At 45.9% G+C, this 72089-nt stretch overlaps 2 long non-coding RNA genes across 2 annotated transcripts; one reads left to right on the top strand and one right to left on the bottom strand.

Annotated features, from left to right (window-relative positions):
* Positions 1-27481: 27481 nt before the first annotated feature.
* LOC308577870 lies at positions 27482-37177 on the top strand. Its single transcript, XR_014003737.1, has 3 exons — positions 27482-27585; positions 34886-36004; positions 36048-37177. It is a non-coding gene; the product is annotated as an uncharacterized lncRNA (long non-coding RNA).
* A 17774-nt stretch (positions 37178-54951) lies between these two features.
* On the bottom strand, positions 54952-59506 carry LOC308577876. Its single transcript, XR_014003743.1, has 2 exons — positions 59282-59506; positions 54952-55024 (listed from the first exon to the last, which is right to left on the bottom strand). It is a non-coding gene; the product is annotated as an uncharacterized lncRNA (long non-coding RNA).
* Positions 59507-72089: the final 12583 nt, after the last annotated feature.

Raw genomic sequence — 72089 nt, 5'->3', positions numbered from 1 at the left:
TGCAAGATCATCTAGAAAGAGCGAAGGAACAATACAAGAGGGAGGCGGATAATCACAGACAGTAAGGCAGGGAGATAAGGGTGGGAGACCAGGTGTGGTTGTCTACCAAAGATTTGCCGAGTAAGGGGCGGTGTCGTAAGCTGGACCATCAGAGGGTGGGGCCATTTGAAGTGGTAAAGCAAATTCACCCTGTGTTGTTCAAGCTTCGACTGCCTGCATCCATGAAGATACACCTGGTATTTCATAGGTCCTTGTTTTCTCCCCTGACACCCGCACACCTTTATCAACTGCCAAAAGAGTCCCCACCCCCTCCTATCATGGTAGAGGGGAAACCTGAATATGAGGTGTCGCAGTTGCTGGACTCTCGCTGGAGGGGGAGGAGATTGCAGTATCTAGTGTCTTGGAAGGGGTACGGGGATGAGGAAAGTTCATGGGAGTACTCGGGGAATGTCGATGCCCCTAGGTTGGAGGTGGAGTTTCACCGCAGGTACCCCAACAAACCCAAACCAAGAGGGTGGAAGGAGGAGTGTGAGGCGTGGGAAGAAGACGAAGAGAGTGTGGCAGATTGGGGATTGGAAGTAGAGGAAAACCCGCAAGGGGGAGGTTACTGGGAAGAGAGTGAGGATGAATGGTGGGGAGGTTATGGCAGTGCTCCTCACGAGGAGGGGGAGCAGGGAGAGGTGGAGGAGGACCTTGGGGGGTGTCATGAATGAACCACCCCCCAGGGAAGGTTTGCTGCCAGCTGAAGGAAGCAGCCAGGAACAGAGAGAGTTAACTGCCAGGTAGGATGAGCATCATCTAGTGCCAACTCCCCCACCCCTAGGAATGCCAGCTGAGACGTGTAAAATGCCGTGAACAGAGAAGGAAGCAGTTTAGCAGGTGGGAAAGAGCTAAGAGACAGCCTCTCAGAGAATGAGGAAGAGGTGGGAGCTGACCCTCTCAGTCCAAGGTCTCGGCAAATGGGAGGGCTGCAAGACAGGAAGCAAAACAAGAGGTGTCAGAAGAGAAAGTTCAGTTGCTTCTGGTCTTGCAGGAAGCACTCTTCAGAAGGGTCATCTTGATTGCTGATGCCGGCGACTAGGTTACAGCCGTCCGGAACTATCTGTTTCTTTTGCAATAAAACCTCTTTTTAATTAACAACGCTTGCTGTGTTATCAAAACGGGAAAACATGACAGGCTGCAGTCAGTGATTTCAGCTCAGCTGAGGTGACAGTTCCCCAGCAGTGATTTCAGCTTGTGGAAGCTAGTCAGGGCTGTATACCTAGCCTAGCATCCCAACTTTGTCACCAGTGAAGTGTAGGTGGGTTCCCACGAGACAAGACATGGTGATAACAGCAAGAACTACATGACTGGGAAACAGGGGCAAAGCAACTGCTTATATACATTCCTGAAAGCCTGGCCACTCCCGCTCCCAACGTGATTGGCTATCTAAACTCCCAAGCTGCAAATCATGAATCAGAGTTCAAGGGCCAATGGCAGAGGCCCAAATCCTGAAATGTTCTGTGATTGGACATCATGTATCAAATCAGAACACAGGAGCTCAGAATCCTTAGTCCAGACTCAAGCTCAGGCAAACACAGACCACTGGATACATAATTTTGGAGGGAAAAGATATCACATAATGAACTTAAAAACAAGAGAGGTCATAACAAGACACGTGATTTATTTTGATGAAGAAGGTAAAGCTACCCCTCCCAGTTTGGTGTTATCTGCAAATCTGATGAGCATCCCTTCAATTCCTTCACCCAAGTTGTTTATAAAGACATTAAACAACAATAGGCCCAGGACAGAACCCTGCAGCACCCCACTTGCAACTTTTATCCAGAATGTTGAGGAACCGGACTTCCGGTCCGCTGCGGAGGAAATGGCGGTGAACTCCGTGTCGTCCGCATAAGAGACGGCACGGTTTAAGGTAAATAGAGCCTGAGGGTGATCGCCAGGGGTCAGCGCACCCCCAAAAAAACCCCCACGGAAGAGTGGGGAATCCCAGGGGTCCATCAGAAGTGAAGAAACTCACCTCCTGAATCCCCCGCTTGCCGCTTTGCACACAGGGGAAAGGGAAGAGGCTTGAGTTCGCTCACGGCTCCAACACACTCTATTGCCGAAGCCACATTCCGTCACCAGAAGCAGCGGATCTTCCACTTAGAGGTAAAAGCCAAATAAAGTTCTTAAAGAAAGGAATTAGGTCTAAATTAATTAATTTGGTGAAACGGAAGCCAAACAGGAAGTCAGGTTTCTGTGGACTGGCTCTGCAAGAGACGTTTTTGTGAATGGGAGACAGTGAACTGCTGACAGTCATGGAGAGTTAGTTACAAATTGGCTCTGACTTTGGGAACTGTTTCCTTCTTTGGGATACAAGTTAGAAATTATTGTATCAAGTTGTCCTTTGGAACTAAAAGGATATGTAAGCTGGAGGAATTTGAACAGTTTGAACAGTCTTTTGGAAATTGGGGGCGCAGAAGAAAAGGGGAAAGGAAAAACCCCAGACTTTGGGGCTTGGAGATATAAGAGGGAGCTAGCTGGGAACTCTTGGTGCTATTGAGGGGAAACCTCAGGAAGTGGAAAGAGCCTGGAATAGCTCTCAAAGCAACCTTATTGCCCCACAGTAAGTGCCTGCAAAGAAAGACGTACCAACTGGAACTCCAGCATGCTTGTGATTTAAACACCAAATTAAACATGCCATGGGATTACAGTAAGGATCAAAGTGGAGATGCAGTTTTTGGATCTATCACAGTTTTTTTGAGACAATATAAGCAGTTAAGTACAAACTAAGTACAATTTTGCCCTTAAAGACATGAAACTGGCATAGTACTGTTCTGACTTTCTGTCATTGGACTTTTAAATTTTGTTTCTCATTTCTCTCTCTGTCAGAGCTGCCCGAGGTCCCAGCTCACAAAGGACCAACACCAGTTCGTTGTTATGTACAAAAGTCTTTATTGAAGTTCAGTTTCTCTTTCACAGCCGCGGCGCACAGCTCTACGTCTGAAACTCTAGACCGCCGAAGCTCCGTCTGAGTCTCCTCCCCCCAGACACCAGTTTAAGACCCTAGCCTTGCTCCACCTCTTCCTTTGCTCTTTCCTCCTCTGGCTCCGCCTGTCAGCTGGGGTCTCGCTCTTCCTAGACTCATCTGACGCTGAGTCCCCTGAGTCTTCCCCCTGCTTCCGGCGGGCTTTAGGACCTGGTTCCCAATCCGGGTTTTCTGCTGTCCCACACGCCTCTACATTTGAACTTGGCGCACGCGCCCAGCCGGCAACCTTCCTCCTGACCGTTACACTGCTCCTGTCACTGCTTCCCCCTTCGGGGGGGCTGGTTGGACCTGACCTCCCCTCCGTTCCCCCACTCTCCGATGGAGGTGTGGTCAGCCCAGACTCATCTTCTCTTCCTGCTGGAGGAGACGCTGGCCCTGACACATGGGACTCTTCCCCCCCACTACGCTCTGGTGGGGAAGCTGGTCCTGACCTCCCGCTGCTGCTTTGGGAGTCCCCGCTGGCCCCTTGTTTCTGGTGCGTCTCCCCTGGGACCCCCCTTGCCCTGACCATCGGCGCCTCCTTCTGGGAATCTTCTGATTCGCTGGAGAAGCTCATGGAATCTCTCGGGTCACTGTCGAACTCCCCTACGCTGCCCTCAGATTCTTCCCCTTCGCTCTCCATTTCCTCTCTCCCCTGTACCTCTGCTCCTGAGCCCCTGACACTCTCCCTTATAATTGTACATTTTATGTTTCTCAATTTTATTGGATGTCTTTTTTCCTCTTTGCTATTTCTTTGTGATATTGTATGATAGTAATATTCGATGCAGTAGGGAGGGAGATGGTAGACAAAAGGGAAAGAGAAACAAGCTTGGAGGGGGGAAACAAGCTTGGAGGGGGGAAAACAATCTCACGGTCAGACAGAGTTGGAACTTGTAGGTGTGACCTTGAATAACTCAAATAACACTGGGAACTAACTGATATGGTGGGGAAGGAAGGAGCAACAACTTGAAAAGCTGCAGCTGCGGCCGCGGCTAGACGGGCTAGTGTTCAGGAAGAATTGCCTGATAAGGGGGGAAGAGAACAGACAGATTTGCTTGCACAGCAAATTTTGGAATTTAGGAAAGAAATGGTTCAATCGATGCAAAATCTTACGCAACAGTTCCATAGTGATATGGAAAAAGCCAATCAAACACTGATTGAACAAGTCCATAGAGATACTGAAAATTCAAACAGAGTTCTGAAAGAACAATTTGGGATACTGGGAGATAAAGTCAACAAGTTGGAAACCAAAGTAGATGTAATGGCTTGGCTCTCCCACAGAAGCGAGACACCGGTAGTAATTATCTCAGGTTTATTGCTCAAACACATAAATCACTCCGGAGCTCCTTCACTCCGTGTCTGATTCCGCCCCTTCCTCTTCTTCCGACAGGGGAAAAAACCCTTTTGCTTCCATTCTTTTTGTTGGATTCTCAAGCCTTATCAGAGGAAACTGGCCACTCTCCAGGCACTCGGCTTGAGCTCCTTGTTGACCTCCCCGTCTGCGTCTCCCGGCAGGATACAGGCTAGGTCACTATCGGCGATCCTCCTCAAGCGTGAGAAGAACACACCATTCTTCCCTCCTCCCTGCCTCCCCCAGGGAGGGGAGAGAGACAGACAGAAATGTATTTACATGTCTTTATTTCTGTCCTTGCAGCAGTACAGAGAAACGCGTCTGCACTCATCAGACTCCAACAGCAGAGAGAATAAACTCCACCCCTGTACTTCCAGTACAGGTCAGATGACACTCTGAACTAACATCCGGTGCTCAGTACAGTGAATAGACTGCCCCTTTGTTTCCCCGGTACAGTCCCAAACATTCACATCCTGTTTTGCTTTCCAGCCACCTGCAGCTCGCTCTCGCACTGCTGCTTTTCTGTAACATACTCCCCCAAAAGTATCAATGTGCGTTGCGAGCAAAGCGTGATCCAGAGAAGAAAACAAACAGTTGTTATACATATAACACTCCCCTGTTGTTTCAGTTCCACCCTTGGAACTCCCCGCCACTGGTTTCCCCAGTGTACCTCTCTGGTTGTCTGGCTTCCAAGGAATGAGTGCATCTGCATTACCTTGGCTAGCAACTCTCTGTTGTGTCTTTGTCTCTGACTTAGACACAGCTTCAACCTGTCTTGAGTTGTTAACAATAGCAACACATGCAACAGCTAAGTTAGCAAACTCTTTTGAATACCTCTTGGGTGGTACACCCTTTGTACCTCTCTCAGACCTGCGTATGAGGTGCTGATCTTCTCTGCTCACTGGTTCAGCCTCTGGACTCTTTGCAGAACCAGTTCCAATAGTAAACAGTGGTTCTTCTTTCATCTGTGAAGGTCTATCCATTGTGTAAGACTTCCTCTCAATGACTGTGTCAACTGAGCTCTGTGAGCTATCACTGTCATTTTCATCACCACTGTAATCAGTAAAATCATCATCATCATCACCTGAATTGCCCTCTGTGGGAAATGTGTGAACAATTACTCTCTCCTGTTCAGGAGCACTCTTTAGATATTTTGTGAGAATCACCTGACCAGATTCAGACAAAATTACTCTGTAGAGACCCTTTTCATATCCCACAAAAATGCCTCTGGCATTCTTTACTCCACCTGGAGCTTCTGTCCTCACATGAGACCCAAAAACCTTAAAAAGGGCAACAGAAGGTTTTCTATGGAACAGCTTCTCAAAAGGAGAACTTCCCAAATCTTTTGAAACCTTTCTCAACCACGTGTGACAATAAGACATTAACGACTCCGCCCAGAACTCATGTGGCAAATGTGAACTTAGCAATTGCGCCTTCATCCCTTTTTGCAATTCTTTGTTCACCCGTACACAGACCCCCCTGTTCCACGCTTCCGCTGAAACAGCAACCTTGTGGTTTATCCCTTTCTCATCCAGGAAATCCTGAAAATACTGTAAAAGAAACACTGGCTTTTCATCTGTGAAAAGACAATCAATGTTAGCATCGTGTACATTCTTAACCTTGTCACAAAACTCTTTAAACCTTTCTAGGGCTTCTTTTGGTTTCTCCAACGTATATACCCACACATAATGAGAGAAACAATCCACACACACAAGATAATATCTTGCATTGCCTCTAGATGGTGCTAGAGGTTCAATCACATCAGCATACACCCGCTGAAATGCCCTGTCGACCCTGGTCACCTTCCGGGCGTCCTTGGTCACACCTGCAAGAGAAATTACATTAGAATCAAATGCATTACATTTCATGTAATCACTTTGATCAAAAGTCAACAAATACAGTCCATCTTTCTCTCTGGCAGAAAGATACAACTCTCCATCTTTGAAGATCTTGCAGCTTTCACTATCATAGGACAAAGTCAGTCCTTTCTTCGCAATCTGCGAAACACTCAGCAGATTGAACTTCAACTCAGGAACCAAATACACATTGTCAATAGTCAAGTTCAGACTCTCAAGATACACAGTGCCAACTCCGGTCGCTTCCAGCTCCTGACAGTTGGCTTGCTTCACAGTGAAGCTTTGCTTCTCAAACGTCGAAAACAGTCCCTTTTGCGACGTGACGTGGTGCGTTGCTCCAGTGTCTAAAATAAACACGTTCTCCACTTCTGGTGTGGTTCCTTTCGACATCAAAACTTTTGCAGGTTTCACCTGGGACTTGGTACGACTTTTGCCTGACGCCTCAGGCTTTGCAGAGCTCCCCTTAGCTCCTTTCTGCTGACGTGGCTTCTTACAGTTCCGCTGAAGATGCCCAGCCTGTCCACAATTGAAACATCGGACAACGTTCAAAGCTAAAGCATGCTCTTCTGTAGCAACAGCAGTGGGGGGAGTCAAAACCCCGTGCTTCTCTCCCCCTGTCTTTTACATCCAGTGCAGCAAGTCTGTCGTGTTCATTCAGAACAACCGCGCACACTCTCTCCGCGGTGAGGTCCGCGGCCGGTAGGGAACCAAGCTGACTGGCAACCGTTTTATAAGTCTGATTAAGGCTGTTTATAATCATGAAGCAGAAGACCTCCTCTTGTAGAGGGAAATTGCGTTCCGCCATCTGCTGGCGCAGGAACTTCATCTCCGTCAAATGCGCTTGTACATCTCCATCAGGCGCAAGCCTCAGATTGGTCAGCTTTTCAAAATGCAGCAACGCTGAAGAACCAGCATCTCTCTGATGTGTTCTACACAGCGTCTCCCAAATCTCTCGTGCGTTATCTAAATTCCGGATATGCACGAGTTGGTCAACCGAGACACACAGAATTATAGCCGTCCTGGCTTTCACATTCTGTGAATTCCAACCTGGCGTTGGTGCTGCTGGAATGGGGTTCTCAATCACCCCAAAAATCCTCTGATTCTGTAGCAGGGCTTTCATCTTTATAGGCCAAGATGAATAATTGTCATTAGTCAGGGGAGGTGGGTAAGGTAAGCCTCCCCCCTTCTTGGCATCCATTTTGAATCCAAGCCTCAGCTCTCACTCTCGAGCCTGTATAATTCCAAGAGTCACTCTTGGTTGTTTACTGCCTTTCTCCACTTGGCAGATAAAAGTCCTTGCACAGAACAGCGAAGTAGTCAAAACACTCTCCGTGTTCCAGCCCCAGACAGTAAGTTTCCACTCCACTGACTTCCCGTTGCTTAGCAACTGTGCATACCAGCGTTATCTAGGTATGCAAACTATTCGGCTGTTTCTCTGCCAGTGCTGGTTTCAGCCAAACGCAGACACTTTAGTGAACCGAAGATTGCTTCTTAACGCGTTCACTTCACAGCCATAAATTCTCCATACCTTTGGGGCTCCGTTGCTTGGCATTCACTTTGTCTCGATGCCCAGCCGTCTGTGTAGCTTCCAGCTGCACGCAGACTTATCTTCCTTCCCTTGGTGCAGAGGATGAAGAACGATCCATCAACCTCTCATGCAAAGGTCGATGGATCGTAACCATCCTCTGCTACCAGATGTCGGATTCTCAAGCCTTATCAGAGGAAACTGGCCACTCTCCAAGCACTCGGCTTGAGCTCCTTGTTGACCTCCCCGTCTGCGTCTCCCGGCAGGATACAGGCTAGGTCACTATCGGCGATCCTCCTCAAGCGTGAGAAGAACACACCATTCTTCCCTCCTCCCTGCCTCCCCCAGGGAGGGGAGAGAGACAGACAGAAATGTATTTACATGTCTTTATTTCTGTCCTTGCAGCAGTACAGAGAAACGCGTCTGCACTCATCAGACTCCAACAGCAGAGAGAATAAACTCTACCCCTGTACTTCCAGTACAGGTCAGATGACACTCTGAGCTAACATCCGGTGCTCAGTACAGTGAATAGACTGCCCCTTTGTTTCCCCGGTACAGTCCCAAACATTCAAATCCTGTTTTGCTTTCCAGCCACCTGCAGCTCGCTCTCGCATTGCTGCTTTTCTGTAACACTTTTCCCCTCCTCTCACTGACCTTTTCGCGCCTTCAAGTTTTTGGGCTGGCTATTCCTGGCCTCTCTCCATCTGTTTCTGAGCTAAGATTGGTATTTTGTGTATCCCTGCTCTGGCTCCCCCTTCCTTGGTCACTATGCTCCAGGATCAGATTACTATTGCTATCTGCTGCCTGCTCTCTGTTCTCTGAAGCCATGCCGCTAGGCTGCCCCTCCTCCCTCTCACATTCCAGTGTCCTTATCTCTCTTTGTCTGTTCTTATTCCCAGCCTGTCAGCTTCAGAACAAAGCTGACAGTAGATAACTTGTAAAAGACCAAAGTGGAGATAGGAGAATTGAGAGAGGAACAAAAAGGGATGAAGGGGACTTTGGAAGGGGTTCAAGGGAAGCAGAATGAACTGGAGGATCAGATTCTCCTTTTGCAGTTAAGGGAAAGAGATAGGACATTAAGATTAAGGCGATTTCCAGAATCTGAAACAGATTCAAACCTGGAAACATATGTCACACAGACAATCTCGGAGTGGATGGGAGAAGGGAGGGATTGGCTGGATGGACTTTCAGAGAGCTGTTTTAGAATTAGGACATGCGAAAGCAGAGAGCGAAGGCAGCCAGCAGATGTCCTATTAACATTAGTATAAAAAAAATGAAGGATGCAAACCTTCAAAAGAGTTTTAAAGACAATCTCGTTGTTGCTGGACAGAAAGTGGACATTTTTTGGGAAATTCCACTGAAATTGAGACTTAGAAGGATTAGATATAGGTTTTTAACAATGGCACTCAGGAGAGCTGACATCAGATATAAATGGGAATTCCCAGAAGGCATATCCTTCACATTTATGAAAAAGAGATACAGGCTAACATCAGAATTCCAAGCAAGAGAGTTCTTTGAAAAACACAAGAGAGACTTAGACCCAAAACAAGACAGGGGGGACCCAGTAGCAGAACAAAGAGCTGCTTTAGAGCAGCTAGCACTGGAAGGGGCAATGTCCAAAAAAACAGATATTGTAACTGACTCTGACAGTGGCCAATCTTAAAATACTGAGTTGGAACGTTAATGGATTAAACTGTAAAGCCAAACGCCATACAGATTGAGCATGTAATAGCAAAGCAGAAATTAGATATAATCTGTCTCCAAGAAACACACATTGCAAAAAAAATTAAAGAGTCCTAATGAATAAAAAAGTAGGTATGGACTTCATCTCATTAGATAAAACAAAAAAGAGAGGAGTAGTTTTTTACATTAATCCTGCACTTGAACCCAAATTGATTCATAAGGATGAAAAAGGCAGAATTTTAGTAATACAAATTAAAATTCAGGGAGAGAAAGTGATATTGGTTGGCATTTATGTACCCAATAACAAAAAAGCAATCTTCTTAAAAAAATTAGAAACACAACTACTTGAATTTGCAGATCAAAATATGATCTTAATGGGGGAGCTAAATGGAATCCCATCTCTAGATAAAGATAGATCAGACAGGGGGAAAAGAGACAAAAGAAGGTAAACTACCAAAGACTTTTATTGATACGGCTCAAAATTTAAATTGGATAGATATATGGAGAACTAAACACATGTTTGATAAAAGTTCACTTATTATAGACATGTACATGACCGTAGTTAGAAATAGACTCTGTGTGGATCTCTAAAGAATTGGAAACAAGAGTCAAAAAAATTGAAATTAATCCCAGAACCTTCTCAGATCATAATTCCTTGATAATGGAATTGCAAAAAGAAAGTCAAATTTCATTTAGATGGAGATTAAATGATGATTTATTAAATGATCAAAAACTTTTGGAAAAATCGAAAAAGGCTCTGACTGATTATTTTGAAATAAACACTCAAGGACAGACAAAATTACAGAGAGTCTGGGGTGCAAGTAAAGCGGTAATGAGAGGACTCTTTATACAACAAAATTCATATAAAAGGAAATTGAAAGAGAATAATAATAATAATAATATCATAATAACAATAATTTATTATTTATACCCCACCCATCGGGCTGGGCTTCCCCAGCCACTCTGGGCGGCTTCCAACAAAACATTAAAATACCGTAATACCGTAATACATCAAACATTAAAAGCTTCACTAAATAGGGCTGCCTTCAGATGTCTTCTAAAAGAAAAAGGAGATCTTAGACGAAATTACAGAAAAGGAGAAACAACTGTCAAACAAAGCAAATAAAGAGGCAGTCAAACAAGCAATAAGAACTCTACAAATTCAATACTCAATGATAGTTAATGAGGAAATTAGGTGGAAAATAAAAAGAGTGAAACAAAAATATTTTGAGCACGCAAATAAACCAGGAAAATTGTTAGCTTGGCAGTTAAAAAAAATTGAACATAGGAACTCCATAAATAAAATTAATATAAATAGAAAGACCACAGACAAGCTGAAGGAAATAAGAGAAGGATTTGTTAAATATTTTTCAGAACTGTACAGACAAGGGAAAGAAAAAAAAGGATAAAAGAGTACATCAGAAGCAGTAATATGCCACATATAAAAGAGGAGCAAAGGAACATTCTTAATTCCCAGATCACAGCGCAAGTACTGCTAGAGGTAATAAAAGGGTCAAAAAATGGCAAGTCACCAGGCCCGGATGGACTTACGGCAAAATGTTACAAAAAAATAAGTGAACAATTAGTGAACCCTTTGAAAGATGTCATGAATGAGATATTGATTACAGGTGAAATTCCAGAAAAATGGAAAGGGGCCTATATTACAATAATTCCAAAACAAGATGCAGACTTGCTGCAAATTATAAGTTATACGCCTATTTCTTTGTTAAACAACGATTACAAATTGTTTGCAAACATATTAGCTAATAGATTGAAAAAAATATTAAATGTGTATATACCTCAAGATCAGGCAGGGGTTCTTCCAGGTAGACAAATGAAGGCGAATATAAGGAATATCTTGAATATAATAGAATACCTGGAGGTTAAAAACGAAAAGAAAGCAGCAATGATGTTTATAGATGCTGAAAAAGCATTTGACAACGTCTCTTGGAAATTCATGACAAAGTTACTTGAAGAAATTAAATGCGGCCCTAAATTTTAAAAAGGAATATCAGCAATTTATTCAGAGCAAAAAACCAAATTAATTATGCATCAGGTGATAACGGTTGAATGTAAGATACAAAAAGGAACCAGACAAGGTTGTCCATGTTAGGATATTTCCGTTCCACCTTAAAAGGGAGCAGGCTTTGTGAGTCACAAAGTCTGTGCATGTCCTGTTCACAGGATGTTTTGTGTTTGCTATTCCTTTCGATTTCAGCCGGTCAGAGACGCTGACAAAGAACGGTCATGTTTTTCTTTGTTCTGTTCTACGCTAAATAAAGTCTGTAAATATGCTAAATATGCTCTTCTGCGGTGCAGCTTTCTGCCTGTGTTTCTGCTGATAAACATTGTGCACAAGCCTGGAATGTGGCAATCTATTTCGAGGCTTCGTGTCGCTAACTGCTGGATCTGCCTGTCTACGGGAGATCGATGGACGTCCGGCAGCCGGCTTGGGGCCATGATGGACAATATCTCCCTGGCAGTTTCCCAACAACAAGGTTTCGGGCCCAGATTCACAGCACCTACAGGAGAGTAAAGCTACAACAGACTGCGTTTGAGGTACGTGGGAAAAGCGAAAGAAAAAAGAGGGAGGCTTTTGGCTTTTCTGTTTACCTCGGCAAGGAGCCTTTGAACTCCGGCAGATTAATGGCTCTGGGAGCCAAGCCAAAGAGTTCGTGATTAATGAGCTGCCAAGATAAGGAGTCTTTGAAGGCATAAGACTCAAGGCTAAAGCAAAAGGCTGGAAATGGAGTTTTTCCAAGCTTCTGGAGATGCTCAGTGTCCTAAGTTGCATGGGCAGAATTATGAAACCTGGGCAAAATGGTGTGAGAGCTTGCTGCGTCAGTTTAGGGTGTGGCATACCGTATTTGAGCCCCCCCCCGGTTCCTCTGACAGAGAGATGGAAAGCCGATGATTCGAAGGCGATAGACATAATAGTCTTATCCGTATCTCTTGAGGAAATTAAGATGCTGGCTGGCAACACCACTGCACGTGGAATGTGGAATGCTTTGAAAGCTGCTCACTTGCCAGTCATCCCAGCCCAGAGTTTGACTGCATCGGAGGTCCTAGCTGTTTCCCAGAATGCGAGTGAATGCAGGGATGCTGAGGGCACCGGTTGCAAGCTGCAGGGGGAGCTGACCGTCACGTCATCCCAGGCAGCATACCAGCCTCCAGGGGGTGCCAAGGAGTCGGCAGCTGAGAGCTCTGGTTCTCGTGAGAACCAAGGTCATCGCCTTTGCAGAGGCCGGAAAGGCAAAGGTAAACATACGCAGACGCCTGCAGATGGCCAGGAGCAGAGGGAGGGTGAAGAGCCCGCGCCAGGGAAAAACAAACCGTTGTTTGCTGGCACAGCTTCATCAAAGGCTAAAGGCACGTCTGCTGGCCAGGAGCAGGGGGGCAAGCTGCAAAAGCCCACACCAGTGGAAAACAAGGGTTTGCTTGCTGTAAAGACTGCTCCAACAGCCAAAGGCAGATTTATTGTTGATTCAGGTGCGAGCTGGCACGTTTCGAAGGATCGCCACCTGTTTATCTCCTTCACACCTCAAGAAGGTGAGATCCACCTGGCTGATGGAAGGACGTTGCAAATCGCAGGAGAAGGGACTGTGAAACTTGCAAGTTTGCACACAACCATCAGCGGTGTACTTTATGTTCCAGGCGCTGCAAGCAATTTGCTGAGTGTCCCGCAGCTTACTGGGCGTGGTTTTCAGATTTCCTTCAAGAGGAGCGTCTGTGCCCAGATCGCCATGGATGAATGGGCTTGCGGAGAGAGCAAATCAGACATTGCTGCAAGGAATCAAAACCTTGTTGCATGATGCCAATCTCCCTGATAAGTTTTGGGGGGAAGCTCTGGGAAATTTTGTTTATTCTTTTAATCGCAGATTGTCATCACCTATTGGTTGTACCCCCTATGAGAAGAAGAAGAAGAAGAAGAAGAAGAGTTTGGATTTGATATCCCGCCTTTCACTCCCCTACAGGAGTCTCAAAGCGGCTAACATTCTCCTTTCCCTTCCTCCCCCACAACAAACACTCTGTGAGGTGAGTGGGGCTGAGAGACTTCACAGAAGTGTGACTGGCCCAAGGTCACCCAGCAGCTGCATGTGGAGGAGCGGAGACACGAACCCGGTTTCCCAGATTACGTGACTACCGCTCTTAACCACTACACCACACTGGCAAGAAGCCCAACATCAAGCACATGAAAATCTTTGGTTCTGACATGTGGGTACACTCCCCACAAACCAACAAGCTTGGGAAGCGTGGGGCACATGGTTTGTTCATGGGGTACGGAAAAGGTGCATACAGGGTATGGATGACTAACTCTAAGTCCATTAAGTTCACAAGGAGTGTTGAGTACAATCCTAAGTGGGGGGAAAATGTGGGAATTTTCCAGAGTTACCCAGAGGAGGATGAAGGTGATGTCAAGCAAGCAGCTAAAGCTGAGGAAGCTGCTGAAGATGATGAGGATGAGGATGATGATGATGATGATGATCAGAGTTCGGATTCCAGTTCAGTGGGCGGCGCTGCTGCTGGTGTCAGTGACAGTGATGACACAGCAGACTACAAGAGCGCAAAGGCCTCAGTCAGACCATCTGATGCGTCTGACAATGAACTGGAAGAACCACTGTTCACCATTGGTCATTTTTCTCCTAAGAAAGAGGAGATGAGTCCAGAAGACTTGAGTCTAGTACATAGGTCTGAAAGGGCGACCAAGGGCAGACCTCCAAAGAGGTATGCTGATGAGTTTGCTGAGACAGCAACTGCTGTTCTTAGTAGCTCAGAGAAGGTATGGGAACCTTCAAGCTTCAAAGAGGTTCAGGAGTTAACCTCTAAAGATGCTGAGCCTTGGCTTAATGCCATGAAGGCTGAAGTTGATTCCTTGAACAGGAACCAAACTTGGGAACTGGTACCGGTAGTCCCAGGAATGAGACTGGTTGGCAGCAAATGGGTCTTCAAGGCCAAGACAGACCAGAATGGCAAGGTAGTCAGACACAAAGCCAGATTGGTTGCCAGAGGTTTTTCACAGGTACCAGGACAGGATTACCACGAGACCTACTCACCCACAGTCAAATATGAGAGCATTCGGCTGATGCTCAAGATCGCTGCGGAGGAGAAACTGCATGTTTCCCATCATGACATTAATACAGCTTTTTTGTACGGGATTTTGAACGAGGAGCTGTTCATGCTTCCACCTGATGGGATGGAGATACAGAAGGGAATGGTCTGTAAACTGCAGAAATCATTAAATGGTCTCAAGCAGAGTGCCAGGTGTTGGAACACAAAACTCACTGAGACATTGCTTTCTCTAGGTTTTCACCAGGGCAAAGCTGATCCATGTGTGTTTGTCAAGGAGGAGGGACAAAAAAAACTGTATTGTTTATGTTTTGTTGATGATCTTCTGATGTTTTGGAAGAATCAGGCTTTCTATCAAAGCACCCTAGCTCAGCTGAAGGAGCACTTTGACGTGAGGTATCCAACTATCTTTCTCTGCAGGTGGAGAAGGACCAAGCAGGTAATTTTCTGGTACACCAAACACAGAAAATTGCTGATGTGTTAACCAGGTTGAATTTGGTTGATGCAAACCCAGCAGACACACCGATGGTGACAGGTTACCAGGTAGACAGTACTGCTGAAGCGTTTTCTGACACAACGCTATATAGATGCATTCTAGGCAAGCTGAATTTCATTGCCAGATGTTCAAGACCTGACATAGCTGTAAGCTGTAATCTGCTTAGCAGACATGCCAACAATCCTACGATTCAGGATTGGAAAGCTCTGAAGCGCATAGCCCGCTATTTGAAAGGGACTATGCACTACAGGCTGAGGTTCACCAGTCAGAAGAGTGGAGGTCTTGAAATCTTTGCAGATGCAAGTTTTGGAAGTGACACCACGGATGGTACAAGCACTTCTGGAGTATGCTACATGTACAACCACTGCCTGTTTGACTGGTTGTGCAAAAAGCAGACAACAGTGAGCCTAAGTTCCTGTGAAGCAGAACTCAATGCTCTGTCATTTTCACTCATGGATTGTGAATGGTTGATGCAACTGTTTAAGGACATCAGAGTGTCTGTGAAATGTCCTGTACAAGTGTATCAAGACAATAGATCGTGTTTGGCTTTGCTGAACTCCGAGAGTTGCAAGCAAAGAACCAAGTACTTGCAGATTAAGCTACATCGTGCAAGAGAGTGTATTCAGAAAGGACTGATTCGGGTGTCCTACATGGCAGGAAATGAAATTCCTGCTGATCTGTTGTCGAAGGTTGTTAACAGAGAACAACTTAAGGTTTATGTACAAAGGTTGCAATTGGGTGAACCACAGGTACAACAGGTTACACGGAAAGGGGGAGGATGTTAGGATATTTCCGTTCCACCTTAAAAGGGAGCAGGCTTTGTGAGTCACAAAGTCTGCGCATGTCCTGTTCACAGGATGTTTTGTGTTTGCTATTCCTTTCGATTTCAGCCGGTCAGAGACGCTGACAAAGAACGGTCATGTTTTTCTTTGTTCTGTTCTACGCTAAATAAAGTCTGTAAATATGCTAAATATGCTCTTCTGCGGTGCAGCTTTCTGCCTGTGTTTCTGCTGATAAACATTGTGCACAAGCCTGGAATGTGGCAATCTATTTCGAGGCTTCGTATCGCTAACTGCTGGATCTGCTGTCTACGGGAGATCGATGGACGTCCGGCAGCCGGCTTGGGGCCATGATGGACAATATCTCCCTGGCAGTTTCCCAACAGTCCATTATCACCATTATTGTTCATCCTGGTGCTGGAAGTACTTGCCAGAAATATAAGAGCAGATAAAGAGATCACAGGTGTAAAAACTGGGGAAAGTGAGTTTAAGTTAAAAGCATATGCAGATGATTTAGTGATAACAGTGGAAGAGCCCAAAACTTCACTCCCCAAAGTAATAGAAAAGATTCAGAAATTTGGGGAAGTGGCAGGATTTGAGCTCAACAGGAATAAAACAAAATTATTAGTTAAAAATTGGAAGGATGAAGAAAAAAAGGAATTAGAGCAAAAGGTTAAATATTTAGGGATATGGTTAACATCGAGAAATATAAACATATACAAAGATAATTATGAAAAAATCTGGCTTGAGATAAAAAGAAATTTAGAAATATGGAGCAGAATGAATCTCTCATTGTTAGGAAAAATAGCAGCGGTTAAAATGAATGTGCTACCAAAAATGCTATTTCTTTTTCAATCAGTCCCAGTAATTGTGAAAATTGGCAGAGAGAAATGTCTAAGTTTATCGGGGGGGGGGGGGTAAAAGGCTGTCAGGGAATTGGAGGCTGAGAAAGAGTTGAGGGGGGAGCAGAGAGGCACTTATAGAGAGCCTACGTCTTTAATCAGCAGCTATTCCTCCACGTCAGAGGAAGATGAGCCAGAAACGTCAGGAGACAATGAAACTGGGAGGGGTGAGCCAGTGCCGGGGACCAGCCACTCACGGAGCAGAGGAAAGAGGAGGGCGGGACTCGGACTCTGGAAATGGGTCTGCTGGGCGCGGCGAAAGAAAAGATCAGACGATCCAACTGACTCATAAAGATGGAGTGTATCTTTTGAACTCTTGTAAATACTTTGAAGCTTTGCAATAAATCAGTGTACAGAGACGGCTGTTTGCCCAGAGTTTTATCTCAGCTAGCTTGTCAGCACTTCCCTCACAGCGGCCAAAGATAAAACATAAGATACTTACTGATACAAAAGACAGAGGCGGTTTTGCTCTCCCAGTTCTTAAATTATATTATGAAGCGGCTTGCCTGGTATGGATCAGGGACTGGATGAAGTTGGAAAAGCAAGAAGCATTAGAATTGAAGGACATGATAATAGATTTGGCTGGCAAGCATACCTATGGTATGGAAAAGGGAAGGTACACAAAAGTTTTTATAATCACATAATCAGGAAGTCATTAATAAGAACATGGGAAAGGTATAAAGATTTGTTAGAACAGAAGACTCCTTGGTGGCTTTAACCACATGAAGCTTTACTGCTCAAACCACTCGGAAAGAAAGGAAAGTGGCTTACTGTAATGGTTCTAGGGGTTGCTTGTGCGTAAATCGGCGCCACACCTGGCTAGGTTGCCTGAGTGAACCCTTTCTGTCTGGACAGCCACTCGCCCGTGGCTGTCTCAATTGCTGGCAGAATCCGTCAGTGGGCGTTTCTTGAACTTCTTCCAGCAAAGAAGCTCTTTGATGCCTAGTCTCCGCCTATTTTCCCTGCGCGGAAGCCTTCTGCGCAGGGAGGGTGTGGGCATCGGATGACCCGTGCTCTCCCTGCTGGTCCCTGGCGAGGAGTCTTGGAGGCACCTTGCCGATTCCCCCATCTGCCCCCCTTCTCCACTGGTGCTACGCTGATTTCCTTCCCCAGAAGATGTGCTGCTTCTCTCCCTCCCGGGACGCTCTCCGGAATCCCTCTGGAGCCCTCCCTCTCCCTCTGGCTCCGATGGCAGTTCCATGACATCCACCTCCACCCCGGCGCGATTTTCTGATACAACCTCGTCTCTTTCCTCGGCCGACGATGCGGGAAATCCCCTGAAGGAGCTGTCACCATCCTCTGAGGATTCAAAACCAGCCTCCCACCCGCTCAGATCTCTCCCCGCAGGGTGGACCTCCCAGTCTGATTCTTCTCCCTGTGACACCTCTCCTCCCTCCTCTTCGGAGGCAGGAAAACCCACAAAGTCCCCTTCATCGTCTGTGGTTCCAAATTCTTCCTCCCAGAATCTCGCTAGTGGTTTTGGCTTATCCGGGAACAAACTGTGGAATTCTTCCACCAGATACCCGTCATTGATTGACTCAGCGGGGACCCATGTGTTTTCTGACCTGGGTTCTCCCTCCCAAGCTACCAAGTACTCCACCTGGCGACCTCACCACCTTGAATCGAGGATTTCCGTGGCTTGGTTGTGGTGTTCCCTCTCCTCTACCCGCGGGTGGGTGCTGACTCCTCCCTCCCGCCCCGGAAAATATCGCCACTCCCTGTACGGTGTGAGTAGGGACCTATGGAACACCGGGTGTATCTTCATGCTGTCAGGCAACTTGAGTTTGAACGCCACTGGGTTCACCTGCTGTGTTACCTCAAAAGGCCCCAGCCGCCTTGGTTGCAACTTCTTGCACCCTCCCTTTAGGGGCAACCCTTGGGTTGAAAACCACACCCGGTCTCCTACCCGTATGGCCTCCCCCGCCCGACGGTGCTTCTCCGCCTGCCTCTTGTAAACTTTCTTGGCCCGCTCCAAGTTCATCTTGAGTTGTTGGTGTAAGGCCTCCATTTCTTCTATAAACTGCTCGGCCGCGGGTACACTCCATGCTTCCTCCCCCCTCCCCGGGAAGGCCCTGGGGTGACACCCATAATTGGCCATGGACGGGCTCATTCCCGTGGACACGTGTTCAGCGTTATTGTACGCAAATTCAGCCAAAGCTAATTTCTCTACCCAATCGTTCTGTCTCTCGCTGACGTAGCAGTGTAGGTATTGCTGGAGTATACTGTTCGCTCTCTCTGCTTGTCCGTTGGTTTCTGGGTGTCTCACCGTCGAGAAGCTCACCTCGACCTGTAGCAAGCTCATGAGCTTCCTCCAGAACCTGGAAGTAAATTGTTTCCCGTGATCCAAGATTACCCTCGAGGGAGCCGCATGCAGTCTAAGAATGTGATCCACAAACAACCTGGCTGTCTCCTCTGCCGTCACCGCATGTGAGCAAGCTATGAAATGGCACATTTTTGTCAGTAGATCGACTACTACCATGACTGCTGTCTTCCCCCTTGACTTGGGCAAATCTGTCATAAAATCAATGGACGCCACCTCCCAGGGCCTTCCCGGTGTAGGTAAGGGTTCCAGTAACCCTGCGGGGGCAGCCCTCTCTCCCTTTGCCCTCTGGCACCGGTCGCACCCCCATACATATTCCCGTACGTCTTTCCTCACCTTTGGCCACCAGAACTGCCTGGTGACGAGCAGCATGGTCTTGTGCTGTCCAAAGTGCCCCACTGTTGGGTTGTCATGGAGCTGTTTAAGTACCTTCCCCCTCAAGGTCTCCCCCGGTACGTACAGTGCCCCCTTATAGTACAGTAGCCCTTCCTTTTCCTCAAACCCTCCATGGTCTTCCCTTCCGTCCCGGAGTTCCCTGATTTTTGCTTGAGCGAACACGTCGTCTCTAGTAAGCCCTGCCAGTTCTCGTTTCCCAACCAACGTTCCTCCCCACACCCACCGGTCCTCGGGAAACACGTGTCGGGTCTCTGGTGGTCCCTCTCTCTCCAGGTATTCCGGTTTCTGGGAGAGAGCATCTGCTCTTACGTTTTCCTCTCCCGGCACGTATCTGATCTCGAAGGAAAACTTGGAGAAATCCTGGGCCCATCGAATCTGTCTCTGGTTGAGCACTCGCGCGGTCCGCCAGCATTCCAAGTTCTTGTGATCAGTACAAACCTGGATCTTGTGCGGCGCCCCTATCAACAGATGTCTCCATTGCCAAAACGCCGCGTAGATCACAAGCAGTTCGCGGTCATACACTGTGTAGTTTTGCTCTGACTTGCTCAGCTTCCTTGAGAAAAAGGCACACGGCCTCCAGTCCTGCTTGGCCCCAGGCTGCAAAAGGACCGCTCCCACAGCTCGGTCGGACGCATCCGTCTCCAGTCTCATGGGCTTCTCCAGATCAACGTGCAGGAGCTGCTCTTCCGAAGCGAACACCTTCTTCAGCCTTTCAAAGGATTGCTGGGCACTTTCTGTCCACACAAACTTCTTTTTGCTACTGAGACAATCTGTTATGGGCGCTGTCAAGTGAGCGAAGTTCTTTATGAACTTCCTGTAGAAGTTGCTGAACCCTAAGAACCTCTGCACATCTTTCCGGGTTTTGGGGGCTTTCCATTCCAGCACTGCCTTCACCTTGCCTGGGTCCATAGCTAGGCCCTTGTCTGACAACTTGGACCCCAGAAACTCGACCTCCCTGGCGTGAAATTGGCATTTTTCCAGCTTGACCCACAACCGATGCTTCTGCAGTCTCTGTAGCACTTCCCTGACGTCTCTGACGTGTTGCTTCTCATTGTCCGAATAGATTAAGACGTCATCCAAAAAGGCTACGCAATTCTTGTACAGCAGGGGCCCCAACACGTGGTGCATGAATGCTTGAAAGCAGGCGGAGCCCGATTGTAATCCAAATGGCATGACTAAGTACTCGAAGGCCCCCAGGGGGGTGAACATGGTCGTTTTCCATTCGTCCCCCTCCCTTATCCTAATCAAATTGTATGCCCCCCTGAGGTCCAGCTTGGTAAAAATCTTCCCCTGCCTCACCCGGGTTAAAATGTCGTCAATCCTTGGCATTGGGAAGGTCACGGGTTCTGACACCAGGTTCAAGGCCCTATAATCTACGACCAACCTGGGCTGATTAGTCTCCTTTTTGTCCACAAAGAACACCGGACTGCCCCCCACCGCCTTTGATTCCCTTATGAACCCCCTCTTCAGGTTCTTGTCAATAAACTGCCGCAACTCCTGCATCTCCCGGTTGGACATGGCATACAGCTTGCCCACCGGCAACTGAGCCCCTGGGAGCAGGTTGATTTGGCAGTCAAAGGGCCTGTGGGGAGGTAGTCTATCTGCCTCCCTCTCACTGAAGACCTCCTTCAGGTCAGCATATTGTGGTGGCACCTCCCCTTTTTGTTCCACAGCCAGGCCAGCCACCCTGGCCACCGTCATTCTTGGGTTCTCCCCTCCCAGACAGTGTCCTAAGCAGTAAGCTGACCCAAAGGTGACTGACCGCTGATGCCATGACACTACTGGATCATGCAGTGCCAGCCAGCTCATTCCCAGTATTATTCGGGGTCCTGCCAGTGTGGCCACATGAAAAGCAATGGTCTCTGTGTGCCTGGAAACCCTCATTCGCATTGGTGGGGTCTGGTGTGTCACTTCCCCTCCCAGAAGTTCCCTGCTATCGATGGTTGTCACCTGCAAGGGAAAATCCAGAGGCAACAGGTGGAGTTGGTGCTCCAGAGCGAAGTCCCTGCTGAAGAAATTACACGAGGTGCCCGAATCCAGCAGTCCCTTAACTTTGACAGGGTGCCCATTTGGGAGTTCTAGCACCACTTCTATGGCTATAGCTGACTTGGGGGGGTCAGGCTGGGGCACTTCTATTAGTTGCTGGCCTGGCTGCTGCCCCTGCTGGTTGGCAGCCAGGCGTTGTCGTTTCCCTGCACCTGCCCTTCCTCCGCCCCCTCGTTGTGGCCTGCAGCCCCCACCATCCCTTGCCAGGCTTTTCGTTGAGGGCAGACCTTAGCAAGATGTCCTGGTCGTTGACAGATGAAACACTTCTTGGTAGTTTTCCACTCCTTTCCCTCCCTTTTACGACCTTCACCGGAGTTTGAAACCTCGCACACACACACGCGCCATCAATTTCCATTGGCTCTGCCACCTGGGAAGGCTCCCTCGGTATCTCAGGAATGCGGTAGTCATGGAAACGTTCCCCTCTCATTTCCCGCTTCTCCTGAGCCCGCGCTTCTTGGCGTACGCCTATCGCGAGCACAGCCTTTGTGAGCTCGTCCATCGACCGTGGCCAGGGCGCTCAGGACAACTCGTCTTTCACTTCGGGGGACAGACCCGCCTCGAACAACATTTGTATCGGTTCAGAGTCCAGATCCCACCCGAGCCGGTGTACCAACATCGCAAAACGCGACCAGTTGCTTCTGACGGACTGGCTCCCCTGCTTGCACCCCATCAGTTCCCGCCGTGTCACGCTTTCCTCCACCTCGCTGGAGAACATCGCGTCCATTCCCTGAAGGAATTTCTTAAGGTCCTTCAAGGCTTCATTTTGCGTCGCCATTAGGGGCCTGATCCATTTGCGCGCCCCATCCTGCAGATGCCCCACAATGTAATCCGCCCTCTCCCCGTCATCAGCAAAGTCATTTTTCTGCAGCTCCAAAGCGTACTGCACTTCCGTTCGGAAAGCATTGTAGTCTTGGGGCTTTCCACCAAATTTGTGTACCAGCCCCGGTACCTTCCTTGCGATGGGGGTGGCTCTGACCTGCGCATCCTGAGCCCGTCTTTCCTCCAGCCGCGCCGTCAGGATAGCTACATGCGTCTCCAAGTCTTGGTTCCTCTCGACCAGACTCCGCACCGCAGCTGGTTGCTCCGTCTCTCCGGCTGTTCCTGTTTGGCTCATCGTGCTGCCTCTCCGGGGCTGCGCACAAGCAACGTCAGGGACTGACGGATTGCTGTATTGGTTCTAGGGGTTACTCGTGCGTAAATCGATGCCACACCTGGCTGGGTTGCCTGAGTGAACCCTTTCTGTCTGGACAGCCACTCACCCGTGGCTGTCTCAGTCACTGGCAGAATCCGTCAGTGGGCGTTTCTTGAACTTCTTCCAGCAAAGAAGCTCTTTGACGCCTAGTCTCCGCTTATTTTCCCTGCGCGGAAGCCTTCTGCGCAGGGAGGGTGTGGGCATCAGAGGACCCGTGCTCTCCCCGCTGGTCCCCGGCAAGGAGTCTTGGAGCCACCTCGCCGATTCCCCCATCTGCCCCCCTTCTCCACTGGTGCTACGCTGATTTCCTTCCCCAGAAGATGTGCTGCTTCTCTCCCTCCCGGGACACTCTCCGGAATCCCTCTGGAGCCCTCCCTCTCCCTCTGGCTCCGATGGCAGTTCCCTGACACTTACGTACGCTGATTTGCTAAAGGATCAAGAAGGAAAATGGAAATTAAGAGATTATGAGGAAATAGAAGACCATTTTCAGAGCTGGTTACATTATTGGCAACTACATGAAATATACAAAGATGACAATAAGAAAGGATTCAGTTATACGACTTCCAGATTTCAAAAGGAAGTCGTAGAAGGGAAGGTGAAGCTGCTGAAAGGTGCGTATAGTATTCTGCTAGAATGGGATACAAAAGACGAAGAGGTGAAATCAGTTATGATTAAATGGGCACAAGATAGGCGTCATAACATAATGTTTGAAGACTGGGAAAGGTTGTGGAAAACTGACTTACAATTTACAGATTGCTCCTTGCTGAAAGAAAATTATATGAAAATGATGTATAGATGGTATGTAACACCAGTTCAGATAGGAAGAATGTACAAAACCGGTTCAAACATGTGTTGGAGATGTAAGGAAAAAGAAGGGACTTTTTATCACATGTGGTGGGACTGCAGTAAGATTAGCAATTTTTGGGAAATGATATATAATGAGTTGAAAAAAATCTTCCAATTAACATTTGTCAAAAAACCTGAAGCATTTTTGTTAGGGATTGTTGGGAAAGACCTGCCAAAGAAATTTAAGAATATTTTTATGTATGCAACAACTGCGGCAAGAGTCTTAATAGCACAAGGATGGGAGAATGAAGAAACCCCGACTAAAGTACTTTGGCAAGAAAAATTGATGGACTACGTGGAGTTGGCGAAATTGACATACAAATTGCGGGTCAAGGACAACTGTGATTTTAAAGAAGAATGGGGACTTTTTACAAAGTATTTAAAGAAACAGCAAAATGAATTGGACTCCTTGGCAGGTTTTGAATAAACACTCACAAATTTATTATTAATAACACAGAGACAGATAAGTTAAGGATCTTTACAATTTTACAATATGCAGAGAATTATAAGTATGGAAAAACCAGAGAGAGGAGCTGAGGGAAGTCTGGGGGAGGGGAGGGGGAGGAGGTTTCTTTTGGGGGAGGGGGAGAAAAAAAACTAGGGGGGACTTTTGGATGATATGTTTTATTGATATTATGTTGTTATGCTTAATAAAACTTTAAAAAACAAAACAAAAGCAGAATGTTGAGGAACCATTACTCTTTGGGTTCGGTCAGTCAACCAGCTACAGCTCCACCTAACAGTTCCCCCATTCAACCCACATTTTACCAGCTTCATCACAAGAATATTGTTACAAAAGCCCAGCACCTGTCACTCTCTCTGCCAAGCTGCGGCAAGAGTGCATGGGATCTCAGGCGCCCACACAGGGTCTGTGTCCCTTTGGAGAACAGAATACACAGCAGAGGCTGTTGTGCTTTAAGAAATAGGGTTTATTCACCTATTTACACCTTCCATTAGAATGGAGAGGGTCCAGATCTTACAGCATGGTCCACAGTAGTGCAGGCAGTCCTTCCTTCACCCCTGCCAAGATGGATCTCCCCCTTTCTTCTTCTTTCTTCTTCCCATAAGTCCCTTGCCTGGTCCCAGAGCAGTTACCCTGGCAACCTTCCAAATCTCTAGTCTCTGGTCACACCTGGGACAAGGAGTTGTTGATGACCCTCAATGCTAACAGCTCTGCTCTTCCCTCAGCCAGCCAGACTGGTTTGTGTAAGTGTTATGTACTGAGTTGAATAGGATCCATACTGCAGCAGTCTGATTGGTCCTAGAACAATAGGATCCAAATTGCAGCGGTCTGATTGGTCCTAGAACAATAGGATTCAGAATGCAGCAGTCTGATTGGTCCTAGAACAATGCAGCAGTATGATTGGTCGGCAGGAGCCACCCAATCCAGCTCCAGATAGAAGTGAATCCACAACCTGATTGGCCTACAGGAGAATTCCGGAATTAGCCAGTCACGTGCAGCCCAATGTGTAAATAATGTATATAAAGCAGATACTTTGAGGGGACTTTCATTTCCCTCCTCACCACTATGAGCTGAATAAAGAGCATAAAATCCACTCTCGACTCTGAGTATATTTCACTGGCGACGAGGATGGGATCCCGCTGAGCTGACCACCACACACAGCACCTCAGCACCGCCACCTGCCGCACCGCTGCCTCGCACCGTGTATCCAGGCTTCAGCTCCGGGACCCAAGGAACTCAGAATGGCAACCAACAGCAGCTTCTCGCCGTTCAACCCAGCATCCGGAGACTGGGAAGCGTATGCCTCCTGTTTCACCTTCCTCCTAGAAGCCAAAGGGGTCACCAACGAAGAGGATGCCAAGAAGAGGGCGATATTCTTCAGCGTCTGCGGAGAGGAGACGTTTGAAATCGCCCGGGCTCTCATTGCGCCTGAAGACGTCACTATTGTTCCATACAAAACAATAATGGAACGGCTGAAGGGGCACTTTTTGCCGCAGCCCTCAGTGGTGGCTTGTCAAAATGCCTTCTACGCAAAGCGGCAAGCCCCTGGGGAAACCATAACTGGGTTTGTGACCTCTCTCCACCAAGCCGCCCGGTTCTGCAACTTCTCAGAATTGGAGAACATGCTTCGTGACTGCCTCGTCGGTGGTCTGAAGGATGAGAAGCTGCAACAACACCTCTACGCTAAGAAGGACCTAACGTTCCAGGTCGCTCTGGAGGAGGCCCTGGCAACAGAAGCTGCCGAGAGTTCGACGCAAGAGGCACAGCCGAGCCTGCTGTCCCAACCGAGGGTCCACCACAAAGGACGACTCAGGATCTGACAGGGAGGAGGTGCACCGAGTACAGCAGTGCAGTCAAGCAGCGCACAGACCACAGCTGCCTCGACGAAAAGGAGGAAACTGCGCAAGCTGCGGGGAGAGTCATGAGAGGAGGACCTGCCGTTTCCGCAACGCAGAGTGCAGGCAGTGCGGAAAATTGGGACACATCGCCCGGGTGTGTCGGGCTCGGCCCACCCGATGCCAGGCATCAGATGACCGATCCAAGAGCCCCAGGGCCCAATACACCGAGGCAACTCGATGGAGCTCACAGACTTCCAGGTATACCAGTTGCCCCACCCCAACGTAGAGAAAAATTATATAGAGGTACAGATAAAGGGGGCACCGTGCCGCATGGAGCTTGACACGGGTTCATCTCTATCCATAATCTTGGCAAGGACCTTAAGGAAACTGTGTCTTAGTGGGGGTCCCAAACTCAGGCCGGCCCCATTCACCCTCCGGGACTTCCAGAAACGTAAGGTCCCCACAATGGGGATGGGGACCTTCAGGGTGCAATATCGAGGGTGGATGCAGCAACTGGACTTGCTTGTGGTCAAGGGGCCCCTACATTAGCTTACTGGGATTGGCATGGTTTGGACCACTGGGGCTAGCCGTCACCGGGGTGAACCACACTAGCTTACAAGTGGACGTGGACGTCATATGCAAGGAATTTCTGGGGGTTTTCAATGGGAAATTGGGACAGTATACGGGCCCCCCATTGCCCTACAGCTTGACCCCGCAGTACAACCTATCAGGCTCAAGGCCCGCCGGGTCCCATTCGCCCTGAAACCCCGTATAGACAAGGAATTGGACCGGCTCGTGGAGCCAGGAGTGCTGGAGCCGGTGCCTAATGCCCCCTGGGAAACCCCAATCGTCACACCCATCAAGCCTAATGGTTCGGTCCGCATCTGCGCAGACTACAAATGTACCATAAACAAGGCCCTCACGGCCCACGCATACCCAGTGCCAGTGGTCAGCCATGTCCTTGCCACCCTGGATGGGTCAAAAAAATTTGGCAAGCTGGACTTGGCCCAAGCATATCAACAGCTGCCAGTAGATGAGGCCACAGCAGAGGCACAGACGATTGTGACACACAGAGGAGCGTTCAGGGTAAAGCGGCTGCAATTCGGTGTCAGCGTGGCACCAGGCATATTCCAGAATCTAATGGACTCTCTCCTTAAAGGGATTCCTGGCGTCACCCCCTTCTTCGATGATGTGTTGATTGCTGGGCCCACACCAGAGGAGTTTGAGGACCGCCTCCGCACCGTTCTGCACCGTTTCCAGACGGCGGGTCTCAAGGTGAAGCGGGGGAAACGAGTCAGCGTGGAGGAGCCCCGCCATAACAGGAGCAAAGGCAAGCAGCTAAGGAGTCAGCCTGCACACATGAAAGGGAAAAACAGATGAGAGAAAACACAGTGTAGAAAAAACTAGAGGGACACCTAGTGGCAAAAGAAGTGAAAGAAGTGAGTAAAATCAACAGAAGGCAATTAAGTATAGTGGTAGCTCCACCTACTGGGCAAACTGGAAATAACAAGAATAAACTGATATAATAAAGAAATGAACACTGTTTGCATATATTAGCTAAATTTGAAAGTATGTGCAACCTAAAAAACCTAAATAACCCAAACAAAGAGATTCCTGGTCTTACTCAATATAAGAGCAATTAAAATAAGAATTATTATTATTATTATTATTATTATTATTATTATTATTATTATTATTATTATTATTATTATTTTAAAACGGAAATGGAAGTATAAAAAGTGAAGCAAGGGAAACTCCCAGAAATAAAAGAAGCGCAGAGACCACCTGAAACTGTTATTTTAAAAGAGGTATTGCTAGGTAGCCTTCTCTTTTCTTTTTTTTTAAATCATCTTTATTAAAGTTTCAAAAGGTTACATATAACAAAACAAGACAAACAAAGAAAAACACAAAGAACAACAAAAAAGATTCCACCTTTTAAATCTCATTTTCAGTAACTTCTTTTCAAGACTTCCCCACACCTCCCCTTATTGTATTCCAACTCCAGTTGTTTGTTCAAACAAGTTGTTATCCTTAATATCTTAACCATAAAGTGTTAATTTGCTTAGCCATAATTTGTTAATATGATTCTATAGTAAATTTAGGTCTTATCATCATTATCCTTATCCTTAATTTAATTTATTCAACAAATTTTAAAATATATACCTTAATCATATATGAAGGAGGAAATAAAAAGTATAAAGACAAAAAAGAGACACCTTTCCTAAAGTTGTCCTTAATTCCCATCCACGGATTCCCCATTTTTATAATAATAAAAAACATATAGTTTTTACACTGCACTGTGAAAATCAGGCCGCTTTTGGACTTCTAAACCCCCACCCTTCTCTCCCCGGTTTCAGTCCCAAACCAAAGTCCAGTTAGTCCATCTTTTTAGCCTGGCAATCTTATGTCCGAGGCTCTCAAGTCTCTCTCAGTCCCTTCCAACCGGCTTCTTTGGAAGTCTCTCGTGCTGAACATCCAGGGTCGAAAAGGTACCTTCTCAATGTTGGTCATGCTTCTTCCAGCTATGCCTGCTTGTTTGAGGATGGAGCTCCAGCTCTGCTTCTTAAGTCTATATGTCCCAAATGGTCCTGCTTTCGCTTTGGTCGAATTAGAGTTCATCTTAGCAGATCTCCGGCTCTCTTTTATCTTCTGTGGCCTTTCAGCCACCCCTTCTTTCTGCTCCTCTTGTTCAGCAGGTGTCTTTCCCTCCTCTTCAATCTTTGGTTTCTTTTCTTGTTCAGCTGCCTGTGTTTTGAACATCAAGTCCCTTTCCAACTCAATGGGTGTATTTTCTGTTAACTTCGGTTTTGTGGGGCTTGTAGACAAAACAAGGCCTTTCTTTCTCGTCTCTCGCAGCTTTCCCACGAGAAAAATAAGTTCTTGCAAATCAGCTCGTATTTCCCGACCTAGTTCCATTCTTGTAATGTCCAAGAATCCCCTCTAGAGGGATTCTAGTTACTTTGTATTCTTTTGTATTCTTGTATTCTGTAGAGGTATCAAATTTTTGAATTAGAACGTTTCTGCAGCGGAACAGGAAAAGAAACCTGAGAAAGTGAGGGGGAAAAAGAACAAAGGACTGATTACGACTTGGAAAGAACAAGGGAGGAGTCATATTATTGTGAAAGACCAAGGAAAACTAAAGGCCTGTCAGGGGCCTCTTTAAGACTGGGCGTCTGAAGTTAAATTTTATTTAAAAAAACAAACAAAAAAAAACCGGCAAGGTGGAACTGGAAGGAAAAAAAACCGGCTATGGACGTGAGATCTCCAGGCTGACAGTAGACAGACTGACGGACATGGGGAATCGAAACCGGGGAAGGGTGGGGGGAGATTTGGAATTCAAAGGGTGTACAACTATTTTTTGAACTTTTCTATATTTTTTACTTTGATTGGACGTGCTTATCAAAAAAGGGAATTCGTGGAAGGAAATGTTGGGAAACTGCCAGGGAGATAACGTCCATCATGGCCCCCAAGCCGGAGTTCTGGACGTCCATCGGCCTCCCGTAGTCACGCAGATCCAACAGTTAGGGGCACAAAGCCTTAGAAATTCCTAGCTGCATTCCTAGGCTGGTGCACCCTCTTTATCAGCAGAAACACAGCCAAAAGCTTGCATCACAGAAGAGCATAATTTTCAGACTTTATTTAGCGTTTAACAGAACAAAAGAAAACACGTCCATTCTGTCAGCGTCTTTGAGCCGACTGACAAAAACGAAAGGAAAACAACAGCAGACATAAACATCCTGTGACTAGGACATGCGCAGACTCTGTTACTTACAAAAGCATGCTCCCTTTTAAGGTGGAACGGAAATATCCTAACATCCTCCCCCTTTCCGTGTAACCTGTTGTACCTGTGGTTCACCCAATTGCAACCTTTGTACATAAACCTTAAGTTGTTCTTTGTTAACAACCTTAGACAACAGATCAGCAGGAATTTCATTTCCTGCCATGTAGGACACCCGAATCAGTCCTTTCTGAATACACTCTCTTGCACGATGTAGCTTAATCTGCAAGTACTTGGTTCTCTGCTTGCAACTCTCGGAGTTCAGCAAAGCCAAACATGATCTATTGTCTTGATACACTTGTATAGGACATTTCACAGACACCCTGATGTCCTTAAACAGTTGCATCAACCATTCACAATCCATGAGTGAAAATGACAGAGCATTGAGTTCTGCTTCACAGGAACTTAGGCTCACTGTTGTTTGCTTCTTGCACAACCAGTCAAACAGGCAGTGGTTGTACATGTAGCATACTCCAGAAGTGCTTGTACCATCCGTGGTGTCACTTCCAAAACTTGCATCTGCAAAGATTTCAAGACCTCCAGTCTTCTGACTGGTGAACCTCAGCCTGTAGTGCATAGTCCCTTTCAAATAGCGGGCTATGCGCTTCAGAGCTTTCCAATCCTGAACCGTAGGATTGTTGGCATGTCTGCTAAGCAAATTACAGCTTACAGCTATGTCAGGTCTTGAGCATCTGGCAATGAAATTCAGCTTGCCTAGAATGCATCTGTACAGCGTTGTGTCAGAAAACGCTTCAGCAGTACTGTCTACCTGGTAACCTGTCACCATCGGTGTGTCTGCTGGGTTTGCATCAACCAAATTCAACCTGGTTAACACATCAGCAATTTTCTGTGTTTGGTGTACCAGAAAATTACCTGCTTGGTCCCTCTCCACCTGCAGAGAAAGATAGTTGGATACCTCACCAAGATCCTTCATGTCAAAGTGCTCCTTCAGCTGAGCTAGGGTGCTTTGGTAAAAAGCCTGATTCTTCCAAAACATCAGAAGATCATCAACAAAACATAAACAATACAGTTTGTTTTGCCCCTCCTCCTTGACAAACACACATGGATCAGCTTTGCCCTGGTGAAAACCTAGAGAAAGCAATGTCTCAGTGAGTTTTGTGTTCCAACACCTGGCACTCTGCTTGAGACCATATAAGGATTTCCGCAGTTTACAGACCATTCCCTTCTGTATCTCCATCCCATCAGGTGGAAGCATGTACAGCTCCTCCCCCAAAATCCCGTACAAAAAAGCTGTATTAATGTCGTGGTGGGAAACATGCAGTTTCTCCTCCGCAGCGACCTTGAGCATCAGCCGAATGCTCTCATATTTGACTGTGGGAGAGTAGGTCTCGTGGTAATCCTGTCCTGGTACCTGTGAAAAACCTCTGGCAACCAGTCTGGCTTTGTGTCTGACTACCTTGCCATTCTGGTCTGTCTTGGCCTTGAAGACCCATTTGCTGCCAACCAGTCTCATTCCTGGGACTACCGGTACCAGTTCCCAAGTTTGGTTCCTGTTCAAGGAATCAACTTCAGCCTTCATGCCATTAAGCCAAGGCTCAGCATCCTTAGAGGTTAACTCCTGAACCTCTTTGAAGCTTGAAGGTTCCCACACCTTCTCTGAGCTACTAAGAACAGCAGTTGCTGTCTTAGCAAACTCATCAGCATACCTCTTTGGAGGTCTGCCCTTGGTCGCCCTTTCAGATCTGCGTACTAGACGCAAGTCTTCTGGACTCATCTCCTCTTTCTTAGGAGAAAAGTGACCAATGGTGAACAGTGGTTCTTCCAGTTCATTGTCAGACGCATCAGATGGTCTGACTGAGGCCTTTGCGCTCTGGTAGTCTGCTGTGTCATCACTTTCACTGACATCAGCAGCAGCGCCGCCCACTGAACTGGAATCCGAACTCTGATCATCATCATCATCATCATCATCCTCCTCCTCATCATCATCAGCAGCAGCTTTCTCATCTTTAGCTGCTTGCTTGACATCACCTTCATCCTCCTCAGGGTAACTCTGGAAAATTCCCACATTTTCCCCCCACTTAGGATTGTACTCAACACTCCTTGTGAACTTAATGGACTTAGAGTTAGTCATCCATACCCTGTATGCACCTTTTTCGTACCCCATGAACAAACCATGTGCCCCACGCTTGCCAAGCTTGCTGGTTTGTGGGGAGTGTACCCACATGTCCGAACCAAATATTTTCATGTGTTTGGTGTTGGGTTTCTTGCCAAACATCTTCTCATAGGGGGTACAACCAATAGGTGATGACAATCTGCGATTAAAGGTGTAAACCAAATTCCCCAGAGCCTCCCCCCAAAACTTATCAGGGAGATTGGCATCATGCAACAGGGTTTTGATTCCTTGCAGCAATGTTTGATTTGCTCTCTCCGCAAGCCCATTCATCCATGGCGATCTGGGCGTTGACATGTCATGCTGGATTCCCTTCTCAGTCAGGAAAGCTTCAAACTGCTGAGAAGTGAACTCCCCGCCCCGATCAGTAAACAAACAAGAAATTCGTTTACCATGCACATTCTCCAGCCAAGCACAGAATGCCTTAAACTTTGGAAACGCTTGCGATTTCTGTTCGAGCAAATACACATGAATGTACCTAGAAAAAGAATCAATCAGAATCATGAAGTACCTTGCTCCTCCTATAGAGGGCGCAAGTGGACCAATCAGGTCCGCATGCACTAGCTGGTAGGGTTTGGAAGCCTGCCTGCTAGACTCCTTGCCTTTTGGAGCAACCTTCACCTTGTTCTCTGCACAAGATACACATTTCATGTGAAATTTACAGGGTTTGATGTTCAAACCTTCAACCACCTCTGGCATCTTGGCCAGTGCCTTCCAAGAGAGGTGACCAAACCGTCGATGCGCATCGTGAATGCAACCTGCATGAAGAACTTTGTTAGTTTGTGCAACACAACATGAATCAGCATTAGATACAACAGCAGTGTCATCATAAGTTATATGGAACAAACCATCCATAAACTTAGCATGCAAATAGTCCTCTTTGCCTTTACTGATGACACAGACGCTCCTCTTGAAGGAAATCTGAAAACCACGCCCAGTAAGCTGTGGGACGCTCAACAAGTTGCTCGCCGCTCCTGGAACATACAGTACACCGCTGATGGTTGTGTGCAAACTTGCAAGTTTCACAGTCCCTTCTCCTGCAATTTTCAACGTCCTTCCATCAGCCAGGTGGATCTCACCTTCCTGAGGCTTGAAGGAGATAAAGAGATGCCTGTCCTTGGAAACGTGGCGGGTGGCACCTGAATCCACAATAAATCTGCCTTTGGCTGTTGGAGCAGTCCTTACAGCAAGCAAACCCTTGTTTTGCAGCTTGCCCCCCTGCTGCTCCTGGTCAGCAGACGTGCCTTTAGCCTTTGGTGAAGCAGTGCCAGCAAACATCGCTTTGTTTTTCCCTGGCGCGGGCTTTCCACCCCCCTTCTGCTTCGGGCCACCTGCAGGCTTTTTCTTCTGTTTATTTCCAGTCTTTGGACAAAACCTCTGAGTATGACCTTGGTTCCCACAGTTCCAGCACTTCACAGCTGCCAACGCTTTGGCTCCCCCTGGAGGCTGGAATGCTGTCCCACTTTGCTCCCCCTGAAGCGCACAAGCCGACTCAGCTGCATTCCTTCTATCGTATTCATTCTGCAAAGTTGCCAAGACCTTTGTAGCAGTGAGGTCTTGCGCAGGGAGGGTCGCCAGCTGACTTGCCACGGCATGATAGCTTTCATCCAGGGAGTCCAGGATGAGAATAGCAAACAGTGACTCAGGCATATTGAAACCTCTCTGAGCCAATTCCTGTCTGAGATGCTGCAACTGTAAAACGTGGGCTCTAAGATCTTCCCCTGGCTCCAAACGCTTCCTGTGCAGCTTTCTGAAGTAAAGCAACACAGACCCAGCCTCTCGTCGGAGATGACAGGCTCTAAGCCCGTCCCACATCTCACGGGCAGTTGCCTTGCCAGCCAAGGTGATTAACTCTTCAGGAGCTACTGAGAGCAAAATTATCCCCATGGCTTTCGAATCCTGTGCTTTCCACTCATCTGTCACAGGGGCTGGGGGGTTCTCAGAAACGGTATTCCATACTCCAAGCCTTCTCATCTGGCCCTCACAGTACCTTGCCCAGGTCTGATAGTTGTGGCCATTCAGCTTTAGTGGACACGGAGCAGTTTCTGAGGTCTGTAAGAGATCCATCTCAGCTTTTTACTTAAGCCGTGAGCACTATGCCTTCAAAGACTCCTTATCTTGGCAGCTCATTAATCACGAAGCCTTTCTGGCTCGGCTCCCAGGCCAATTAATCTGCCGGAGATCAAAGACTCTTTGCCGAGGTAGAACAGAAAAGCGTCCCTTTGCTTTCGCTTTCCCCCCCTTCATACCTCTCAAACGCAGTCTGTTGCAGCTTTACTCTCCTGTAGGTGCCGTGAATCTGGGCCCGAAACCTTGTTGTTGGGAAACTGCCAGGGAGATAACGTCCATCATGGCCCCCAAGCCGGAGTTCTGGACGTCCATCGGCCTCCCGTAGTCACGCAGATCCAACAGTTAGGGGCACAAAGCCTTAGAAATTCCTAGCTGCATTCCTAGGCTGGTGCACCCTCTTTATCAGCAGAAACACAGCCAAAAGCTTGCATCACAGAAGAGCATAATTTTCAGACTTTATTTAGCGTTTAACAGAACAAAAGAAAACACGTCCATTCTGTCAGCGTCTTTGAGCCGACTGACAAAAACGAAAGGAAAACAACAGCAGACATAAACATCCTGTGACTAGGACATGCGCAGACTCTGTTACTTACAAAAGCATGCTCCCTTTTAAGGTGGAACGGAAATATCCTAACAGGAAATTGGGGTGGACCTTGGGGAAATTTTTTTTTCTTTTAATGATGAGGGATGGTGGAATGTAAAGGGAAAGAGGTCATATAACTAAATTGAATAGTGGGTTAAACAAAATAAGTTTTAAATTGGGAGTAAGAACTTGTGGAACTAAATTAATGAAAGGGGAATACAATAGGGAGGGAGATGGGGGAGTCCTGGAAAGATGTTAATGAAAATAAGGCTTAAATTGTAAAGGTTTATTTTTTTTCCTTTTGTTTTTTTCTTTTTTAAGTTTTGGAAACTTCAATAAATATGATTATTTTTTTTTAAAAGGCTCCTTCGCGAGTCGGGAGGGCGCTAGCGGTGCCCGCCGAGTCACCATGTCCACGGGCTCCGTGCCCGTGGTTTTTAAGGGTCCCCGTGTCGCCGGCACGGCAAGACCCAGCCCCCTGTCAAGCCGATTCCCTCCGGAGCTCGGAGGGAGTCCGCCATTAGTCGATCGCGCTAACCCGGAAGTCTCTTGCTAGGTAGGCTTCTCAATGGGATCGAAGAAGATTCAGACAACAATTGGCCTAGCCTCAGCCTCTAACCAAGCAAGGAGAACATCAGTGGTGGAGAATGAGAGCAACATGGACGTTAAAGAGATATTATTGGCAATGGAAAGAATGGAGAAGAACCTAGGAGATAAGATAAGCACCCTAGATGGAAATATTAAAATCTTAGATGGAAAAGTGGAGAGTATGGGCACAAAAATTGAGAAAAATTCCACATTAATAATGGACCTTTCTAATCAAGTGAACCAACTGACAACAAAGAAAAAAGAGCTAGACAAGATGGTGCAGGAGATAAAGAATAAGTCATTAAAACAAGAGGAAGCCATAACAAAATTCAGGCGGATCAAAGAGACTCAAGGAAACGCCAAGTGAAAAACAAAGAGGAAACTGAGGAACTGAGGAAGGTTCAGGAAGAGACCCTGGATGTAATTGCTGTTCTTGAGATGAAGCAAAAGGAGATGTTGCTTCGCTTCCGAGGAATTAAAGAGAACGAGGAGGAAGAAATTTCAACAAAACTATTGAAAGTACTGGCGGATTGGCTAGGGGGTCGAGGAAGATGAATTACTTTTGGACATTGAAAAAATATTTAGGATTAAGGCGAACAAGTCAAGAAACAAAAAGGGACCGGGAGATTGTTTAGTATTTCTGAACTCGAGGCTACTCAGGGGGAAAATCCTATTAAAGAATAGAACTGATCCCTTGTGTATAGAGGGCAAAGTAATTGAGATTATGAAGGAGATCCCGACCAGGTTGTTGAAGAGGAGAGACAATTACAGATTCTTAACAGCAGCACTGAAGAAGAATAAAATTCTGTTTAGGTGGGAATTTCCCGAAGGACTTACCTTTACCTATAAAGAGAGAAGAAGAACCCTTAGATCGGTGGAGGAGACCAGAATTTTTTGGAGGAAGTACTGGGAGGAGCTGGGAGGAGAAAGGCTCCAAGAGCGAGAAGAAACAAGATAAAGCTAGAATTATTATAACGACTTCTATCTTTTGTGCCCTTATATTATTATTTCTTTTTCCTTTTCTTTACCAACTACCACTGATTTTAAAGTAGTTCATATAAATTTAATAGCTGTATGGCCTTTAAGTGTATTTCCTGGAATATTAATGGTTTGAACAGTAAACTGAAAAGGAACAAAGTAGAATGTATCTTAAAGAAAGGAAAATGGGATATAATATGTCTACAAGAGACCCATGTATCTAAAGATCATATACGGGTACTAAAAAACAAGAACTTGGGTCTGGAGTTTATAGCTGCAGGAGCGGAAAAGAAAAGAGGGGTGGTAATTTATGTAAAACCAGCGTTAAGTCCACAACTAATATTTCAAGATGAGGAAGGTAGAATAGTAGGAGTAGAAATACAAATAAATCAAGAAAAGATAATAGTGGTAGGAGTGTATGCTCCAAATAATAATAAATCCGAATTTTACAGAAAACTGGAAGAGAAGCTCTGGGAATTCGATAATGGAAAGATAATTATGATGGGAGATATGAATGGAGTTATATCTATTGAAATGGATAGAACCGAGAGAGGGGGGAAATCAAACTCAGGCAGACTACCATTATCGTTCTTCCAGTTGACTGATAATCTAAATTTATTCGATACCTGGAGATTGAAACACCCCACTGAAAAGGATATTACCTATTTTTCTGAAGATAAAAAATCGGGAGGGAGAATAGACGCAATTTGGGCCTCGAAAAAATCGACATTGAGCTTGGTAAAAGCAGAGATTCTGAATAAATCTCTCTCAGACCATAATCCAGTTACTATACACATGAGATTTAAAAAACATACGAGAGGGAGGTGGAGGATGAATGATGAGGTTTGGAGAGATGAGCAAAAGGTGATTAAAATGAGGGAATTGTTGAAGGAATTTTTTGAAATTAATGAGAGACATGGGACAGACAGGAAAATCATTTGGGATACCAGTAAAGCCTATATGAGAGGAATTGGAATACAACAAATGGCAAGAATAAGGAAGGATAAAGCAAAGGATACTATGGAAATAAATAAACAGATAAGGGAGAAGGAAAAAGAACTGTTGAAAAATCCGAAACAAGAGAGCATAATCCAGAATATTAAAATTTTACAATCCCAATTAAATAATTTAATAAACAAAGAGGTAGAAATTAAGATTAAGTGGACAAAACAAAGGTATTTTGAATCGGCAAATAAACCCGGTAGAATGTTGTCATGGCTAACAAAAGAGAAACAAGCGGATAGGGTTATAAATAAGATTATTGAACAAGGAAAAGAAATTACAGACCAAATTACAGATCAAATAAAAATGATGTTTAGGAATTTTTATAAAAAATTATATGAGTTGGAAGACAAAGATGAGAATAAAATTAAAGAGTGTGTAAGAGAAAACAAAATCCCTGAAATAGATGGCAAGGAATTTAGTAATTTAAACTCGTGCATAAGTGCAGAAGAAATAAGAGAGGTGATAAGGAAAATGGAAAATCACCAGGCTCAGACGGAATACCAATTACATATTACAAGAAACTAGAAGAAGAAGTAATCCCTAGATTTAAAAAGATCCTGAATGAGATAATGGAAGAAGGGAAATTTCCTGACTCTTAGCACGAAGCGTGGATAACCTTATTACCAAAACAAGGAATGGACCCAAATATTATAAAGAACTACAGGCCAATTTCACTACTGAATATTGATTACAAAATTTCCGCAAATAGATTGAAAAAATGCTTGAACAGAGTAATAGGCAGGGACGAGAATGGCTTCTTACCGGGGAGACAGATAAAAAATAATACAAGAATAGTGATTGATCTTCTAGAATATATTGATATGAAACCTAGCAAGAAGGTGGCAATGTTACTGGTAGATGCGGAGAAAGCCTTCGACAGTGTGGCCTGGAATTTTCTGGTCCACACTGTGGAAAGTTTGAAACTTGGGAACAAAATTTCAAATGGTATTAAAGCAATATATGAAAACCAGAAAGCTAAGCTAATAATTAACAATGAAATAACTGAAGAATTCCAAATTGAAAGAGGCACCAGACAAGGATACCCTCTATCCCCACTTTTGTTTATTATGACGCTGGAAACACTCCTAACAGCGTTAAGAAAGGACCCAAAAATCAAAGGGGATTAGCCTAGGTAATAGACAATATAAAGTTAAAGCGTTTGCGGACGATGTAATCATTACTACAGAAAACCCAAAAGAAAGTATACCAGAAGCACTAAAGAAATTGTTTGAATATGGAGGAGTATCAGGCTTTAAGTTAAATAAAGAAAAATCTAAATTATTAACGAAAAATATGGGGGTAAAGGATCAGGAAGAATTGGAAAGAGTAACAGGCCTTAAAATTACCACGAAAGTTAAGTATTTGGGGATCTGGATCACAAATAAAAATACCAATTTGTACAAGGATAACTATGTGAAGAAGTGGAAGGAAATAAAAAGGACATCTAAATTGACCTGGCTTGTGTGACGGAGACCTGGGTGCGCGAAGGGGAAACTGTTACCTTACGAGAGATGGCGCCCCCAGGTTTCTCCGTCCTCCACCAGTCGCGGACTGTGGGCCGGGGGGGAGGGGTGGCATTATTAATCCGAGAAGACTGTTCTTTCAGGGCTCTACCATCGCCATCGATCCCCGGCATTGAATGTGTTGGCCTAGTGTGGGGCTCCGAGGTGAGCTTGGCTGTCTGGCTGGTGTACCGGCCACCTAGCGCACCAGCAGCCACCCTGTCAGGCCTGTTGGAGGCGGTGGCCGGCTGGGCCTTGGAGTTCCCCAACCTATTGGTACTGGGGGACTTCAACATCCATGCTGATGCCACTCCCTCCTCACAGGCTCTGGACCTGGTGTCTTCCATGGCGACACTAGGGCTCTCCCAGTTTGTTTCGGGCCCCACACATCAAGCAGGCCACACGCTGGATTTGATCTTTGGCGCCGGTATAGATGTGATCATGTCTCCCTCGATGAAGGTGCCATGGTCTGATCACTACGCACTGAAAGCCAGGATTGATTTTCCACCCCCACCCCGCTTAGGTGGCGAGACAATTTGGGCTCGCCCGCGGAGGCTGATGGACCCTAATAGATTCCGTCAGGCCTTGCGGGACCTTGCTCCCCCTGGCGACTCATTGACTGAGCTTGTTGAGGGCTGGAATACCCAGCTCCTGGCAGCCATCGATGAGATCGCACCTAAGCGCCCTCTGCGACCCCGCAGAAACCGGGCCCCCTGGTTTACCGAGGAGCTTCGGAAAATGAAGCGGGACCTCAGACGGCTAGAGCGAGTATGGCGGGGTGCCCGTGACGGAGCCTCAAGAACATCTTATAGGGTTTTTATGAAAACCTATGAGATGGCAGTGAAGGCCGCTAAGAAGTCTTACTTCTCGGCCTCCATTGCATCCGCTAGCTCTCGCCCGGCGCAATTATTTAGTATAATTCGGTCTTTAACGTCCCTTGAAGGACAGCCAAATTTAAATAATAATCTGACACACAGCTGTGAGGCATTTGCGAGCTTTTTTGCGGAGAAGGTCCTGTTGCTCCGCCATGACCTCCCTGCCAATTTGGATACAATAAAGGAACTGGAGGCCCCTCGACTGTCCTCGGGTCCAGTATTGGACCACTTTGACCGGATATCTCCAGCCGACATGGACAGATTCCTCCAAGCTGGAAAGCCCACCACCTGTCCTCTTGACCCGTGCCCGTCATGGCTGATTAGAGCATGTCCAGACGAGGTGCGGGCCCCCCTGGGGGATATCATCAATTTGTCCCTTGGCACCGGGATATTCCCAGGGGAACTGAAGGAGGCGGTGGTGCGTCCGCTCTTAAAGAAAACATCATTAGATCCCTTAGATCTATCCAATTACCGCCCGGTCTCGAATCTTCCATTCCTGGGTAAGGTGATTGAGAGAGCGGTTGCTGAACAGCTTGGTAGGTTCCTGGATGAAACATCTGCTTTGGATCCATTCCAGTCCGGCTTCCGTGCTGGCCATGGGACCGAGACGGCTCTGGTCGCCCTAACAGATGATCTCCGCAGACAGCTGGATCGAGGCGGGTCGGGGCTGCTGATTCTTCTAGATCTGTCAGCAGCCTTTGACATGGTCGATCACGAACTCCTGGACCACCGCCTTGCCGACGTGGGGATCCAGGGCACAGTCCTTCAATGGCTGCGCTCGTTTCTCTCTGATCGGGGACAGAGGGTGGCGCTTGGGGGGGAATTGTCATCGCGTCACTCCTTGGTGTGTGGAGTGCCTCAGGGTGCGATTCTCTCCCCGATGCTTTTTAACATCTTTATGCGCCCCCTCGCCCAGCTTGTCCGGAGTTTTGGGCTGGGTTGCCATCAGTATGCTGATGACACCCAACTCTATCTGTTGATGGATGGCCATCCTAACTCGGCCCCAGACACACTGACCAGATGTCTGGAAGCTGTGGCTGGATGGTTACGTGGGAGCCGGTTGAAGTTAAACCCTTCGAAGACAGAGGTCCTCTGGCTGGGGCGGGACGATATGGGATCGAGGGGGCAACCCCCATCTCTTGCGAGGGTGCAATTAGTGCCAGCACCGTCCGTTAAGAGTTTGGGTGTAATCTTCGATACCTCCCTCTCTATGGAGGCGCAGATTACAGCTATAACAAAGGCGGCATTTTTCCATCTCCGCCAAGCTAAGCAGTTGGCCCCTTATCTCTCTCGCCCTGACCTAGCCACTGTGATCCATGCGACGGTCACCTCCAGACTGGATTATTGTAACTCGGTCTACGTGGGGCTGCCCTTGAGACTGACCCAGAAACTCCAGCGGGTGCAGAATGCCGCGGCGAGACTCCTTACGGGGTCTTCGCTGCGAGATCACATTCATCCAGTACTATACCAGCTGCACTGGCTCCCGGTGGAGTACAGGATCAGGTTTAAGGTGCTGGTTTTAACCTTTAAAGCCCTATACGGCCTAGGACCCTCGTACCTACGGGACCGCCTCTCCTGGTATGCCCCACAGAGAAACCTACGGTCTGCAAATAAGAACACCCTCAAGGTCCCAGGCCTCAGAGAGGTTAGGCTGGCCTCAACTAGAGCCAGGGCCTTCTCGGCTGCAGCTCCAACCTGGTGGAACGCTCTGTCACAAGAGACTAGGGCCCTGCGGGACCTGACATCTTTCCGCAGGGCCTGCAAGACAGAGTTGTTCCGCCAGGCCTTTGGTCAGGGCGCAGCCTGACCCCCTCCTCTGGCAACCTGCACAGAATTTTGTTTAATCGGTTGCCATCAACTTGATTTTAACTAATTTTTTTAATGAAATATTTTAAGAATGTGTTATTATTTGATTGTTTATTTGATTGTTGTTAGCCGCCCTGAGCCCGGCTTAGCTGGGGAGGGCGGGATACAAATAAAATTTATTATTATTATTATTATTAAATAAATGGAATAAATTGAACTTGTCCTTATGGGGAAGGATATCCTTGATAAAAATGTCAATTCTACCAAAAATGCTCTTCCTTTTCCAGACGATCCCAATAATTATCGGGACAAAATGTTTTAAAGGTTGGCAAAGGGATCTTTCTAATTTTATCTGGCAAGGTAAGAAGCCAAGAGTAAGGTTCAAAGTACTGATGGAGCCTAGAGAAAGGGGCGGGTTTGCTGTCCCAAACCTCAAGCTGTATTTTGAGGCTGCATGCATGACATGGCTGAAAGATTGGATGTTACTGACAGACACCGAAATCTTAGACCTGGAGGGCTGGGACCAAGTTTTTGCGTGGCATGGCTATCTGGGTCACGATAAAATAAAAGCACATAGAGGATTCACTAATCATTTGGTGAGAAAGGCCCTATTCGAAGTCTGGGAAAGAAATAAAACAATAGTAACAGCCAAAACTGTTGGCGGCGCGTGTAGATGCTGCGGCTGGTTGCTCCTCAACTCAGAATCTGGCTTTTTTGTCCTGCCAAAATAGACTTCTTTATAGTCGGCAGGACATGTTATCCATTCGGCTACGGAGTGAATGCTGCACAAATTGTGAGTGTCTCCGCGTCTGCAAGGAAGATTTTTTCACTTCAAAGAACTGGGGAGTAAAGAGACACAGGAGAGACCGTAAACAGAAGAGAGGCTGTAGAGGAGGAAGGCAATTAAGGCAATTAAGGTTGAAGACACAACATTATAACTTACCGCTTCCCAGCATTTTCTATGCGAATGTGAGATCTTGGTGAATAAGCTGGAGGAGTGGAAATTGTGGATAGCAACGGAGAAAACTGTGAGTGAATGCTGTCTTCTGCTGCTTACAGAAACTTGGCTGACACCAATTATTCCTGACTCAGCCATAGAACTAATAGGCTATACAGTGTTCCGCCAAGATAGAACAGAGGACTCTGGTAAAAGAAGGGGGGGGGGGGAGGTTTGTGTGCATACGTGAATAACAGCTGGTGCACAAACCACGCTATGATAGCTAGCTATTGCTCCCCAACTGTGGAATTTATGATGCTTAAATGCAGACCTATATATCTCCCCCGAGAATTTACAGCAGTACTGATAACTATAGTATACATTGCACCTGATGCGAACATCAATGAGGCAATGGGTCTTCTGCATGATGCCATTAGCAGGCAACAAGGCAAGTACCCCGAGGCTGCATTTCTTGTATGCGGGGATTTCAACCAGGCAGATTTGAAAATGGTCCTACTTAAATTCTATCAACACATAAAGTGTGCAACCAGGGGAGAAAGGACTCTGGACAGGCTGTATACAAATGTCAAACAGGCCTATAAGGCCGAACCACTGGCACATCTAGGTCAATCTGATCATGTGTCCCTGCTCCTGACTCCTGAATATATTCCATTGAGGAAACGGACTCCAGCTATTTTATACCTATCCCAAACTTCCAAAAGAGATCTTCGAATGATGTGGTTTTCAAAACCTTTATGCACTTTTTTCTTATCATACCATAAATAGGAAGGATTGAAGAAATTGTCAGGAAGAAAACCCGCTTGGTCCTTATGAATGAATTCTTGCAATAACTTCATCAGTCTTTTTGCTAAAATGCTTGCAAATATTTTGTAATCAATATTTAATAATGAAATTGGCCTGTAATTTTTAACTTGTGTCAAATCTGAATCTTGTTTAGGAATAAATGTAATAAATGCTTCTTTCCAAGTGTCAGGGATTTCTCTTTCTTTCAAAATGTTATTAATTACTTCTCTTAATGGCACAAGTAGGATATGTCTCATCTCCTTGTAATATCTTGCTGTAAGTCCATCTGGTCCTGGTGTTTTCCCTATTTTCAACTCCTTTATTGCATCATTAATCTCCTCAACGTCAATTGGGTTATTATTGTCTTTTCTGTCAGTCGGGATCTTCTGCACCTCTTTTTTCTTTAAAAACTCTTCAAATTTTTTAATATTGCTCTTCTCCTTTTTTTTTGTACAGTTTCCTATAAAAGTCTACAAATCCTCTTCTGATTTCTTTGGGATTGTCTATTTCCTTTCTGTCTACAATAATTCTATTGACTGTTTTCTGTTCTTTCCTTTTCTTAATCTGCCAAGACAGCCATTTCCCTGATTTGTTTGCAAATTCAATTTTTTTCTGTTTCATTCTCTTTATATTCCATTCTACTTCTTTGTTAATTATCATTGCAAATTGTGATTGTAAAATCTTTATATTTTGTTTTATTTTCAAGTTATTTGGCCTACTAATTAATTTTTTTCTCATTTTCCATTATCTGTTTTAAGATCTCTTTCTTTCCTTTCTCTCTGAACTTATTTTTAATCGAATTCTGTTGAATAAAAAAGCCCCTCATCATACATGCTGGCATCCCATACAGTACTCATTTTTGTACTTTTGTTGCAATTATTTACAAAATAATCTGTTACATTTTTTTGTGCTTTCTCCACATTTTTTGGTCATCCAGAAGATATTCATTTAATCTCCACCGAAACGACTTTTCCTCATAACCTTTCATTACAAACTTTATTGCATTGTGATCCGAAAGCACCATTGATTGAATTTCAATCTCCAAAGTTCTTGATGTTAAATCATTAGCTATCCAAACCTGATCGATTCTTTTTTAAAAAAAATAATATTTATTACTTTTTCAACAATTTAAACACTACACAAAAAAAGAACAATAAAAAGGGGGGAAATAAAAAAAGAACAATACAATACAATACACTACATAACACTAACACATTAAACTGATAAAACAAAACAAAAACAATTTAAAACACATCAAACAATTTCAGTATCTTATCTTTCTTCACTTATTTCAACGACCTCCTCACACCTCCCTTTTTGTATTCCACTTCTGTTAATTGTTTCAGCAATTCCTTTCCATCTTCCTCTGTTTTCTATCCTATAATTATCTTAACACATTCTAACCTTATTTTTTCCTTTAATATTCTATTAATCTATTTATACTTAAATCCTTATAACATTTCTACTAAAGCCATATAACTTCATTCCAACATTCTTCTAACTTTCATTAATTTTACAGTATTTCTATAAATAGTCTTTAAACTTTTTCCAGTCTTCTTCCACCGACTCTTCTCCCTGGTCTCGGATTTCTGCCAGTCACTTCCGCCAGTTCCATATAGTCCATCAACTTCATCTGCCATTCTTCCCGGGTGGGTAAATCTTGTGTCTTCCAATACTTCGCGATGAGTATTCTTGCTGCTGTTGTTGCATACGTAAAAAAAAATCTATCCTTCTTTAACACCAATTGGCCGACCATGCCCAGGAGAAAGGCCTCTGGTTTCTTCAAAAGGGTATATTTAAATACCTTTCTCATTTCGTTATATATCATCTCCCAGAGTGTCTTAATCCTTGGGCATGTCCACCAAAGGTGAACTCTAATCCTCAGATTCGTCTGTTTTTCTTTCAGTTCAATCATAGCAAGCGTCAACCTATGTTCATCAAATTGCCTCTGTAGGGCTGTCTGTATTGCCTCTCTCCAGTTGTGTTACTTTACATTCAGCAGCAATGGCTTCCTCCCTGGCTTCCTCCGCAGTTTGCCGTATCAAAGTAGATTCCTGTATCAATTTATGGGTGGTTTCTGTATTGCTATTATTTATACTTTCTGTATTTAAGTCAATTTTAGTAGTTGGAACATCCACTTTCGCATTTATCGCATCTATTTTCTTGTTAAGCTGTTCCAGTGAATCATGTATCTTATATAATGCAGCCACTAAGGCCTCTTCTGTCGACATTCCTCTTGGTTTTGAGTGTACTGGTGCAAAGGCAGCAGAAGAAGAAGCAGGGGGGGGGGGGCTGATGTTGAACATATCCTGGGTTGTTGCCAAGTCCTCCCAGACCTTAATGTTTTGTCAGCAGTTGACTGGTCTGTTTTTCCCTTTCCATTTGCCATAGCACTTGAAAAATTCAAGGTCAGTCCCAGAGTCTCACAGTTTTTTATCTTGCAGCTGGAAATTCCCCTAGCCCAGCTCTTGTAAAGCAACCAGTTTCAAAGGCTTCCACTAGGGGGAAACAGTTTCTATTTATAATAGTCAATAAAATCCTCTTTTAAACACAATTCAAACAATCCAAAGTTAGTTTCAATTTCCAGTTACTTTTACTCCTTTTTAAAAGCAGCCGGAGACAGTAGAAACAATGTATTTCTCTTATTTAGCTAGCTGTCAATGAACGTTCTAAACGCTGTCAATGAACATTCCAAAGACATCAGTCCTGCTAGCAGCCCGTTTCCAGGGTCAGAGCGGCGGTATTTTAGCTCTCTTCGCTCTCTCCCACAGGCATACTCAGTCCGCAACTCCCCCCCCCCTCTTCTCCTGCCTCCAAGGGGGGTTTTAATGTTCTTTGCCGATGGAAATTTAGTCTTTTACAAAAGGCTTTCCAAGACTCCAGCTTGCAGCCTCATTGCCTCAGTCTATTTACAAAAGGGGAAGGCGGACTTCCTGTACTGAACCTCCCCGTTACGATACCAAATTAAACGTTTAAAAATCCAATTCTTCCGCTTCAGCTCTACTCATGGGTAATTACTTTAAAGTCAAATTGTCCACAGGAAAAGGTCAGCGCTCTCCGACAACAGCTATGCGGCTTCGCTCCGTGGAAGAAGCAGATGATTTGAAGCACCACGCCGCTCACCCCACGTCACTCCTGACCCCCGGAACTGGGTTTCCCCGCGAGTAGGGGAGGCGCAAAAGGTGCCCACCGAATCCCACGCTCACAGGCTTCTCCCGCCTGGCGGCCAGACCCAGATTCCCACAGAGCAAATTCCTCCCGATCAGAGGAATTCCGCCATTACCAGAGGCACCTCCCCAGAAGTTCCAAACCTGATCGATTCTTGACATTGATTAATTTGGTTCCGATTGAAATGTAAATTGTTTTTCTAACAGGTGTCTTAGTCTCCAAATGTCTATTAAGTTACAGTTCTCCGTCAAAGAAAAAAATGTTTTTGGTAATTTCCCTTCCCTAGTCATCCCTTTTGCTCTCAGCCTATCCATTTCCATTGAAACCACTCCATTCATGTCTCCCATTATTATAATCTTTTGGTCCATATACTCAAACAATTTTTCCTCCAAGCTCTTATAAAAATCAGCCTTGTTTCCATTTGGTGCATAGATCCCGACTATTATTAATTTTTCTCCTTGCCATTTGATCTGAACTGCTATAATTCTTCCCTCTTCATCTTTAAATATTTGCTGGGCTTCAATTTTATTTTTTGCATACATTACTACCCCTCTCTTCTTGCTTTTGTCTGATGAAATAAATTCATTTCCTAATCTTTTGTAGATTAAAATTTTTCTATGTTTCCTTGCCACATGTGTTTCTTGCAAACAAATTATATCCAGATTTTTCTTCTTTAAATATTGTCCAATTTTATTGCGTTTATTTTTCTCGTTAATCCCATTAATATTCCATGTCCATAATTTCAACTCCATTTTGTCCTCTTTTAAATTTTTTTTATCTTAATTAAAGTCTATAACCTTTCTTCTTTTTCCTCCTCTTCCTCTTCTTCACTTTTCCCAGCCTCCCCTTCTTCTCCTTCTGGTTCCCCTAATCAAGCGGCTGCTCCAGCCCCTGCCCCCGCGTCTGCTCCCCTCATCTCCTCCTTCCCTCTCTCCAACGCCTTGTATCTTCTCATAAATTTCAAGGTTTCCTCCGGACTTGTATGTTTGTGTTTCTTTCCTTTATAAAAGAAGGAAATCCCCTCCGGGAATTCCCATTTAAATTCAATCTGATTTTTCCTCAATATTTGTACCATTTGTTTATATGGGTCTCTTCGTTTCAACAAGCGAAGTGGGATGTCTTTAAATATAATTATATAATTTCCGCCAATGCTCAATCTCTTTTCTCTATTCTTCTGCAAAATCATATTTCTCATTTCTCTGTCTTTAAAAATTATTAAACAGTCTCCTGGAAATTGCTTTGCTTTGGTGGATCTAGTCTTTAGTCTGAATGCATTTTGTACCATTTTTGCAACATCTTCTGTTGGGAGTCCCCATCTTATTGTTATGTCCTGTTGGTGGGGAGAATCGTGCCGTTTTCCTGTGGGTGGGCAGCCAGCCAGCAGCAGGCTGGCATGTGGGCCCAGGGAAATGGCTTTGTTGGGGGAGCCTCAGAACTCATCCTCTGCATGTTTGTTCCCTGTTGCACCAAAGTGGGAACTGTCTTGCAATTCAGGCTTGTGGCACACAGGTAGAAAAGGTGAGCAGTTTGTCTCTTCAGATGCCTGGGAGAAGAGAGCAGTGGGTGGGGGCAGCCTCTGCTCCCCCTTCTACAAAGGAGGCCTTTGCCAACATGGGTGCAATTCTGGTCCATGTGGGGAAAGTGTTTATCCATCATGGATTTGGGGGGATGCTGCTGCCAGCCAATATGGGCTTTGAAGGATATTTTTTTTACTGACCTAGTTGTAAAGTACCTTGAGATTCCCACATAATAGGTTGCAGGTAAATACTCTAAAAATAATAACCCCCCCCATCATGTCACAAAGTCAATTGACACAGAGCCTAAAATAATGCCAACGAGCTCTTCTACCTGGAAGTGCAACATCAGCCCTTAAACACATCAGCATGATGTGCAGTTGTCACACGGCTACATAAACCATGAATGCAGGTCTGAATAGTGCTCCTTTGGAAACCCCCACCCTCCATGCAGAAAAAGAGCATCTGCCCCTGAAATCCTTTCAGTATAAAGTGTATGAATGACAGGCAGCTAAAAAACAGTCCCCTCGGCTATTTGGCTCATGTGTCTCATAGAACAAACTCCATGGACGAAAACAGCCTTGCCAGGAATGTGAGCCGACTTTAATCCAGCTTGCCCTGAAATAGCTCAGAAGTGAAGCAGGAGAAAGATGCCCAGTTTATGGCAGTGAGCTGACTTGGTTTTGAGTAGGAGGGTGTGAACTGCAGGGGACTGGTCTGCTTATGTGAATAGGCTAGACTACAAAATCTCTGGCTGCTCTTATATTCTTTTCCTGCAAGGCTGCAGTTAGGTTAGTGAGTGGCAGGCTATTGCCTATCTTGTGTATCAGGAGCACTGTAGAGTTAGGCCAGATGGCAAATCCTGATAGTTGGGGTCGGGATGCATATGGAATGGGTTGGGGAAAGAGGGGTGGCCACTTCCAATCTACCAGGAAGCATTTTTCTGCTGGAGAAACAGTTTGCACCAGCAGAGGGAGGCAGAACTCCACAGAAAACCTCTCTGCCATACAAGCAGTCCTCTACAAGGAGATCCTTGGGCTGGGAGGGGGCTGGAAGTGACCATATTCCAGATGAGGGGGAGCATGAAGCCAGGCTCTGGGCTTTCGTTTCGTGTTGGAATGGAGATGTAAAATCACTTCTTTTGTATTCAGGTCAGGACAACAGATCCACACCTGGGAGCTTGATGGCAGCTGAAGGGATCCACGGTGATCCAGGGCAAGCTGCACTTGCTGCTCAGGTAAGGCCAGAAGGAGGCTTACCAGGCGTCCCCGGTTGCCAGGGACAGTCCCCAGATTCAGCAATCTGTGCCCGGCAGAAATTTGTCCCTGGAATGTCCCCGGATTTAATTAATGTCCCCCGATTTACGCCTGGGGACTTCCTGCGCTGCAACATGGCTGACGCCATGGCAGCAAGCAGCATCGGAGGTCCCGACTACATCTGGGGACATTAATTAAATCTGGGGACATTCCAGCCAGTTCCAGCCAGCCAATCCACTGGCTTGGGGGGTGCCCTGACCTTGCTGTAGCCGCCGCCGCTGAGGAGAGGGAGAGCCCGACCCGAGAGAGCAGACCCAGAGGAAGGTATATCTGCTTTAACGCCTCATTGCTGAGCAAAATACAGTGTTCTTGGCCGTTCCTGTGGCGTACACCCCTCCCAAAGCACAGCAGCGGGGATCCCCTGCCCCCCCACTTTGTGGGAGAGCTTGCTTGCAGATAGGGATAGCGCACGGTTGGAGATCCTTTTATTTGTAATTACTCTGGTTGCTTAGAAGGGTCGTTGGCGGATGAATTTAATCAAGTCAACTTCAATCGTTTAACCTGCCAGAAAAAGGGCCAATTTAAAACAGCGGCTTTCTAGTTCACATAGTTCCTGAACAAGCATGCATGGAAACACTGGTTTCTATAACAACTGAAATGTGCTTCATTTGCAACTAAGTAGAGCCTCTCTGCTAATGCAGAGCACAATCCAAAGCTTCAGGCAAGGCCATTTATATACACAGAATCCAGAGCAGCCTTTTCTCATACTCCTCTGAAGTACCACCACTGCCACACCAGCGCTTGGCCTGTAGGCTAGGGAAAGAGCTCTTTAGCACCCTGGGGTGGAGCTCCTTCTCAGCAATAGCACTGTCTGCTCATTCCCAACTTCTTCAGCCAGTGCCTCTGTGCCTTCTGTGAATGTCTGGAGTAAATGTCTAGCAGGAAGTGTCTGTCCTCTCCAGGATGTTGAAATACTGAAGAAGGCGCCCAATAGCCCTAAGATGGGGGCGGAAACAGTACTTAAGGATGATCAAGCATTGCCTATGAAGGTCCAGGAGCTTGAAGAAAAACTCCAGCAGTTGCCAGAAACACTCCAGGAGCCGCAAGCAAGAGGTATTTTTGAGAATCCTGTCTTCACATGGCCCTCCCTCCCAATGTTGTTGGGTTTCAAGTCCCATCATCCATTATGAGCGCTGGCCATGTTGGCTGGGGCTTAGGGGAGTCCCACCACAGTCTGGAGCCCAGTTCAGTGCGCCTTTGTGGGGAGCTGGTAGCCATGCCAGGGTCGCCATTGCTGCGTGGAAGGGGTGGCCTCCCCCCACCCCCTGTTAGTTTCTGTTTCCTCACTGTGCAGCTGCTTGCAGTCACAGGACTCTGTTTACATTACACAGAGTCCAGATACTGTTGGATTCTCACGGGAAAGGGAGACGGGATGTGACGTTACTGGTTTCCTGTTTCCTTTGTTCTGTTGTTTCCTTTGTTCAGTTGCTCTCCGACGAACGGAGCTGAAATCCCAGTATTTTTGGTTATGGACGCCAGAAGAATGGATTCAAGATGACGAACAGCAGAGGAACGGAATGCAGCTTATCTTCTCTGCGTGTCAAGAAGATTGATGAGAGGTATGTGCTCTTGCCCCGGGAAGGCTGCCAGTCCCTAATTAATGGCAATTAGGGGTGGACTTTGAACTTCAAGCCAAAGCACTAATCGGCTGCGGTGGAGGCTCAAAAGAAATTGAAGGCCTTAAGAAGTGTGCTTTTGGAATGCAGTTGGTGGTAGAGAGAAGCAGCTTGCTTTAAAGACACAAGATAGCCAGTCCAAGAGTATCAGAGGCTCTTGAGAACGCTTTTGGAATTCCAAAGCTTGGGAAAAATAATTATCAGAACTGGGTGCAATATACAGAGGCTCTGCTAAGAAATGAGGGTCTGTTTAATGTGATAACAGATGCCCCCCCCCAACTCCTGTAACTGATGAATGGAAGGCCAAGGATTTGAAAGCAAGGGGAACTCTGACGCTTATTGTGTCCCCTGAAGAGCTATGTCTTTTGCGTGACAAGGCCTCAGCCAGAGAAATGTGGCACAGTTTGCGAGAGTCACATTTGAGAACAGAAGCTGGCGCTTCTTTGTTCTTTTATGCCAAGTTGCATGATATGGCACTTGTTGAAGGAACAGATGTACGTGCTCACTTAATGGAAATGCAGAATCTCAGGCATGAGTTGCAACAGCGTGGAATCACCTTTCCAGAGGCTGTGCATTCCTTCATGATTCTACATTCTTTGGGTTCAAGTTGGGAAGCGATTGCCAGCCAGCTTGCTGTTTTGCCTACTGCTCAGCTAACGGTAGCGCATGTCACTGCTGTGGTGTTAAATGAAGCGGATCAGCGCAGTGCTAGCTGCATCACTAAGGGGGAGTCCTCACAGACGTCATCCTAGAATGCAGTGCAACCACTAGATAGCGCCAAAGCTTTGAACGCAGTGAAATGCTACTCGTGTGGACGTCTAGGCTACGTGAAGACGGAATGCAAATATCCCAAGGCCAAGGCAACAGAGCAGCGCAGCGAAAGCTCAACGCGTGGAAAAGGCAAAGGCAAAGGTCCGAAGACCAGGACAATGCAAAACAAGGCAATGGTCTCACGCTTCACTCCAAAGGTCCAGAAGACGTCTACATCTTTCTTCATCATCGACTCGGGAGCGACCAGGCATGTTTGTCGAGACAAGCATCTGTTCGTGTCCTTTACTCCGCAGGAAGGTGCGACTCACCAGGCGGATGACCGCACGATCTCCAGTCAAGGCTATGGAACGGTTGTTCTTCACAGCTTGGCTGTATCAATACGCAACGTTCTTTTTGTTCCAGATGCGGCACACAACCTGCTGAGTGTCTCGCAGCTGACTGAACAGGACATAGACGTTTCCTTCAAGAAGAGGAAGTGCACCATCACCAAGAAAGATGACTTTGTATTGCATGCTGATTATATTGTTTGTTTGTTTGTATTGCATTATGATGATTCTGTTGATGTTGTGCAGGATGAAACTTGTATTGCAGATGCTAACAAGGTTTTGCATGCAGGATGTATTCATGATTATCACCGGAAATTTGGTCATTTAAATTTTGAGGCAGTTTCCGAAATGCCTGCCTTAGTAGAAGGTATGACTATTAAACCCTGCAGGTACCACATGAAATGTAAGGCATGCGCAGCGAACAAGGTCAAAATGGCTGCAAAAGGTAAGGTGTCTAGTAGACAAGCTACAAAACCATACCAGGTAGTGCATGCTGATCTCGTTGGTCCACTATCACCCTCTTTGGGTGGAGCCAGGTACTTCATGGTCCTCATTGATTCATTTTCCAGGTATATTCATGTGTTCAATCTCAAGCAGAAATCAGAAGCGTTTCCTAGGTTGAAGGAATTCTGTGCTTGGTTGGAAAATGTGCATGGTAAACAGGTGAAGTGTTTGTTTACAGATCGAGGGGGAGAATTCACTTCTCAGCAGTTTGAAGCTTTTTCTGATTTGTCAAGTCCACAGTCTCCTTGGATGAATGGACTTTGTGAAAGGGCAAACCAAACATTGCTTCAAGGCTTGAAAACCTTGCTGCATGATGCCAATCTTCCAGAGAGTTATTGGGCAGAATCGCTCAGCTGTTTTGTTTACATTTATAATCGGAGATTATCATCTCCGATTGGTTGCACCCCCTATGAAAAGATGTTTGGCAAGAAACCATACATCAAGCACATGAGAATTTTTGGTTCTGACATGTGGGTTCACACACCACAAAGCTCCACATTAGGCAAATGTGGTTTGCATGGTATCTTTCTAGGGTATCAGAAAGGTTCTTACAGAGTAATGATGACTGACTCTAAGACAATTAGGCTCACTAGAAGTGTTGAGTACAATGCCAAGTGGGGGGAGAATGTAGGCATTTTCCAATGTTATCCTGATGACAGTGAAGAGACTGAGGATAGGCAGCAGCAAAGGCCCACACCCACTGATGAAAGTTCTGATTCTGATTCTGATACTGAATTGGATGATTCAGAGGATTTCAAGAGTGCTACGGCCTCTATGCAACCCTCTGAAGACTCTGATCGAGAATTGGAGGAATCACTGTTCACTATAGGCCACTTTTCTCCTAAGAAAGAAGAGGAGAGTGTTGAAGACCTACGTCTAATTCGCAGGTCTGAAAGGGCCACAAAAGGTAGACCTCCAAATAGATTTGCTGATGAATTTGCTAAAGCAGCAAAAGCTGTGACTGCTGTTAATAGCTCCAAGAAGGTATTTGAACCTACAAGTTTCCAAGAGATCCAGACTTTGGATTCGAAGGATGCTGAGCCATGAACGCTGAGCTTGATTCCTTAGAGAGGAACAAAACATGGGAGCCAGTTCCAACAGTTCCAGGGGTGAAACTGCTTGACAGCAAATGGGTCTTCAAAGCAAAGACAGATCAAAATGGCAAGATAGTCAGACACAAAGCCAGATTGGTAGCCAGAGGTTTTTCACAGGTACCAGAAGAAGACTATCACGAGACCTACTCACCCACCGTGGGATATGAGAGCATTAGGCTTATGCTCAAACTTGCTGCAGAAGAGAATCTACACGTTTCTCATCACGATGTGAATACAGCATTTTTGTACAGAACCTTAGGTGAATCACTTTATATGCTTCCACCTGATGGCGTACAGGTAAAACAGGGATTTGTTTGTTCTCTGCAGAAGTCCCTATATGGTCTCAAGCAAAGTGCATGGTGCTGGCATTCTAAACTCACTGAAGTATTATTTTCTCTAGGTTTTCAGCAAGGTAAAGCTGATCCATGTGTATTTGACAAAGAGGAAGGGCAAAAGAAGCTGTATTGCTTGTTTTTTGTTGATGATATTCTTTCCTTTTGGAAGGATGTCAAAATGTACAATAGCGCCCTAGGTCAACTAAAAGAGCACTTTGACATGAAAGATCTTGGTGAGGTATCCAACTACCTATCTCTGGAAATAGAGAGAGACCAAGATGGTAATATTCTAGTACACCAGTCACAAAAAATTGCTGATGTGTTAAGCAAACTAAACCTGATGAATGCTAACCCTGTAGACACACCGATGACAACAGGTTAGCAGGTAGATGACACTGAAGGAGCATTTTCTGACACTACACTGTACAGAAGTGTGCCAGGCAAACTAAACTTCATTGCCAGATGTTCAAGACCTGACATTACAGTTAGCTGTAACTGTCGGGAATCAAGCCTTTATCAGGAGAAACTGGCAACTCTCCAGGCACCCGGCTTGATCTCCTGTTGACCTCCCTGTCTGCATTCCCGGCAAGATCCAGGCAGAAGTCGCGATAGGCGATCCTTCTCAGCGTGAGAAGAATACACCCCCTCTTTCCTGCCCCCCCTGGCAGGGGAAAGAGATAGACAGAAACATATTTACATGCTTTTATTTCTGTCTTTGCAGCGTTACAAAAAACATGACTGCTCTCTTCAAACTCCAGCAGTCGAAAGAGAACAAACACATGCTGTACTTCCTGTACAGCTCATATTACACTCTGAGCTAATTCCGGTGCTTCGCACTGTGAATAGACTGTCCCTCTGTTTCCCACGGACAGTCCCAACATTCCCATTATGTTTTGCTTTCAAGCTACCAGCAGCTCGCGGCTGCATTGCTTCAATATCGTAACATTGCTAAGCAGACAAGTCAACAATCCTACTGTTAAGGATTGGAAAGCTCTGAAATGCATAGCACACTATTTGAAAGGCACTATGCAATACAGACTGAGATTTAACAATCAGAAGTCTGGAGGTCTTGAGATATTTGCAGATGCAAGTTTGGGAAGTGACACTACAGACAGGAAAAGTACGTCTGGAGTTTGCTACATGTACAATCAGGGTCTATTTGGTCGTGCAAGCAAACAACAGTTAGCTTGAATACTTGTGAAGCTGAACTGAACTTGTGAGGCTGAACCATTCACTTGTGGATTGTGAATGGTTGTTACAGTTGTGTAAAGACATGAGAATGTTGGGAAACTGCCAGGGAGATATAGTCCATCATGGCCCCAAGCCGGCTGCCGGACATCCATCGATCTCCCGTAGACAGGCAGATCCAGCAGTTAGCGACACGAAGCCTCAGAAATAGATTGCGACATTCCAGGCTTGTGCACACTGTTTATCAGCAGAAACACAGGCAGAAAGCTGCACCGCAGAAGAGCATATTTAGCATATTTACAGACTTTATTTAGCGTAGAACAGAACAAAGAAAAACATGACCGTTCTGAGTCAGTGTCTCCGACCGACTGCAAAATCGAAAGGAATAGCAAACATAAACATCCTGTGAACAGGACATGCGCAGACTCTGTGACTCACAAAGCCTGCTCCCTTTTAAGGTGGAACGGAAATATCCTAACATCCTCCCCCTTTCCGTGTAACCTGTAGTACCTGTGGTTCAACCCATTTGCAACCTTTGTACATAAACCTTAAGTTGTTCTCTGTTAACAACCTTCGACAACAGATCAGCAGGAATTTCATTTCCTGGCATGTAGGACACCTGAATAAGTCCTTTCTGAATACACTCTCTTGCACAATGTAGCTTAATCTGCAAGTACTTGGTTCTTTGCTTGCAACTCTCTGAGTTCAGCAAAGCCAAACACGATCTATTGTCTTGATACACTTGTACAGGACATTTCACAGACACTCTGATGTCCTTAAACAGTTGCATCAACCATTCACAATCCATGAGTGAAAACGACAGAGCATTGAGTTCTGCTTCACAGGAACTTAGGCTCACTGTTGTTTGCTTCTTGCACAACCAGTCAAACAGGCAGTGGTTGTACATGTAGCATACTCCAGAAGTGCTTGTACCATCCGTGGTGTCACTTCCAAAACTTGCATCAGCAAAGATTTCAAGACCTCCAGTCTTCTGACTGGTGAACCTCAGCCTGTAGTGCATAGTCCCTTTCAAATAGCGGGCTATGCGCTTCAGAGCTTTCCAATCCTGAACCGTAGGATTGTTGGCATGTCTGCTAAGCAGGTTACAGCTTACAGCTATGTCAGGTCTTGAACATCTGGCAATGAAATTTAGCTTGCCTAGAATGCATCTATATAGCGTTGTGTCAGAAAACGCTTCAGCAGTACTGTCTACCTGGTAACCTGTCACCATCGGTGTGTCTGCTGGGTTTGCATCAACCAAATTCAACCTGGTTAATACATCAGCAATTTTCTGTGTTTGGTGTACCAGAAAATTACCTGCTTGGTCCCTCTCCACCTGCAGAGAAAGATAGTTGGATACCTCACCAAGATCCTTCATGTCAAAGTGCTCCTTCAGCTGAGCTAGGGTGCTTTGGTAGAAAGCCTGATTCTTCCAAAACATCAGAAGATCATCAACAAAACATAAACAATACAGTTTGTTTTGCCCCTCCTCCTTGACAAACACACATGGATCAGCTTTGCCCTGGTGAAAACCTAGAGAAAGCAATGTCTCAGTGAGTTTTGTGTTCCAACACCTGGCAATCTGCTTAAGACCATATAAGGATTTCCGCAGTTTACAGACCATTCCCTTCTGTATCTCCATCCCATCAGGTGGAGGCATGAACAGCTCTTCATTCAAAATTCCCGTACAAAACAGCTGTATTAATGTCATCATGGGAAACATGCAGTTTCTCCTCCGCAGCGATCTTGAGCATCAGCCGAATGCTCTCATATTTGACTGTGGGTGAGTAGGTCTCGTGGTAATCCTGTCCTGGTACCTGTGAAAAACCTCTGGCAACCAATCTGGCTTTGTGTCTGACTACCTTGCCATTCTGGTCTGTCTTGGCCTTGAAGACCCATTTGCTGCCAACCAGTCTCATTCCTGGGACTACCGGTACCAGTTCCCAAGTTTGGTTCCTGTTCAAGGAATCAACTTCAGCCTTCATGGCATTAAGCCAAGGCTCAGCATCTTTAGAGGTTAACTCCTGAACCTCTTTGAAGCTTGAAGGTTCCCATACCTTCTCTGAGCTACTAAGAACAGCAGTTGCTGTCTTAGCAAACTCATCAGCATACCTCTTTGGAGGTTTGCCCTTCGTGGCTCTCTCAGATCTGCGTACTAGATGCAAGTCTTCTTGACTCATCTCCTCTTTCTTAGGAGAAAAATGACCAATGGTGAACAGTGGTTCTTCCAGTTCATTGTCAGACGCATCAGATGGTCTGACTGAGGCCTTTGTGCTCTTGTATTCTGCTGTGTCATCACTGTCACTGACACCAGCAGCAGCGCCGCGCACTGAACTGGAATCCGAACTCTGATCATCATCATCCTCATCCTCCTCCTCATCATCATCCTCAGCAGCTTTCTCAGCTTTAGCTGCTTGCTTGACATCACCTTCATCCTCCTCTGGGTAACTCTGGAAAATTCCCACATTTTCCCTCCACTTAGGATTGTACTCAACACTCCTTGTGAACTTAATGGACTTAGAGTTAGTCATCCATACCCTGTATGCACCTTTTTCGTACCCCATGAACAAACCATGTGCCCCACGCTTCCCAAGCTTGTTGGTTTGTGGGGAATGTACCCACATGTCAGAACCAAAGATTCTCATGTGCTTGATGTTGGGCTTTTTGCCAAACATCTTCTCATAGGGGGTACAACCAATAGGTGATGACAATCTGCGATTAAAAGTGTAAACAAAATTCCCCAAAGCCTCCCCCCAAAATTTATCAGGGAGATTGGCATCATGCAACAAGGTTTTCATTCCTTGCAGCAACGTTTGATTTGCTCGCTCTGCAAGCCCATTCATCCATGGCGATCTGGGCGTTGACATGTCATGCTGGATTCCCTTCTCAGTCAGGAAAGCTTCAAACTGCTGAGAAGTGAACTCCCCGCCCCGATCAGTAAACAGAGAGCCAATACGTTTACCATGAACATTCTCCAACCAAACACAGAATGCCTTAAACTTCGGAAACGCTTGCGATTTCTGTTCGAGCAAAAACACATGAATGTACCTGGAAAAAGAATCAATTAGAACCATGAAGTACCTTGCTCCCCCTAAAGAGGGCGCAAGTGGACCAACCAGGTCTGCGTGGACTAGCTGGTAGGGTTTGGAGGCCTGCCTGCTAGACTCCTTGCCTTTTGGAGCAACCTTCACCTTGTTCTCTGCACAAGATACACATTTCATGTGAAACTTACAGGGTTTGATGTTCAAACCTTCAACCACCTCTGGCATCTTGGCCAGTGTCTTCCAAGAGAGGTGACAAAACCTTCGATGCGCATCCTGAATGCAACCTGCATGAAGAACTTTGTTAGTTTGTGCAACACAACAAGAATCAGCATTTGATACAACAGCACTAGTGTCGTCATTAGTTATATGGAACAAACCATCCATAAACTTTGCATGCAAATAGTCCTCTTTGCCTTTACTGATGACACAGACGCTCCTCTTGAAGGAAATCTGAAAACCACGCCCAGTAAGCTGTGGGACGCTAAGCAAGTTGCTCGCAGCTCCTGGAACATAAAGTACACCACTGATGGTTGTGTGCAGACTTGCAATTTTCACAGTACCTTCTCCTGCGATTTGCAGCGTCCTTCCGTCAGCCAGGTGGATTTCACCTTCTTGAGGTGTGAAGGAGATAAACAGGTGGCGATCCTTCGTGACGTGGCGGCTCGCACCTGAATCAACAACAAATCTGCCTTTGGCTGTTGGAGCAGTCTTTACAGCAAGCAAACCCTTGTTTTCCACCGGTGTGGGCTTTTGCAGCTTGCCCCCCTGCTCCTGGCCAGCAGACTTGCCTTTAGCGAAGCTGTGCCAGCAAACATAGCCTTGTTTTTCCCTGGCGCGGGCTCTTCACCCTCCCTCCGCTTCTGGCCATCTGCAGGCGTCTGCCTCTGTTTACCTTTGCCTTTCCGGCCTCTGCAAAGGCGATGACCTTGGTTCCCACGAGAAACAGAGCTCTCAGCTGCCGACTCCTCGGCTCCCCCTGGAGGTTGGAATGCTGCCTGGGATGACGTGATGGTCAGCTCCCCCTGCAGCTTGCAACCGGTGCCCTCAGCATCCCTGCATTCACTCGCATTCTGGGAAACAGCTAGGACCTCCGATGCAGTCAAACTCTGGGCTGGGATTACTGGCAGATGAGCAGCTTTCAAAGCCTTCCACATCTTACGTGCAGTGGTGTTGCCAGCAAGCGTCTTAATTTCCTCAAGAGAGACGGATAAGACTATTACGTCAATGGCCTTCGAATTCTGGCCTTTCCATCTATCTGTCAGAGGAACTGGAGGGGGCTCACTCACGGTATGCCACACCCCAAACTGACGCAGCAAACATTCACACCATTCTGCCCAGGTTTTATAATTCTGCCCATGTAACTTCGGGCACACAGTGGCCTCAGAAGCTTGGAAAAACTCCATTTCCAGCTTTTTGCTTTAGCCGTGAGTCTTTTTGCCTTCAAAGACTTCTTATCTTAGCAGCCATTAATCACGAAGCCTCTCTGGCGCAGCTCCCAGAGCCATTAATCTGCCGGAGTTACAAAGGCTCTTTGCCGAGGTAAACAGAAAAGCCTCCCTTTCTTTCGCTTTTCCCACGTACCTCTCATACGCAGTCTGTTGCAGTTTTACTCTTCTGTAGGTGCTGTGAATCTGGGCCCATAACCTTGTTGTTGGGAAACTGCCAGGGAGATATAGTCCATCATGGCCCCAAGCCGGCTGCCAGACGTCCATCGATCTCCCGTAGACAGGCAGATCCAGCAGTTAGCGACACGAAGCCTCAGAAACAGATTGCCACATTCCAGGCTTGTGCACACTGTTTATCAGCAGAAACACAGGCAGAAAGCTGCACCGCAGAAGAGCATATTTAGCATATTTACAGACTTTATTTAGCGTAGAACAGAACAAAGAAAAACATGACCGTTCTGAGTCAGTGTCTCCGACCGACTGCAAAATCGAAAGGAATAGCAAACAAACATCCTGTGAACAGGACATGCGCAGACTCTGTGACTCACAAAGCCTGCTCCCTTTTAAGGTGGAACGGAAATATCCTAACAGAGAATTCCTGTCAAATGTCCAATCCAGGTTTATCAGGACAACAAAGCATGTTTGGATTTGCTGACTTCTGAAGGTTGTAAGCAAAACACAAAGCACTTGCAAGTGAAGCTGCAACATGCTAGAGAATGTGTTCAGAAAGGACTCGTAACGGTGTCCTACATGCCAGGTAATGAAATTCCTGCTGATTTATTGTCCAAGGTTGTTCCGAGGGATCAACACTGTACCTATGTACAGAAATTGGGTTTGTACTGAGATTGTACTAACACACTGCCCAGTGGTGTTCACAGAAAGGGGGAGGATGTTAGTTTCTGTTTCCTCACTGTGCAGCTGCTTGCAGTCACAGGACTCTGTTTACATTACACAGAGTCCAGATACTGTTGGATTCTCAAGGGACAGGGAGATGGGTTGTGACGTTACTGGTTTCCTGTTTCCTTTGTTCTGTTGTTCTCTGCTTCTCATAGAGAGAAGATGTATTTTTCTTTGCTTTCTGTGTAGCTTAGTAATAAAGCATAGCAATGTAGCCCATACTATCTCATCCTTCCACTGTGGTGTTGTTTTAATGCTCTGATGGGAGGGCTCGGAGGAATATAAGCCTTATCAGCTTGGAAGAACGGAGCTGAATTCCCAATACCACCACCCCCACCCCCACCCCATGCGCAGGAGACCAGAGGCCAGTAGCAGACTGTGCATGTGCCTCTGAAGGGCACAAAGGTTTGCTGCCTCCTTGTGTGCCCATTTTCTTGCCAAAAAGAATAAAAATACAGCATATGATTGCACATACCAGGCACCAATTTTAATGGTGGTTCTTTGGATTTTCCTTCAGGTGAGAAAGACGAGGAGGAGGAGGAGGAGCAGCAGCAGGAGGAGGAGAAGGAAAAATAAAGAAAATGAGGGGAATATATATTTCCCTATATATTTCTATTATTAGTTCTATGCATTGCTTCTTTATTTAATAAAATTTATTTTTAAAAGCCTGCAAAGTGGTTTACCAAAACACTTTGTATGTTTACTTTAAAACATACAAAAGCTAAAATATTTAAAAAGATGATAATTACTTCATCAACTGATGAAGATGATCATCCAAATGTCATAGACCAAATGGAGCAAACAGCACGCAGACCTAGTGGTGGGAGGAAAAAATCCTTAAATAAGAGACACGGGGGAATGATTAATGAACTTCAATGTCTGCACACTAATGCGCAAAGCATGGGAAATAAACAAGATGAGCTTGAGCTCTTGGTACAGCAAACTAAATATGACATAATAGGCATCACTGAAACCTGGTGGAATAAGTCCCACGATTGGAATGTAATAATGGGGGGATACAATCTATTTCAGAGAAGCAGACCAGACAAGAAAGGAGGAGGAGTGGCGTTATATGTCAGGGATGTGTGTACCTGTGAAGAGATCCAAGATTTAGAACCTCAAAGCCAAAGTGAGAGCATTTGGGTCAAAATTAAGGGAGAGAAGAATAACAGAGATCTCATTGTGGGAGTTTACTATAGATCCCCAAGCCAAACGGAGGACATAGATGATGCCTTCCTGGAACAGATGGCCAAGCATGCAAAAGGAAGGGAGATAGTAGTAATGGGGGGCTTCAATTACCCGGATATTTGTTGGATGTCAAACTCAGCCAAGAGCATAAGGTCAAACAGATTCCTCACTGGCCTTGCAGACAACTTCATTGTCCAGAAAGTGGGAGAAGCAACAAGAGGAACAGCCATTTTAGATCTGGTCCTAACCAATGTTGATGACCTGGTTAGTGGGGTAGAAGTGGAAGGATCATTAGGCGCGAGTGATCATGCTCTTCTGAAGTTTACTATGCAGCGGAAAGGAGCAGCCAAGCATACTAGGACTCAATTTCTTGACTTTAAGAAAGCCGACTTCATAAAACTTAGGGAAGTGCTGGGTGAGCTCCCATGGACAGTAATACTAAAAGGAAAGGGAGTTCATGATGGCTGGGAGTTTGTTAAGAGGGAGATAGTAAAAGCACAACGTCAGGCAATACCAATGAGACGGAAACATGGAAGGTGCCTAAAGAAGCCAGGGTGGCTATCTAAAGAACTTTTAACTGAGTTAAGATTAAAAAAGGATGTGTACAAAAAATGGAAAAGTGGGGAAACCACCAAAGAGGAATTCAAACAAATAGCCAGCACGTGTAGACACAAAGTCCGAAAAGCTAAAGCACAGAATGAACTCAGGCTTGCTAGAGAGGTTAAAAGCAACAAAAAAGGCTTTTATGGGTATGTTCGTAGCAAAAGGAAGAACAAAGAAACAGTGGGGTCACTCAGAGGAGAAGATGGTGAAATGCAAACAGGGGACACAGAAAGGGCTGAACTCCTCAATGCCTTCTTTGCCTCAGTCATCTCCGATAAAGGAAACAATGCCCGACCTGAAGAATTTGGAGCAAATGATTCAGCAAAGGAAACACAGCCCAGAATAACTAAGGAGATAGTACAAGAATACTTGGCTAGTTTAGATGTATTCAAGTCTCCAGGGCCAGATGAACTGCATCCAAGAGTATTAAAAGAACTGGCAGATGTGATCTCAGAACCACTGGCAGTCATCTTTGAGAATTCCTGGAGAACAGGCGAAGTCCAGGCAGACTGGAGGAGGGCAAATGTTGTCCCTATTTTCAAAAAGGGGAAAAGAGAGGACCCAAATAATTACCGCCCAGTCAGTCTGACATCAATAGCAGGGAAGATTCTGGAGCAGATCATTAAGCAAACAGTCTGTGAGCACCTAGAAAGGAATGCTGTGATCACCAATAGTCAGCATGGATTTCTGAAAAATAAGTCATGTCAGACTAACCTGATCTTGTTTTTTGACAGAATTACAAGCCTGGTAGATGAAGGGAACGCAGTGGATGTAGCCTACCTTGATTTCAGCAAGGCATTTGACAAGGTGCCCCATGATATTCTTGTAAAGAAGCTGGTAAAATGCGGTCTTGACTATGCTACCACTCAGTGGATTTGTAACTGGCTGACTGACCGAACCCAAAGGGTGCTCATCAATGGTTCCTCTTCATCCTGGAGAAGAGTGACTAGTGGGGTGCCACAGGGTTCTGTCTTGGGCCCGGTCTTATTCAACATCTTTATCAACGACTTGGATGATGGACTCAAGGGCATCCTGATCAAATTTGCAGATGACACCAAACTGGGAGGGGTGGCTAACACCCCAGAGGACAGGATCACACTTCAAAACGACCTTGACAGATTAGAGAACTGGGCCAAAACAAACAAGATGAATTTTAACAGGGAGAAATGTAAAGTATTGCACTTGGGCAAAAAAAATGAGAGGCACAAATACAAGATGGGTGACACCTGGCTTGAGAGCAGTACATGTGGAAAGGATCTAGGAGTCTTGGTTGACCACAAACTTGACATGAGCCAACAGTGTGACGCGGCAGCTAAAAGAGCCAATGCAATTCTGGGCTGCATCAATAGGAGTATAGCATCTAGATCAAGGGAAGTAATAGTGCCACTGTATTCTGCTCTGGTCAGACCTCACCTGGAGTACTGTGTCCAGTTCTGGGCACCACAGTTCAAGAAGGACACTGACAAACTGGAACGTGTCCAGAGGAGGGCAACCAAAATGGTCAAAGGCCTGGAAATGATGCCTTATGAGGAATGGCTAAGGGAGCTGGGCATGTTTAGCCTGGATCTGTGAGGCAGGGTGAGGCAGCTGCTCTCACCATTTTATAGTTTTATGGTCCTTTTATTGTTTTACTTTATTGTTTTACTGCCCTATTTTATCATTTCATGGTTTTACCTCCTTGTTATCTCGGACGCCTTCCCACTGAGCTAGGAGGGCGACACGGCCAGAAAGGCGCCGCTGACACCGCCGCGGCCTCCAACACCACGGCAAAGGAGCTCAGCAAATTGGTCTCAATTACCTGCCTACCTTGGAAGCAGTCCAGCGGAGAACCCTCCTGCAACACCCGATGGAGCTAATGAACCGAGGTGAGATTTTTACCAACTTGACCTTCACAAGATAAATAATGGTGACGACCAGGAGTGGCTGTAGAACACCAGGCTTTTATCGGAGTGATCTAAGACCTCTCTCTAAAAGAGCTACCCTAAAGGGAGCTCAAACAAAAAGCACTCGGCCCTTTAAGAATAGGGGTAAAGTCAAGCCGAGTGAGATTCAGCAGGAAACTGAAACTTCTCCCTCCTGCACCGAAGGGCCGGCTGTGCAGAGAGAGGATTGTGTAGAAGAATGCCACAACAAAGGGCCAATAAAGCCCAAAGTAAATCCAAACACAATTGGTACAGTTACCAAAGTACTCCCCAAACAGAGACTTAAATCCCAAGCTTCTCCTGAACCATCCCGAGTCCGAGAAGTGGAAGAACTAATGTTAAAACAAATTGCAGAGATGTCTTTGGGAAACCCTAAAACATCAAGAGACTCCTGCTTCCAACTTGAGACAAATGAGGATGAGGATTTATCAGTTATCAAATGGCTTGTGCTTTTAACTGAGGATATCGAAAATATAAAATCTCATTTGGCCACCTGTACAAAAATCCTCACTATAATGATGGACACTTGCAAAACTCTCTGTAGGGAATCCAGCGGGGTGACTGTAGAATTGGAAAGTAATAACAACTTCCTTCCTACCACCTGCAAAAGCAGACCACCAAGGAAGGCCAAGAGATCTTGTAGGGCTACTGCCTTGAAAAGGAGGCCCATAAGGGTAAAAAAGAGCAGAAATGTTAAAAATTTTAAGGCAGTGCGTTACAAAAAAATGGATTTTAAAAAGCTTTTTAACCTTCTCAAGAGTATCCCAATAACCGAGAACAGTGGGAACACTGAGAAACTTGTAACCAGGAAATCTTCTAAGCAAGAACATTCTATAAAACCTTGCCCTGATGCTGCGATGGATTGCTCGGAACTCTTAACACCTACCCCAACACCTAACTCCAAGCAAGACATTTTGATCCAAGATCCATGGTCTTTGTTAGGTAGATTGATTGCTTTATTGTTTGGCGTCCAGCACACTTCCCCCTGCAGCCCTCTGCAGGTCGTAAAGCATTTAGCAGAATTGCACAGCGTCCGTGTTGAAAGGGCAGTAAAACAAGTCCCACACGTTTCTTCTGTTCTAATATCACTTTATTTGCTCAAAAGTAGCATATTTACAAACAAGAACTTCCATCTGATTGTAGCTGCATTTTCTCTGCGTCCTTCTCTCTCAGTGTGCAGCTGCGTAACAAAGCTGCTTTCACTTTTCTTTTCTTTTTTTAAAGATGATATTTATTAGAGGTTTAAAAGTTACAGAAAGAAAAACAAAGAAAAACAACAAGAAATTACAATACATTAAACAAAAAACATAAAAAACTATATAACAGTACAGCATAAAAAACACATAAGGTTAAAACACACATCCAATGTTCCATATCTTTATCTTTCATTTACTTGTTTCATCGACCTCCTCACATCTCCCTTCTCTGTGTTCCCATTTCAAAATCTTATTCAGCAATACTTCACCTTCTCTCAAAACTTATTTTAGATTATACGTGTCAACTGTTATGTCTCCAATTTTTCCCTTTGTTATCAAATATTTAAGCTCGACATAATGTTATTCAGATTTCACCTTTGTTCTTATAAACCAATTATCTTCACACTCCTTTCAGCTATGTCACTAATGCCATATTATCTTTATATCCTGCATCATTCTAGCATTCATACAATTTACAATATTTTTGCAAATAGTCCTTAAATTTTTTCCAGTCCTCTTCCACTATCTCTTCTCCCAGGTCTCGGATTCTGCCAGTCATTTCTGCCAATTCCATGTAGTCTATCAGTTGCATCTGCCATTCCAAGCTGCTTTCACTTTTCACTCAGTTCACAGCATTCCAAGCTGCTTTCGTCACGTCCTGGCTTACTTCCCTTGTAAGCGCCTCCTCTCAGCCTCGAGACACCCAACACCCCCTCTTGTCTCGCGCCTGAGGGGAGAATCGACCCTTGGTCGTCCCAAACCCAGACCTTCGCAAAACTCCCCATGTCTTTGGAAGGTGAGTGGCTTCGTGAACCCATCAGCTAGGTTCTTGGCAGAGGGACAATACTTCAGCGCAACTAATCCCTCCTGAACACTCTGGCACACATTCCGAAAGCGAATGTCTAGGTGTTTAGTTCTGGCCTTGAACTGACCTGACTCTGCCAAACGCAGGCATGGTTGATTGTCCTCGAAAACACGTATCGGCTGACAATCCACTTCGCAGAGTTCCTGCACCAAGCAAGCATAGAGCTCTACTTCTCTGCACACCTCTGAAAGAGCACTAAACTCAGCCTCAGTGGATGAGAGAGCTATAAGACTTTGCTTCTTGGACCTCCATCCAACTACTGAGTTCCCAAACTTCACCACTAGACCAGACACAGACTTGCGATCCTCAAGATTAGCCCAATCCGAGTCCACAAAGCAAGTCAGTTTGACTTCTCCTTGTGCTGGCAACCTAAGACAAAAATCTTTGGTCTCCTGCAAATACCTCAGAACTCTCTTGATGCCATTCCAGGCTTGCACACTAGGGTTTGATGCCTCCCTGCTGAGCAGATTGACAGCAAACACTATATCAGGTCTGCTCCACTGGGACAAGTACAACAAACTCCCTAGGGCTGACTGAAACACTTCCGTATTTTCGAACGCAGCACGTTCTGCTTGCTGGCTGTCCTTCACAAAACTAGTCTCCATAGGACTTCTCACTCCTGCACAATCACTGATCCTCATTTTCTGAAGCAATTGCTCAATTTTACCTCTCTGGCTAAGCAAAAAACTTCCATCCTGCGCACGCTCAACATTGACACCTAGATAGGTTTTGACAGCACCAAGCTGTTTAAGCTTGAATCGTTTACCTAGCTCTTTGGAAAACTTCTCCACCTGTTCATCTGTTTCTGAGAAGAATAGCACGTCATCAACCCAAATCAGCAAATACTCTTGTGTTGCTCCTGAACCTCTCAGATAAAAGCAACTATCAGCAACACTTCTCCTGAAACCTAGCTCTTCTAAGGCTTCATTCAGGCACATGTTCCAGTTTCTAGCAGATTGACGTAATCCATAGATGGATTTGTGCAATCTCCACACAACATCCTGCCTTAAGTTCTCAAACCCCGGAGGAGGAATCATGTACAGCTCCTCCTGGAGATCTGTGTTAAGGTAGGCAACATCCACATCAAAGTGATTTACTTTCCAGCCTCTCTGTGCTGCACAAGCTAAAAGCGTTCTCAGAGTCTCCGCTCGTGACGTTGGTGAATACACCTCCGTGAAGTGTATTCCCTTCCTCTGCGTAAATCCCCTTTGGGGAAGCCTTGCTCCTCTTTTCTCATGCTTTCTGAGAAGTTTTGCTTGTAGGCTTTTCCCTGCTTTTGCACACACTGTACGAACCTGCTCTTCATGCCTAGCTGACCACAACTACAGAACCTGATTGTTATATTGTTTGTGCCATATTAATCTCTAGTTACAATTCAATTAGGAGGCTTCATGCCTGTCTAGTTCTAGCTCCGATTCCCAGCCTTTACTCCATCAATGATAAATGATCACATGTAATCCCCACCTCTCACATGTAATTCCCGCCTTAGTACTTATGTTAACCAATCACAAGTTTCTGTGTGTATGTATAAACCAATCAGCCACAGGCCCACCTGTTAGCAATGCTTGTAATATTCAATAAAAGAGGCTCTCAGGGGTCCGCCCAGACAGACGCCTCATGTTACACCTGCCTCTCGTCTACTGTGATTTTTCATTCCTACAAACCTGGCTTTATACTGCGGCTCTCCAGCGTTCGTGGGTTTCAAGCGGTAAACCCACCTGGAACTCACAGCCTGCTTGCCCGGTGGCAACTCTGAGTGAGAACACACCTAGATCTTTCATGGATTTCATCTCTTTGTCCATTGCTCTGTGCCACTTGCCTGCTTCTTCCTCAGGTAAATTCTGAATATCCTCGAAGGATTCAGGTTCACATCTGGCTGAACCTACCCAGATGCTAGAAGCGTCGTACCGCTCAGGAGGCCTCCTTGTCCTCGCTGATCTCCTCAGTGTGAATCTTGGTGACCCTGCTGCTTCACTGGGTCCAGCTAAATCATCCTCAGTGTCTTCCCCATCTGACCTGCTGCGCCTCTTGGGCCTTACAGCTGGTCCAGCAGGTGAAGAAGGCTCACTCTTTGGCTCAAACTTGACACTTGCCTGAGGAGGTGTTCTAGGTTCCCCCCTCTGAGGGATCCTGAGCTGTCCCTGCCTTGGACTCTGTCGCTCTGGACCGTGGTCCCCAGCACCAAGTTCCTCTTCCTCCTCAACGTCTGAGTCATAGAACTGCTGTGGAATCACGTCTGGATTAGCGTGCAGACGCTTCCAACCGGCTTGCTCACAGAACTCAGCGCTATTGCTGATAACCAACCTAGACTGGTCTCCACTTGGGTACGCAAACCGCTAGGCCTTTGAGCCAGGCTCATACCCTACAAAGATCATTCTTTTAGATCTTGACTCACCTTTCTTGCGTAGAGCCTTTGGAATAAGCACCCAAGCCTCACAACCAAACACACGAAGGTAGTGTAGCTTAGGCTTCTTTCCATGCAGTAAGAAATACGGTGTATTTCCTATACTAGAGTTGTACACTCTATTCTGCGTATGGACCACATAGCGCCAGGCCTCAGACCAATATTTCTGGGGTAGCCTTGCGTCCCACAGGATCGCAGACACAGCTTCCTGCACCGTCCTGTTCTTTCTCTCTGCCAGCCCATTCTGCTGCGGAGAGTAAGGAGCGGTCAGTCTGTGGCTAATCCCCTTCTCCCTAAAGAAATCCTCTAAAGCAGAACCAGTGAATTCAGAACCTCTGTCACTTTGAAAACCACGAACTTTGGTGGAAAAAGTTACCTCAACTGCGATGATCCAATCCCTGATCATTTTAGCCGCCTCCCCTTTCGTTTTCAGAGAGAAGGTCCAAGCAGACCTCGAAAAATCATCAATCAAAAGCAAAGAATACTTCGAACCTCCCAGTGACTCAACAGACATGGGTCCACACAAATCTGCATGAATTAATTCAAAGGGTTGTGTGGTCTGCCTCTCTGACTTTGGATATGAGCATCTCACAATTTTCGCATGTTTACATGCATTGCAATCTAAAAATTTGTCACAAACATTAAATTTGCAGCCTTGTGTCAGCTCTGGTGCTTTCTGGAGATATCTCCAATTCAAATGGGCGAAGCGTCGGTGCCAAATATGTGAACAACCATGGTGGGGTGCTACATTCACACACTGGCCCTTCGCTTCTTCGGTGTCATCCTCTCCTGTGGAAAAAGGCACATTTACAGCAAACAAATTATCTTTAGACAGCACTGTGTACACGTGTTTCCCATCCTTGGAGAATTCACATTTGTCACCTGCAAAAGAAATATGAAAACCATTGATAAGTAGATCATGCACACTTAACAAACAGTTAGTTAAACCGGGCACTGCATAAGCTTTGACTTCATGATTAAGGAAAGGACAGAAGAAAAGGCCTGTCTCTGTTAGCCTTTTTCTGCTTCCATCTGCAATTGTCACATACTTCTCAGTTTTTACTGTCCTGCAATTCCTCAAAAGACTGCTAGATGGCACTAGCGAATTTGTCGCACCAGAGTCTATTATTACAGTGAGAAAGTCTTGTTGTTGACATTCCTGGGTCGCCAGGGCAACAATCTCCTCACTACCCCCCTCCTTGGGGCTTCTGCAGATGTCCTCTCTGGTTGTAACGGCAACAGACTCCCCCCGGCAGGGAGACTTGCCCACGACCTTCACAGCTTCCGTAGATGCAACTCTCTCAGTTGCCATGGAGACTGGACTTGTCTCAGCGTTCCCACACAACTGTGAAGCTCTTATCTCTACTTGCTGCAGGTGGCCAGCCTTGAAGCCTCTAGCTCTTTTCAGCTTCCCAGGCTCCGACTCACGACATAAACAACTCTTGGCAGCTTTTGGAGAAAGAGGCGTCTCTGAGCTTTCACTGCTCACTGCCCCCCCACTGCTCACGGGGTCTCCAGGACGTTTTCCTGCACCCCCTCTGATGGGTGAAGGGCTCCCAACACTTGGCCTCTCTCCAGGTTCCTCACACAGACACGTTGCAGCATCCACACAGCTCCCAGGCTCAGCAAAAGCATCAGCAGCATTGCTAGCAACAACAACAGCAACAGCAACAGTCCCTTCGCCCCCCTGTGGGGGTCCCAGCTCCTCCCAGCTGTGTATCGGTTCTCAAGAATGTGGCCGGCGCCATCTTGCCTCTCCCTTTCAGATGCAGCCACTTCTCGGCCCTTGCTTCCCACTCCAGCTCCACAAGCTTCTTGGAGTGCTAGCCAAGCGGCCTCTAGCTTTCTTGCACCCAGGACAACAGGCACCAGATGAGCATCCACACTTTCTGCCAAAAAAGCAAGCACACGCTTCTCAACTTCACTTTGCTCTGCAGCCCTCTTAGCCCCTGCTTTCCCAGCTGCATTCTGTGTGGGGTGAATTACGTTCCACAGCTGCTCCCCAACTAGCAAAAGCTCTACTTGAAATCTCCACTGCAGCCAATTTTGGCTAGTCAGTTTCTGACATGGCAGTTTAAGCTCAAAGCCATGTTCACGGGGCTGAGCCATTGCCTCCCTTCTGTTGGCTTTTCCAAAGGTACTCACTCAACAGCCAAACTGGGCACTCCGGACGACGTGGCTCCTCAGCTCCCACTCCGTCAGCCTCCTCCGATCTGCCTCCTGCTCTCTTTGAAGCCTTGGCAGTCGATCAAGCTGACGTTCAGCCTTTTAAAGTCTTCAAAGCCCTTTCTCACACGCTTCACGTTGACCCATAACCTTTGTTAGGTAGATTGATTGCTTTATTGTTCGGCGTCCAGCACACTTCCCCCTGCGGGCCTCTGCAGGTCGTAAAGCAATTAGCAGAATTGCACAGCGTCCGTGTTGAAAGGGCAGTAAAGCAAGTCCCACATGTTTCTTCTGTCCTAATATCACTTTATTTGCTCAAAATTAGCATATTTACAAACAAGAACTTCCATCTGATTGTAGCTGCATTTTCTCTGCGTCCTTCTCTCTCAGTGTGCAGCTGCGTAACAAAGCTGCTTTCACTTTTCACTCAGCTCACAGCATTCCAAGCTGCTTTCGTCATGTCCTGGCTTACTTCCCTTGTAAGCGCCTCCTCTCAGCCTCGAGACACAGAAGGTTAACCCTTCACTACACCCAACAGTCTTACATTCTATCTGTAGATGAAACCAATCCTTCTTAGAAGAGAAATCAGACAAATCTAACAAATAAAAACTGGAATCTGGTGCTGTACCGAAACAAACTCGTTTTATCAAATTATCCTAAACCACCAGGACTCCTGTCACAAGAAGAGCGTAAAGCCCATTTATTGAACCTTTTAAAGATCTATATGCCGGGTATACTTAATAACCCTACTGATTTGGCCCAAGTGGAATATCTATACTTCAACGGATTCCTTGCCAGAGTGGTGGTCTCATTCTACGAGGGGAGACTGGCAAAACTAGTGTACAAATGTAGAGAACACCTGGAGACGAGTGGTATAAGAATCTCAAGGTACTTTAAGAATGAAGCACCTTCAATTCCACTTATCCCCCATATTGTAAATTTGCCAAAAACTCAACATGAGATTGATCAACATGTTCTAATTGATATAAACTCTGCGGAGGACATCTCCAAACATCCTACTGGTCTGGTTACCAAGGACCCTCAAAGGTTGGACTTCCTTGGGCCCAGGTATGCGGAGAATCAGGGAATCGACCTCAATAGCTTTGATAATAACTTACTCCACTCTTATAGCATTCTCCCGCAAGAAGTCCAGAAAGAAATACTTCATAAAATTGATTCCCTTTATTTCTGCCTGACAAAAGTGACGGAGGAACAGCTGAGATTACCTAAACAAAATATGCTTGATAGAGACTGTGGTTCAGATTCTGTCCCACGCTTATATCACCAAGAACTGGACCTGTGGGTTGGGAAGGCACCCACCCCTACCAGCCAACTGGTTGTTGCGGAGATGAATCCACTCCTCCATACTCTGGAGGCGGAAACCCCGTCACCAGACCCATCTATTATGCACCCCATCTCTGAGGCAAATATGACTACAACATCTGCCTGGGACAAAATGAGGGAACTTAACGAATCTGAATTAGGTTCTCCATGTAAAGTGTCCCATATGGGTCCACTTGTAATTTTATTAACCCACTCTCTTCTAACGTGTGCAAGTTGAATAAATCCATAGATACCATCGAACCGGTAACAGAACCAGCTGAACCAGACCAACAAACGAGAGACGACTCAATTTTATTTTTAGCCCCAAAGAATGATCTGGTTGAAGACCCAACAGGTCGTATTAACAAAATTATTCAAAC

The sequence above is a fragment of the Podarcis bocagei genome (genome assembly GCF_964188305.1).
Source record: "Podarcis bocagei genome assembly, chromosome: W".
Taxonomy (NCBI): domain Eukaryota; kingdom Metazoa; phylum Chordata; class Lepidosauria; order Squamata; family Lacertidae; genus Podarcis; species Podarcis bocagei.
Note: the sequence above shows the minus strand (reverse complement) of the source record. Positions and strands in the feature narration are given on the sequence as shown.